Source organism: Neofelis nebulosa, chromosome 8 (assembly GCF_028018385.1).
Source record: "Neofelis nebulosa isolate mNeoNeb1 chromosome 8, mNeoNeb1.pri, whole genome shotgun sequence".
Taxonomy (NCBI): domain Eukaryota; kingdom Metazoa; phylum Chordata; class Mammalia; order Carnivora; family Felidae; genus Neofelis; species Neofelis nebulosa.
Genome location: NC_080789.1, coordinates 116,302,229 through 116,374,317, shown reverse-complemented (window position 1 = coordinate 116,374,317; position 72,089 = coordinate 116,302,229). Strand labels below are relative to the sequence as shown.

Genomic DNA, 72,089 nt, shown 5'->3' with positions numbered 1-72,089 from the left:
TTCTCCACAGCTCTCAGGACGATGATAGGGCAGCTCCCAGAAGGGTAAAAATTAACAATACGTGCCATCCTGTCGGACTTCAAGCTTCTCGAAAGATCTTTAAGACTACCCGTCCATGGGGCACCCAGGTGGCTCCAGCCTTGGTTGAGCGTCCAACCCTGGCTCAGGTGGTGATCTCACGGTTTGTGAGTTCGAGCCCCGCGTTGGGCTCTGCGCTGACAGTGTGGAGCCTGCTTGGAATTCTCTACCCCCCCACGCCCCTCCTCTGCTCCCAAAGTAAATAAACTTAAAAAAAAAAAAAAAAAAAAGACTCACCCTTCTCCCTGCTCTCCTCACACCTGGATGGAGGCAGGAGACTTTGTGGGAGGTTTGGAAGGAAAGGAAGGGGAGGGAAGAGCAGCAGAACAGTTCTTACGACCCTTTCCTGTGCTCTCGCCCCTAGACGTTCTCTCAGCTGCCTGTCTGCTGCGTCTGCTTCTCCTGGATTGCTCTGGAAGCGCCCCCTTCTCCCTCTACCATGCAGAACACTTGGGTGCGTTCCTGCCAGGACTCTCAGTGTCTGGGAGTCCAGGGCCCAGAGGCAGTAATTGCAGGGAACAGCTACCACGTCCAGGATTAGAAGGGTTTAAAATTATGAAAACACAGAAGCTTAAAGGTGGGCCTTGGGGAGCTGGCGTCTCTGAGCGTGGGGCCAGGGCTCTGCAGGGCTGCGACCCAGACTCCCCGGGGAGGGGGCCTCATCCAGCAGATCCTGGGGGTCACCGAGGCTGCCGCTTGATGGAGCTGGTTCTGCAGGTGTGGAAAAAAACTGTCACCTGGCTTCAGCCGTGGCCGCGGGAAGGGGCTGCCTCTGCTGGGGTGAAGTGCCGGGGTGAGGCTCCCAAGAACGGGAAACAGACAGGAAGCAATGAGCCCCCTCCTGCCCCCCTCCCAAGCCCCGCAGGCTCCTGTTTGAATCCCCTCTTGGTGGAGCCTAACACGGAGCAGGTGGCCCCGGTGCCACAGAGCAGGGGACAGGGGGATTTGGCAGTGAGAGATGTCGGCTTAACGACGCACGCGTACCCAAAGCTGTTAGGGCACTCGAGAAAGTCCCAGGGCTCCCACCCGGCACGGGTCACCTTTCCTGGTGCACAACTGTGGTGATCAGTACCAGCAGCGACACGATGCCTTGTCACCATAATTTTAGATAGGCAAACTTTTACAGTTTAGATGCTCCTTTTGGCTGCATTTATTTACCTCCTTCTCTCCCGCCCATCCCTCTCGCTCGCTAGGATTAGATTCACCATCCATCAGTAAGCCTCTTATGGTTTGCCTCCTTCTCTACTCACATCTTCTTCGCACTTTGTATAACACAGTTTGCCCCTTTGCTATATTAGAATATACTCGGCGGATTTTACCGACTAATAGTTTTATGTACTGACGTTCTAACTCATCAGCTAACGCAAACCCTTTGTGTCCTTCCTGCCCTCCCTCCAGGCCCCCTTCCTCCCTCCTTTCCTCTCTTTGCATCACACAGCATTTGCTTTCACAAGAAGTACCAATAAATAATACATGTTTATGGACATGACACAAGTCTCAGTACCTTCTTGCAAGTGATACAGCTACGCTTATTTAAGAATATTCCGCAATTCCTCCTTTTTGCTAATCACACAGGCACCTCTCCTTGTTTACAGTATTTCACAAAAGCGCTGAGTGGTGATTTTGGTCATCGTGCGTTACGTGTCTTTTTCTCAGTCCCCAGATGATAAACGAGAAGCTTGTTTCTGAGTCAAGAGACTGGCATCTGAGAGGGGCAGTAGGTCCTTGCTGCGCTTGGTTCTGCTCCCGCATTGGCTCTGGGCGTTTCCTGAGGCAAAGGCAGGGGTGGGCTCTCTCTCCCGGAACCTTGCCCTGGGATCTGCCCCGATCTCCCCCGCACTGCTCGGCTTCCAGCTGCCTCTGAGGCCTCTCGGCTACCCAGCGGTATCTGGAACCTTCTGGGTCAGGCTTGCCTCCACCCTGTGGCCGGGAAGACGGCACCTCTGACTAGAGTCCCTCGACAGGCAGAGATGGCCTGGAAGAATCGGCGGGAGGGGACCAGACTGTCCCAGCCATCGGTGTCATTCAAAGGCAGCAACGCAGTGAAGGTGTTGTTTCCAGGATTTCCTTCCCTTGGTGCCAGTGGTCTTTCCCTGTCACAGAAACCTAGCTAGCATCCCACTGTGGAGGAACTGGTGGGCCGAGGGGCAGGGAAAGGGGGGAGAGAGGAAATATTTAAGGTACGCTGCCTCTGCTCGCTTCTGCCAGATCCTTCAGCGTGCGCGATGGAGCCTTCTAAGCGCTCCTGGGATTCCGACGGAACCTCACGCAAACCCCTGCACAGCCGTCCGCTCTAGCTGGGAAGCATTCCCCTCCCCAGCCACATGGAACTCTGATGGTTGCCTCTGGCCCCCGTTCTCCCGCCCGCTCTCTGCACCTAGCCCACCGCACCGCAAACCATCCCCTGTAAGGCCCTGTCTCTGCTGGTGGCCCTGCCGCAACCCCCCCCCCCCCCCCCCCGCCCCATCACAGTCATGACAGAGTCGCAGTCTCCTGTCCATCTGGTTTCAGGCCTGTGGATTAGCCTCTGCCTCTCAGAGTTGGGGTCTTGGCGCTCTATGGATGTGAGATTTATCTCCTTCGCAATCATTTCAGATATGTTTCCTGTCGAATCATAGGGTTTTCTGAGGCTCAGAGAGGTCAAGCAGCTTGCCCAAGATCACACTGCCGGGAAGTGGTAACGCTAGGCTTGCAACGCTTGGCAGTTTGACCCCCAAATAAGTGTTTGGTCTCCTACGCGGAAGATGGCAATTACACGAACCTTTGTTACGACTTCGCCTTACCCCCGTATCTCACCCATGAATGAAATCGGTAAAAGATGCACTCCTTTCTGCTGATTGAATTCAGCCTCAGAAGCCCTCTTGACATAGCGCTCCCGGAGTTGGCAGAGGAGATGAAACTTGCTGACCATTGTTGCCATGAGCCAGCCTGTTTTCCTCGTAAAGGAGTGACTCCATGGTGTTAATCAGCGGAGAAGCTTCTTTTCTCCTGTCTCTTAAGGCAGGAATCCTTTTGGGTAGGATTTGAGGCTTGTCAGCGTGCTCCAGCTCAAAGCAGAGGAACTTGTGGCAAAGGGAGGTGGGAAAGGTGGCAGGGTGACCACGCAGGAGAATATCCCCTGGGTCCCTGCGGTGGCAGGAGCCCCCCGAGGGCTCCCAAAGGAAAGCTGCGCTGTCTTCAGCGCCCGGGCTCTGGACAGCCGCGGTTGCCTTCGGTGAAACCCGATGCCGGTCAGGCCGGCTCCCCGGGCCACCTCAAAGCTGGACAGGAAAGAGGTAAATCAGATCTTGGCGAAGGCAGCCGACTGGCCCCTGCTGCTAGAACAGGCCTGCCCACGGCAGATTCCGAGCAAGGTATCGTTGACATCCCGGGGCGCGGGGGGGGGGCCCTCTAAGGCTCCCCAGGGTTTGCATCGTCCAGGGCACTAGTCTGCGGAGGTGGGGTTGTTGGGGGGGCCCAGCTGCTTCCTGTCCCTCTCCCGCTCCGCAGGGCTGGGTGTCTGAGCGACGTGCCAGTGCAGTCCCGGGGCGATGCCCGCGGTGTCTGTGACAGCAACTGTAAAGCAAGGCGAACAGGGCACTGCAGCGTGTTGGGCTCAGCCGAGGGAAATCAGGCGGCGGGGCTGGGCTGCGCACCAGAGCGGGGACCGGAGTGGGGACCCAGCTTTCCGCAGAGAGCATCCAGGGCAGAAGTAGCAACAGACCCCCGTATTCATAAGCTCGTGCCACACAGAGGTCACTGGAAGACCTTTGGCCCACCACCATCTCGTTTTGGGAAGTGCCACTCAACTCCCGAGTTAGCACAGCAAGGCCGTCCGGATACCTGAGACGCGTCAATCCGGGCCAACTGGGCTGAACGCGAGCCAGGCGCCCGGCCAGGGCTCAGGCTGTGATTGGGTAACGGGGCCCGGACAGGCTGCCTTGGGTGTTGAGGTGTGGGAAATGGGGGCTGTGTGGTTTCTCGAAGCCCACTTGGCTGCAGAGACAGAACCGAGGGATTCGGTAGGTGGGAGAACGCGGGTTGTTGCAGCGTTCGGGAGGAGCCAGGGCCTCGGGATGCACATTTGACGGCGTCTGATGGCCTCTGTCACCTGCCCGTGGGATTAGACCTGGGTTATTCATCGTCCTCTGTTTGCTTTACCAGCGTCTGGTCAAGGGATCAGCTGGCAAGATGCAAGTGTGTGTGGCAGGATGTGTGTGTCTGTGGTGGGAGGATCCGTCAACAATTTCACTCATTTTGGGATTCTCTGGGAAGCTTGATATTATAAATAAATATACCTGAAATTCCCTGGGTTTCCCAGGACTCGGGGAGGGATTTGCTTGCTTACCTATCCCAGGTTTTCGGTGCCCACCTAGATAGACATAGGGTGGGTGGGCGTGGTCCATAGAAACCTGGGAAAGGGTGGGGGGAACTGATGTTCAAGTCCTCCCTCCACACCACGTGGAGGCTGGTGTGAAATGTGTTTCCTGCAGTGAGTTCCTCTGTCGGGATGCAACAACGCCATTGTGTTATTTAGACTAACCTTGATGACGATCTTTTAGGATTCCCTTTGTGGTGAGTGGAAGTAATTTGTTAGTTTTAGGTCCTTAAGGAAAGAACACCGTAAGAACACCCTATCAGAAAGCTGTCCTGATCTCTCCTAATTTCCCTCATTGTCTTCCGAGCTGTGTAAGCTTTAACAAGATTCTTAACTTTTCTGGGCCTTATCAATACACACACACACACACACACAGAGATACATACATATACACACATGTGTATGTATGTATATACCCATATTCATATCGCACATTCCTAAAAACTGCAAACATTGTGATGTGAAATCATTGACTGGATTTGCGTTCCAATTAGAAGTTAAAGATTAAGATATTTATATGTACGTTACCAGTGTTTGTTAGGAATTGAGACTATGGCTGGTCGTGGTTAATAATAAAAGTCCAAGTTTCTAATGATTAGCATTTCCAAATTTTCTTTCCTTTTAGAAAATGAGCCAGTGGCCAGTACACTTAGGGAGTGTGAGTAAAATATCAGCCTTGTAAATTCTACTGTTGACGCTTGAGGAAGAAGTCATTTGTTCCTGTGCTTGGGAGGAGTAGAACCGGGTGTCTGTGAACGTGGACTGTGGAGGTAGATAAACCAGAGTTCAAGTTATGTGTCTACTGCTAATAGCTGGGTGATCTGGGGCAAGTCACTGGACTTATCTGAACATACCTACAAACTTCCCTGTCTATAACTTTCCTTATCTATAGAATAGAGATAATAATGCTTAGCTCATGGGTGGTTGTGACCAGATATGTCCACTGGATAACGTCATGTCTGGTTGTGGCTGGTTGCAACCATGGGGGTCAAGCTGGCCTCCCGAAGATGGTGGAATTGAAACATGCAAAGGATTCAGGTCCCTGATGACATTGTTGAGCCACTGAATTCATCAACCTTGAAGCCACTCAACTTTCAGACTTCTTGGCATAGGGCTTGGTATGATTCCTTACTAGTTTCAGCCAGTTGAACTGATGTTACTTACAGCTGAAAGCTTCCTGACTAATACAACCCAAAATGGAATCACTTCCTCTTAAATGAAATTTGGCTCAATATAGTAAAATTTGGACCAAATCCAGGCAGGGTGCCTAGGTACATCCTAGATAACGTTAAGGTGATAACAATTGAAGAGAATCTCAAAAGATACCCTTCCAAGGAGAGGGATCACAAAGGTAGGCCTCTTTGCTTTTGTTTCAGGAGGTCTTTAAAAGGTCTGGATCAGTAGAGTGCTACGTTTAAAAGTTTTCAGGGTGGAATGCTCCCGAGTTGTACGAGTGGGGACAATGGACTGGAGTGAGTGAAGATTCCTGGCAGGGATGTTTCCCAAGAGACTGTTGTGATAGTCTAGGGAGCAACAATGTGGGTTTGAACTGTTTTGTGCCTGTGGGAACACAGGAGGAGATTTGAAGGTTTGGTTCACTGAGCAGGAATGTAATCAAAGATTCATTTAACATAAATACCAGGAAATAACGTATCCCAGAAACCAAAGGAGGAGAGAAGAGACTGTCATGAATGAAACAGTGATCACCACCATTACTGGGCACAGAGTGACCAAACAGTGAGGGCTTGCCACATGACAGACACTGTTGGACACTTTACATGTATTATTCCATTTCACCTCACAAGAGACCCATGACATAGGGTCTCCAGACCCTCCAGTCATTGGGCTCCAGGCCCTCCAATCAGGGCCTCCAGATTGTTCCCATTTTCTGATTAGGACACTAGATGTTGGAGAGGTCAAATCCCACTACTGATAAAAGTGGACCCAGATTTCAGGCTAACTGCTCCTGAAGCCTCTTGGGTTAGCCAGGGGATAATCCCCTGATATACAGTGATGCAGAATGTCAAGCAGAAGGGAAAGCTGTCGGACTTGGCAATTAGGAAGTCACTGGTGAGAGAAGCTTCAGGTTTGGAAGTGTGAAAGGCAAGGGAGAGAAGGCAGTGGGTCTTTGAAGAATCCTATGCACGGAGATAGGGTGTTCTTGCCTAGAGGGCAGATGAGGGCATAAAAAGATTTTTCCACCGGGTGTCATGAGAATTGCTACTGTATTTATTAGTCATGATTTTCGTGGTTTGGGAATTACATGCAGAAAGAGTTCACCCCAATGTCACTTAGAAATCAAAGTGTTTTTTTTAATCCCTAAAGCCAATTTTTCTTTCATTTCTTATTGAATTGTAAGTAGGAAATTCAGCAATTCTGAGTCTGGTTAGACTGGGAAGTCAAGAGAGCTGTTGGTCAGTAGTGCTTGGAAATATAGCCTCCGTCTCACCATGGATGTTGAATGACCATCCTCTGGTTAACCAAACAATTATCTAATCCAATTGATAATATCTAGTCAAAACTGAGAGCCCCTCAATCGCTAGCCCAGTGATGATTTACATGTATGAGATTTCTCTTGTGGGGCGGACTCCTTTTGGCAACACCTTCTAGTGAAACCCAACTCAATGTACTAAACAAGCATTCTGGCTGGGTTGCTGGCTCCATGAGCCAGTTACAAATGCCAAGGTTGCCATTGAATTGCTTTGGTGTAAATTCCGGTTCTCTTCTGGGGCTTCTGAAGAATCAGAATCCTTATGGTGTTCCCAACTCTGCTCTTGTCCCTTGGGAGGCTGTCTACTTGGTAACGGGGAAGGGGGTCTCACTTCCTTAGCCTGAAATTAGGAGAGAGATTAGACACCGAATTATTTGAACTGCTTGTTTGCTGAGGGTTAAACGAATCTGAAGATCTGGCTTTCTTGTTTCCTTGGATTGCGTGTTTCTAGGGGAGAGGAACCTTTCTACTTCTGTAACCCCTCCTTCTCCATTATCTGGAAACACTCCATGAAGAAGCGGAGGGCAAGTTGAGGGCATACTTTCCAATTAAACAGGAGGTTTCAACATGATGATGTAAATAACTAAATAATTATACTTCCCCAAGGCATTGTTAAACTTGTCCTTTAAGAAGAAGGCAGAACTTTTAGTTTCTTTGCTGATGAAACAAATTTTGTGTTAGCAGGCAAGCTTCTTGAGGCCAGAGACCAGGTCTTTTGGCTCTTTTATAGCTCTAATAATCATTACTGCTGTTCATGAACTATTTCCAGGTCTCTTCCCTTCCGGGCACTGTGGGATTCCACTTCCTGCTCCCTTGCGGGTGGGTGGGGCCCTGAGACTAGTCAGGCCAAGGAGATATGATAGAAAGCAAAAGGCCTCGGATTTTAGTCTCCGATCATTTTGTCTCCTATCATTTAGGGAGATTTAGCCTCCTATGACTTCACAGGATAGACAAATCTTGAATCACTATGTTGTACATCCGAAATGAATATCACGTTACGTGTCAGTTATACCTTGAGAATAAAGTGAAAAAATATAGAAAATGATTTGGTCTCCTGTTTGAGCGTCTTCAGAGCGTTGTTTTCTCACTGCCATGGCAACCAGTAATATTCAAGATGGTGGCTATTTTATCCACTTGGATAGCTGAATATTTATGGAGATTAAGCTCCCCAGCCCAAGTCGCCTGCTAACTCTCAGTGGACACGTGGCATTAATCACAAATAAACTTTGGTACTTTCAAGCCACCCCTAGCTTGGAATTGTTTTCCACTGCGGCAGGAATCCTGATGAGTACAATGTAAGACCTGACCTATATTTCAAGTATATATGACATCTGTTTTATTTAATATACTCTTAGGTCCACTAGGCTATAAACACCTTGAGAGCGGACACGGCTTGGTATCCATTTTGTGTCTGTCATCTAGCAGAGGCACACAATATTCCTTGATGAAAGTTATTGTATGAGTGTTTGGATACCCAAAAAGATGGGAAACGTTAAGAGCACGAGTAGCTGAAATCCACTGTTTTTCCTACATTGTATTTGCGCCAACAGCGTCGGCTTCCTCACCGCCCTTCAAGAGAATAGCTTTTGAGACTAAAATTTCACCGAGGGTATTTCCTCTGTCTCTTCACAATCTCTGCAGTCTCTAGTGGAATCATAGTAAGTCACAGTAAAATCATCTTTGGCGGGGGGGAGGAGGACAAGGAGACGAAGGAGGAGGAGGAGGGCGAGGAGGACAAAGAGAAGAAGGAGGAGGAGGAGGGCAAAGAGGAGAAGGAGGAGGGTGAGAGGGAGGAGGAGGGTGAGGAGGAGGAGGAGGAGAAGAAGGAGGAGAACAAAAAGAACAAGAACAAGAAAGAGGAGGAAGGGGAGGAGAGGAAAGAGGGAGAGAAGTTGAGAGGAGCTAGTTGCTGCACTGTTGAGAATTAGCTACGTTTAGAACAAAGGCACTGGGGCGCCTGGGTGGCGCAGTCGGTTAAGCGTCCGACTTCAGCCAGGTCACGATCTCGCGGTCCGTGAGTTCGAGCCCCGCGTCAGGCTCTGGGCTGATGGCTCGGAGCCTGGAGCCTGTTTCCGATTCTGTGTCTCCCTCTCTCTCTGCCCCTCCCCCGTTCATGCTCTGTCTCTCTCTGTCCCAAAAATAAATAAAAAACGTTGAAAAAAAAATTAAAAAAAAAAAAAAAAAAGAACAAAGGCACTCTTTCTGTTTTGGACAATAGGAACAGTTTCAAGATCCATTCTGGAGACAGAAGTGACCAGTCTTAGGGGCCTCAAATAGTTCATCTCAAATATTTATCACTCACAGGCACCCAATAACTTCGTAAGTTCTAATTCTTTTTTCCAAATTTCAATCAGTTGAGTGCATTGGGATCCCTAGTCTGGTTGACTGGAGAGTGAGAAAATAAGTAGAACCACATCAAAGGGTTCTATTTCTAGTCCAAAGCTAAGAGTCATTTTAATTAACTTATACAGGCAGAATGCAGTTTCTATTAAGCTTTCTGAAATATTGACAATAACTGGAAAGATCTCCACTACTCCCTTTGAATAACAGCCTAGAAATTGCTGTGGCTGTCTCTCTCACTTCATTCAAGCCCCTGGCTATGCTACCTAACATAGCCCTAACCTCACCTCTGGGACATACCCCTTTTATTCTTCTTATAGAATTTATGACCCAAACGTTATTGATTATAGTTGTTTATTTGGCTATTGTCTACTTGTCCCCACTAGAGTGTAAGCTGCTTGAGGGCAGGAGGAGGGTCATTTCTGGCTTTCACTCTGGCACCTAGGACAGTGCCTGGCACACATTCACCACTCAATACATGCTTGTTCAAGGAATGAACACATGAATGAGTGAATGAATCCATTTATTTAGAAATTACTTGAATCAAAGAACTCATATATCCATAGAAGCAAAAGGAAACCTAGAGTTTTCCAGTCCAAAGCCTTATAGATCTGCAGTTGTGGGTCATGTCTAGGATCACAGAGGTTTGTGATAGAGCCAGAGCAATGACTCCTCGTCCAGTGTCATTTCCATTTCAACATGCAAATACGTACTACACAGCCACTGGAGAGTGGGTAGGTGGGAGGACGGTGGAGACACCTGGAACGGATAAGGAACTGGTGGGGACAGAGGCTGCTAGCATGTGTCCCATCCTCCCATTGCTGTCCAGCAGGCCATTATCAAAGGTGAGGACAAAAGGTATGAGGATACAGGAGGGGAGGAGGGAGAAGGATGTGTGGGGAGCACCAACAGGAGCTTGGGTTGGCACAGTCGGTTAAGCGTCCGACTTCAGCCAGGTCACGATCTCGCGGTCTGTGAGTTCGAGCCCCGCGTCAGGCTCTGGGCTGATGGCTCGGAGCCTGGAGCCTGTTTCCGATTCTGTGTCTCCCTCTCTCTCTCTGCCCCTGCCCCGTTCATGCTCTGTCTCTCTCTGTCCCAAAAATAAATAAAAAACGTTGAAAAAAAAATTTATAAAAAAGAAAGAAGCTGTCCTCCCCTGCCCCTTTTCATCATAAACTTAGCATGGCTGCCCCTCTCCCTGTGGCTCTTTTTAAAATTACAAGCTACTAAGTATTTTAAATGGGCTTTCTGTTATGTCATAAATATTCAGACCAGGAATGGTAATTGTTCCCTAGGATTAATTCTGCTTACTCGGTAAAGTTGTGCAAGGTTTTCACTGGAGGGTATGTCTTTTATGTTTTAACGTTACTCATGTATGATACAATTTGTCTTCCACTGCAGTTGAGACAGTGGACTTAGGTTAAGGGTTTTGGGGGTCGTTTTTTTCTCATGGCGGTATTTGGAAGGACTAAAACTGGGTGGTTTGTGTTACCCCTCCCTGGGCTGAGATGAAGGTAACTGATGGGGCTCAGGGCCAGAAGTTCCTACTGGCCATTCCAGTCGTATTGGTCTGAGGGTAATGGAGAAAAGCGCCATATTGAAGGTTACGCATTTTGCTTTGCTTCCGTTTTAAGGATATTTGCCTGCCAGTGTTTTCTCTTTGAAGAGCAATTTAATAAACAATCACTGGCGTTTCATGTCGAGGGCAAGATTTGTAATGGCATTCATCTCCCCAGGAGTTCTTCCTCAGCCTGTGATTGGATCAAGCCCTTTGCAATGAATACAGTGAAGTGCTTGGTGGCCCTACACACGCCCTGGGTCCCCCCCACCACCACCATCACTGCACAGGATGAAAAAGGGCTGGGGATGGAGGAGGGAGATGATTTCCAGAATGATTCTGGACTCTGCCTAAATTTCTCTTCCTAAATTTTTCTAAAGGAGGCAAACGTGAGCTCGTAATTACACTAGGACTCTTAAAGGGAGGTCGGACTCTTAAAGGGAGGTCCGAGGTGGGCAGTGAGCACACAAAGTTCTGGAATGTCACCTTAGCCGGCTCTGTATTTTTGGGTAAGAAGGAAGCTGAACAACCAAGGGCTTTCGTTGTCAAAGATGACAACCGACAAGGAAGGTTCTTCTGAAATGGTGCTTATTAAGCACTCCTATGAGTAAGACACCGTTCTGGGTGCTATACAAAGCGAGCCCAGGCAAGGACTTGCATTGCACGCATCTATTTTTGATCCAGATCACATGTAAATTTGTACAGCCAGTTAGGGGAGGTCTTGGGCTCCAGTGAAGGTGCTCTGCAAGCCCGAGTGGGGCTGAGCCTGGGCACCAGCGCTGAGAAGTGAGGAGCTTGACAGTCTTCTGGCTTCTCCTGTGTTGTAATTAACGACAACAGCAATGTTCTAGGAGGAGCATGCCGAAGAGGGGAGAGCCCCCGAGGGAGACCATGGCAGGACACCAGGCTGTGGCTGAGGAAGCTGGTAGTCATTCGTCTACGCGAGTGGTGTCGCTCTGTATGAGGCCACAGGGACCCACATGGCTCGTCCTGAAGCCCGTGGCAATGGCAATTTCTGTAGGATCAGAGGTTGGCAACATCACAAATGTGGCAAGCCACTGTTTTTACTCTTCTTTCCTTTGACGTGTCAGGCTTGGAGAGAAAAGTGTAACCAGACATGACTGTTTAGGGTTCCTTTGAGAACAGGGAGTGTGACTTTTAACAGCAGGGAAGGCTGGCCGCAACCAACATGCAAATACTTCTCAGAAGGGATGGTGATGGGCACGCTGGGGTGGTAACTCACCCACATGGTTGAGAGTGGCCATTCCTGTGGCTGTTGACATTCATGCTATAAACTGCTATATCCTGTTGATCTTTGAAGAGAATCCCACCACGACAAAAAGATACTCTAAGTTTGGGCCGGTGATACGCTTATTATAAGTCATGATATAAAACGATCATAGAGTGATTGCACAATAACGGGCATGGCCTCTTGTTGATGGTGGAAATGAGTCGTGACTTATGAGTATGAGAGAAGGTGTGGCCAGTGCATGTTAGGAATGGAGCCAGAGTGGCCAATGAGCTCCTGAAATAGCTTTACAGAGTCAGCCTGAAGGCTGTGCACGCAACCTAAAGACTCATGCTTTCTTGGGCTGAGCCACCCACAATATTCAACGTAGAATAAAGCGTTAGGGTCAGAGCAATGCAACCTTCCTCCATTTTCCAATTGCCATCCACTCACCCATTTTTATGCCTCAGAATACACTCTGAGATTTGTCCTCTAAGACTCCAATTACATTGGAATTGGAGTAATTGGAGAAGAATGGGTTTTCCCCTTTCCTTTTCTGAGGATGAATTAATTCTGATTTTCGTGGAGTCTTCTAGAATGACACGCACCTGTGATAAATGGAAGGCCATGATTGTTAAATGAGAAAGTTATTAGTAGAGTCATAAAAGGCTGAGGTTTCATGGCAAACCTGAAAGAGTTTAGGTAGAGTGTTAGCAGCTGAGAGAGGGTCTGGTAGAGTATTAGCAGCTGAGAGAGGACTCCAGAACTCTTCATCTGGGTTCTAATCCTAGGTCTGCCATTTACTAGGTGTGTGGCCTTAAACAAAGTGCTGCACTTCTTCCTGCCTCCACTTTGGCATCTGTAAAATGGACACAGTATTACACTTACCACAGGTAAGTGAGGGCCAAGTTATTATAAGGATTAAATGAGTATAATATGCAAAAACACTTGCACAGTACCTGGCATGTGTAAATACTTGATAAATGCTACTAGTGTTCCTCCTTAATCCAGAACTCAGATAGGTATGTATGCTTCCTTTCTTCCCTCCCTCCTCTGTTGGCTGAAGTCAACTATAACATATAACATGACTATAATATAGCGCAGAGCCCAATGCGGGGCTCCAACCCGCGAACTGTGAGATCATGACCTGAGCCAAAGTCAGACACTTAACTGACTGAGCCACCCAGGCCCCCCCACAGCAGAAAAACTTCATAGAACACCAGCATGTGTCCGCGATGTGGCCTGGCACTTGCACATCTAAGTTCTCCAGATGATTCTGAGGCACAACCAGGTGAGAACCACTGCTATGAACAACCCTAAATGTGACAAATTTAGGTAAGTACACAGTCCCCACTGGTGTAGTTAAGCAGACTTGAAGCGAGTACCACTGATGGGACGGCTTTCCCATGGAAAGGCATTCTTCCTGTAATACATCTCATTGTAAGATTACCGATTTTCCTCTCTCTCTGGAGGAAGAGTTGGCAAAAGGAACTGGAAAGAAACCAGGCGCTAAGTGGTTATGGAAATCGAAGTCTCAGCTAGGCGTTACATTCGTGACTCTCGTTATCAATCGGGGTGCGTCCGTTAATGACCTTGGCAGTCAAAAGTATCCTAGCACAGTGCAGCTCACTCAATCCATATTCATTGAAAGGGAGCCCAGGAAACAACGCAGGTAAGTCTGCAATGGCCACTGAGCTCTGAACTTCCAGAGACGCTTTCCCGTGGGGTACCAGGGCCTCCCACAGGGCACCGCTCCAGCGGCCTGGTTGCGTGCTGTAGAGTGAGAACTGCCCCTGATGAAGGGGGCTCTCTGACCCCGCAGGAAGGGGTCACGTGCTCACGGTCCCTGCTCAGCACCCGCCTGCCTTCGCCCAGCTGGAGTCCAGTAGAGCCGCTCACTGGCTCTCACTCCCCTCCTCCCCACCCTCCGGCTCAAAGACTTTGCAAGGAAACTAACTACGAACTGTTTCTCTTTGGGAGTCCCGACTTCATCGATGGACGGAGTTATTAGAAAAGGTCAGTCAGTCAAAAGATCATTCCTTGGCCCTGGAGATGAGTTGGATAGTTTGATGCCGTGAAACCCCAAACTAAGAGACTTTATGAGAGGAGCCCCTTTGGGGGGTGGTGCCTCTGTCCACGTGAGAGTCCTGGCTTCTTCCGGAGCCTTCCAGGCAGCTCACTGCAGTTAGTCGGAGGCCGCCACCCTCATTAGGTCATGTTTACTGAAGGTGCTTGTTTTCTGTCTCTCCATTCAATCGGTTACAGGACACTGACAGGACAAAGCGTGTAGTAACTGACCACCAATGGAGCTGGCTCTGTTCAGGGATTACGGTTGCCTTGGGAACCAGCTTAGCTGAACTCACCACAGCAAACATGGAATGAATGGCTGGGTCAACACCCCAGATAAAAAGAGGGTTATGCAACTGTTTGCTGAACCCTTGGCAGGATTTTTTTTTTTTCTGGACATTTCCCAGAATATCCTCATATTCACAAATTCCAAATGAAGAATTCTAATTTAAACCCGTAACAAGCATGTTCATTGTTTGCAGAAAAGAGCTGTTGCTTTTGGAAATATAAATGAAGGTCTGTAGAAGATTTGAACTGGGTGTTGCATCAGTTTTGGTAATGGCTAGAAAGCGTGTTTAATGATAAGCTTTCCCTAGACAGGAAACCAGGGAGGCCACTCATGTATTTCTAATGTTCTACATAAATAATTTCAGCTACTTAGATTCCAAACTTCGGTCATTAAACGGTTTTATTCTCATCTCAGCTAAATAGAGTCTTGAAAATGAATTTTAAAATGCAGAAATAAGCTTTTGGAAAAAAAAAACAACTCAGAGACAGGATGGAGCCTCTCTTTGTGGAAAAGCAAATTGGCAAACAGGACAATTTATTTCAGTCAGTGAGAACAAAGGAGCAAGGTTCTGGGATCTCCTAGTTCCTCAAACCTTTTAATTCTAGGCAAACAATTAAATGGTAACATAATCCAGGTGTCCGGTGTAGTTTATGTTTATTTCTGTCGCAGACTGGAAGGAAAGTATCTCACAGGGTAAGATAGTAACAGTTGTTATGACTAGTACCTGGCTGCTGGACAGTTTTCCTTCTGTGTTTTCCCCATTGGTGACTTTCTCATACTCTTGAGCTCTGACTCCTGAGAGCGTTCTCTTCTCGATTTCTTCCTCTTTTCACTTTTTCTTTCTCTCCCCCTAAACCCGCACACACCGGGTGAAGCTCGTCTGGTGTTTTATACAAAGTGGGCACTGAGAGCTGGTCGTTGCCTTCCACAGCTCATTCGAGATGGCCTGCATCGAGGGTTTCTCTTCCTTTTCTCCGGTTTGCTCCTCAAGGCCCAGACGTCATCTCCAGTGAGACTGCCCACCTTTCTTTAAACTCACGTTTACCGTCCTCAGTCGATATCACTTTGTTCTGCTTTCACGGCCGCCTAAAGGGGTGGGGGGTGGGCAATGAAAATAGCTGGAAGATCGCTGTTATACACACTTTTTTATTGCTTGCGACCTAGTTAAATTACTTTAGATCGGGTGATTGTTAGGTTTAGCAAAGTATTTAATAACCACGTAATTCTAAGATGTCTCTCTTTTTATTGTGCTACATTTCCCATTTTTTATCTGGATACAGCCTGTTCTTTCTGGGAAATTCTGGAGAAAAATAATAAACGGAAGTGCAGACGCATATGTGCTTTTTCCTGAAGCAAATATTTTATTTAATTATTTTATTTTATGTTTTTGAGAGACAGAGAGAGACAGAACATGAGCAGGGGAAGGGTAGAGAGAGAAGGCAGAATTTGAAGCAGGCTCCAGGCTCTGAGCTGTCATTATAGAGCCCGATGCGGGACTCGAACCCATGAGTTGCGAGATCATGACCTGGGCTGAGGTTGGAGGCTTAACTGACTGAGCCACCCAGGCACCCCTGAGGCAAATATTTTATTTTATTAAAATTTTTTTTTCTGAAGCAAATATTTTAAATAGCACTTACTATTATCTTTAACTTTTCACTTTGCAGTAACTATAGATTCACAAGACGTTCCAGAGAAATGTACAGGGAGGTTCGTCACCCGTTCCACCCCATCTCCTTCCAAGTGAACATCTTGCATAACTATAGTATAATATCAAAACCAGGAAATCGACATTGGTACTCCACAGAGCTTATTAAAAGGTCATCAGTTATACAGGCACTTGTGTGTGTGTGTGCACGCGTGTGTGTGTGTGTGTGTGTGTGTGTGGCTGAATGCAGTTTTGTTACACATAGCTTTGTGTAGCCACCACCATGAACAGGACCCACAACTGAAACATCACCACAAGGCTCCAATCATGCTGCTCTTTCAATAGTCACATCTACTTCCCCGCCTCATCTAGGCAAACTCTGATATGTTTTCCATCTCTGTAATTATGTTATTTCACTAACATATGTGTGGAATCATGCAGTTTATATCCTTTAGAGACTGGCTTCTTCACTCACTCACCAGCATTTCCTTGAAATTCACCCAGCTTATTGCGTGTAGCAACAGTCTGTTCCTTTTTCTTGCTGAATGGTGTTCCCTGACCTTGAGGTACCACGGTTTGGTCAACTACTTACCCACTGAAGGGCATTTAGCGTATTTCCACTTTTTGGCTCTTATGAATAAAGTTGCTTTAAAATTTGTACACATTTCAACATAAAAATAATTTTCCCCCAATCTGGGATAAATGCCCACAAGTACTATTGCCAGGTTATATGGTAAGTCCATTTTTAGTTTTAAAAGAAACTGCAAAATATTTTCTAGGGTGGCTGTTCTATTTATATTCCCACCAGTGATGTATGAGTAATTCACTTTTTCCACATCCTTGTCAGCATTTGGTGTTATAACTCCTTTTTAATTTTATCCATTTTAAAATTTTTTTTTTTTTCAACGTTTTTAATTTATTTTTGGGACAGAGAGAGACAGAGCATGAACGGGGGAGGGGCAGAGAGAGAGGGAGACACAGAATTGGAAACAGGCTCCAGGCTCCGAGCCATCAGCCCAGAGCCTGACGCGGGGCTCGAACTCACGGACCGCGAGATCGTGACCTGGCTGAAGTCGGACGCTTAACCGACTGCGCCACCCAGGCGCCCCTAATTTTATCCATTTTAATAGGTACATAGTGATAAATCATTGTGATTTTCATTTGAGTTTGCCTAATGGCTAATGATGTTGAATATCTTTTTATAAGCCTATTTGCAGTCTATATATCTTCTTCAGTGAAAAATCTATGGAAGTCTTTTGCCTATTTTCTGATTGGATTTTTTTAAATGTTCAACTTTGAGCGTTCCTTGTATATATTTTAGATATGAGTCCTCAGTTGGATATGTGATTTCCAAATATTTTCTCCAGTTCTGTAATTTGTCTTTTCATCTTAACAAGGTCACTCACAGAGCAAGGTTTTAAAATTTTGATGTGGTCTGGGGCACCTGCGTTGCTCAGTCGGTTAAGCATCTGACTCTTGGTCTCAGCTCAGGTCATGATCTCACAGTTTGTGAGATTGAGCCTCGCATTGGTTTCCATGCTGACAGCATGGAGCCTGCTTGGGATTCTCTCTCTCCCTCTCTCTCTGTCCCTCCCCCACCTCATACTTTCTCTCAAAATAAATAAACTTTAAAAAAAATCTTTAAAATTTTGATGTGGTCTAATTTATAAATTTTTCTTTCTCCAGGTTGTGATTTTGGTATCAAATCTAAGAAATCTTTGCTTAGACCTAGGAGCTAAAGATTTTCTATTTGTACCCCCAAAAGTTTATTTTTATAATTTGTATTTAAGTGCATGATGCATTTTGAATTCATTTTTGCATAAGGAATGAGATTTAGTTTAGGGTTTATTTTTTTCCTATATGGATTTCTAACATTCCAGTATCTTTTTTTTTTTTTTAAAGAAAGTCTGCTTTTTTTTTTTTTTTTTTTAGTCAATCATTTTTGTTTCTTTGTCAAAAATTAAATGGGCATATTTGTGTGAGTCTATTTATAGGTCCTCTTCTCTATTCTGATCTAGGTTGCAGTCCACCAGTATCATAGTGTCTGGATCATTATGGCATATAGTGGATGCTAATATCATGAAGAATGATTCTTTCTCCTTTATTCTTTGTTTTCAAAATTGTTTGGGCTCCTTTAGGGCCTCTTCCTTTCCATACAAGTTTAAGAATAAGCTTGTCTATTTATCTAAAACATTTTGCTACAGTTTTGATGAGAATCACTTTATACCTATAGATCAACTTGGGAAGAATTGGAAACTTTTTTACATTGAATCTTCCAATCCATTAACATGGCCTCTCTCTCTAATGATTTAGGCCTTTTGACTTTTTTAAAAATGACCATTTTGTGATTTTTCAGCATATAGACTCTTACAGTTTTGTTAGGTTTATACCTAACAAATATAGGTTTATACCTATGCATGTAATCTTCTTAGAGTAATTGAATATGGTATTACACTTTTAATTTTGTTTGAATGTGTTCATTATTGGTGCACAGAAATATAATTGACTTTTGTGTGTTAATCTTGTATCCTGTGAATGTGATGGACTCACTTATTTGTTTTAGAAGTTTGTTGTGGATTTCTTGGAGGTTTCCATGTAGAAAATCATCTCATCTGCCAATAATGAGTTTTATTCTTTCCATTCTAATCTGCCTGTTTTTTAATTTTTCTTGCCTTATTGCACTGGCTAGATCTTCTGTTACTATGCTGAATAACAGTGGTGAGAACAGATATCCTTGCCTTGTTCCTGATCTTGAAGAGGAAAGCATTCAGTCTTTAACCATTAAGCATGATGTTAGCTGCAGAATTTTTGGAGATGTTCTTTATGAGGTTGACAACATTCCCCTTTATTCCTAGTTTGTTGACAGTATTTATCATAACTGGGTGTTGAATTGGGTCAAACGCTTTTTTGTATCAACTGATTTGGTCTTGTTATTTTTCTTCTTTAACTTGTTAATATGTAATCCCACCTGGTTGTAGTATACTATTCCTTTTATGTATTTCTAGATTTGATTTGCTAATATTTTGTGGAGGATTTTGTTTAAACTTATGAGATATATTGATCTGTAGGTTTTTGTTTTGTTGTCCCTGAATTTGTCTGGTTTCAGTATTAAGCTAATACTGACCTCATAAAATGAGTTGGGAAGTGTTCCTTCCTCTTCAATTTTCTATAAAATTGGTGTGAATTCTTTTAATGTTTGGTAAAAATCTTCAGTAAAACTAATTTTTAGGAGCTTTGAAATTACAAGTGCAATTCTTTTTAGTGTTATAGGACTATTCAAATTATCTGCTTAATCTGGGCTGAGTTATGATTGTGGTTTTGAGGAATTGGTCTATTTCTTCTAAATTGTTGAACTTATGATCTAAAGTTGTTCGTGATATTCCTTTGTTATCCTTTTAATGGTTGAAAGGTCTGTTGTGGTTTCCCCTGTTTCATTATTGATATTGGTGATTTGTATCTTCTCCCTTTTTGTCTTTGTCTTGCTAGAAATTGGGTTTTCCCCAAAGGACCAACTTTTCGTTCCATTAATTTTCTCTATTAGTTTCCTTTCTAAAATTTCATTTATTTCTGCTTTGTTTTTGCTATTTCCTTCCTTATGCTTGCTTTAGGTTTATTTTGCTCTTCTTTTTCTAGTTTCTTGAGATAGGAACTAGATTCTTGACCTAAGAACTTTCCTCTTTTCTAATATAAACATTTAGGATTATAAATTTCCCTCTCAGCATTGTTTTAGATGTGCCTCCAAGATTTTGATATGTTGTATTTTCATTTTCAGTTCTATGCACTTTATTTAAACTTCAGTTATTTATTTTGAGAGAGAGAAGGTGTGTATGTGAGCAGGGGAGGGGCATTGAGAGAGAGAGAGAATCCCCAACAGGATGCGTGCTGTCAGCACGGAGCCCCACACAGGGCTTGATCCCACAAATTGTGAGATCATGACCTGAGCCCAAATCAAGAGTTGGATGCTTCACTGACTGAGCCACCCAGGCACCACCAGTTCTCTGTACTTTTAAGAATTTCCTTTGTGATTTTTTTTCTTTAAGCCATGGATTATTTAGAAGTGTATTGTTTAATTTAGATGTGCTTGAAGATTTTTCCATTGTCCTTCTGTTACTGATTTCTAGTTTAACTTCCATTATAGTCAGAGGTATACTCTGTATGATTTCAATTCTTTTACATTTTAAAATTTCTTTTACAAATCGCAATATGGTCTATCTTGGTGAATGTGTGATGGACTCTAGAAAATAATCTCTATTCTGCTGCTGTTAGGTGGAATGTTCTATAAATGTCAATTAGACCCTGTTGGCTGGTGGTAGTATTGACTTCTATGTCCTTATTGGTGTTCTGTCTATTAATTCTATCAATTGGTGAGAGTGGGATGATGAAGTCTCTATATTTGTCTGTTTCTCCTTTCATATCTGTTGGTTTTGTTTTATGTATTTGAAGCTCTGTTGTTTGCTGCAGAGACTTCTTTTTAATAGATAATACTTCTAGAAAACATTTAGCTGTTCATGTTTTTTTAAAAAATAATCTCCGTGGGGGCACCTGGGTGGCTCAGTCGTTTAAGTGTCCAACTTCGGCTCAGGTCATGATCTCACGGTCCATGAGTTCGAGCCCCACGTCGGGCTCTGTGCTGACAGCTCAGAGCCTGGAGCCTGCTTTGGATACTGTGTCTCCCTCTCTCTCTGCCCCTCCCCCACTCATGCTCTGTCTCTCTCTCTCTCTCTCAAAAATAAATAAACATTAAAAAAAATTTTAAAAAATAAAAATAATCTCTGTCAATGACTGTTTTTAATTGGTGTATTTTGGTGATTTACATTTAAGGTAATTCTTGATATTAGGACTTAAGTCTGCCTTATTATTTTTTAATTTTCTGTTCTCTGTTTCTCATTCCTCTATTTCCTTTTTGTGTGTGTGTGTGTCTTATTGTGGACTACTTGAACATTTCTTAGAATTCTATTTTGATTTACTTACAATGTTTTAAATATCTTGTTTGTAGAGTTTTCATATATATGTATATATATATATATAATATATATAAGCATATATATAATCATATATAATCATAGCCTATGGGTATTTATGATTTACTGCTTAAAGTGAAGTAGTGAAACCATTTAAGTCCCTTTACTCTCCCCACTTTTAAAAATATTTTTTAAAAAGATAATGATCTTCAGCATTTGTTCTACCTAAATTAAATACCACATAAGACGGTGATGTGTTACACTTTTTGCTTCAACCATAAAATGTAATTTCAGAATATCACAAGGTGAAGAATAGTCTATTATAATTACTCCTAAATTTCACCTATTTGGATGTTCTTTTTTCCCTTATGAAGGCCCCAGAATACCAGCCTTCTTCTGTTATTATTTGTTTCTATTTTGAGTGCTCATTTTTTAAGGGTAAGTCTGCTAGTGACAAGTCGTATTAGTTTCCTTTCCCTTGAGAACATTTTTATTTCCCCTTTATTCCTAAAAAAATGGTGTTGTCAGTTAAAGAAACCAAAGTTGACAATATTTACCTTTTAGCACAGTATTTATTTGTGTCACTTCCTTCTGGCCTCCATGGTTTCAAATGAGAAATCTGCTTTCATTCAAATCGGTGTCCCTCTGCAGGTAATATAACATTTGTCTCTGAGTGTTACTAAAGCTTCTTCTTTATCTTTTGTTTTCAGAAGTTTACTTGTTGTGTCTTTTGTGGCAGTCTCTTTGAAGTTACGCTGCTTGGGTTTGTTCAGTTTCTTGGATCCCGTGGTTTGAATCTTTCACCAGATTGGGGAAGTTTTCAGCCATTATTTCTCTGAATACCTTCTTAGTCCTACACTATTTCCTTTTGTTCGGGAACTTCAGTGATACAAATATTTTAGCTTTTATTTTTGCCCTGTAAGTTCTATGTATCTATTCATTAAAAGTCTTTTTTTTTTTAGTTTTTTTTTTTAATAAAGTCTGTTGATCTGTCTTCAGCTTTGCTAATTCTGTTATCTCCACTTTACCACTGAGCTTATCCAGTGAATTTTTTTTTATTTCAGTTATTTTTTTTTTTTTGCGGTTCTGTAATTTCCACTTGGTTCTTTTAAAAACACTTCTATTTCCTTGTTAAGCTTTTCTATTTTTTAAAAAATTTCACAAAAATCTGATTGTGAAATCATTTTTTTAATTTTATTTTTTATTTTTTAAAATTTACATCCAAATTAGTTAGCGTATAGTGCAACAATGATTTCAGGAGTAGATTCCTCAGTGCCCCTTCCCCATTTAGCCCATCTCCCCCTCCCACAACCCCTCCAGCAACCCTCTGTTTGTTCTCCGTATTTAAGAGTCTCTTATGTTTTGTCCCCATCCCTGTTTTTATATTACTTTTGCTTCCCTTCCTTAAGTTCATCTGTTTTGTATCTTAAAGTCCTCATATGAGGGAAGTCATATGATATTTGTCTTTCTCTGAGAAATCATTTTTACAATGGCTACTTTTAAATCCTCATCAGATAATCCCGTTATCTGATTCATCTCAATGTTGGTATCAGTTGACTGCCTTTTCTCAGTTCATTTGTACTTTTCATGGTGTCTCATTTGATGAGTGGTTTTGATTGTATCTGGACATTTTTTTTTAAATTGGGGTAAGATTGGTTTATAACATTATATAAGTTTCAAGCTTATAGCAAAATTATTTGATATTTGTATCCACTACAAAATGGTTGCCATTGTAAGTCTAGTTAACATCCATCATTTTATGTATGTATCTATGTATTGGAGGTAAAACTGGTGACAGTATATAAGATATCCTGGACATCTTGAATGTGATGTTTGGAGACTTTTGATCTTATTTCGGCTTCTAATAAGCAGCCACTCTAGTTAGATTTAGGTTCTGAATTGTTTTCGTGAACTATCATGTCAATGAGAATTTAGTTTTCAGAGTCCCTGCAATGTTATTTTGGTTGACTTCATTCTTCTGGCTCTGTTCAGCTCTTACTTAATTCCTGTAGGGCTGCCCAGTGTAAATGGATGGGTGGTTCTGGAAACATTGGGTTTTGGTTGCTGCTGCTGCTCCTGATTGAGCCTGCCATTGCCTCAGGTATGGATTAGGGTAGATCTCTCCACTAGGTCCTGCTGGGGTGTCCTGCTCCTGGTTATTCATCTAGAGAGGGCAACCTGTTCTATTTGTCTATGCCTGAGGTTGATTCCAGGTTGTAGATCTCTGGTGCGGGGTCTGTGATATATGGACCCTAGAAAGAACCTACACGAGACTCACTGTGATGATGATCTCAAAAGTCGTGAAGGCTTTGGGCGCCTGGGTGGCTCAGTCGGTTAAGCGGCCGACTTCGGCTCAGGTCACCATCTCGCGGTCCGTGGGTTCGAGTCCCGCGTCAGGCTCTGTGCTGATAGCTCAGAGCCTGGAGCCTGTTTCAGATTCTGTGTCTCCCTCTTTCTCTGAGCGTCCCCTGTTCATGCTCTCTCTCTCTCTCTCTCTCTCTCTCTGTCTCAAAAATAAATAAATGTTAAAAAAAAATTAAAAAAAAAAAAGTCGTGACGTCTTTAGCTAGTGCATCTTCTAATTCCAAGTCTTGGAAATTGTTTTTAGATTGTCTGATGAATCAGCTCCAGGATATTTAGTTATATTTACAGGGAGGAGCAGGGAAAAGTGAGTCTATGGCACATTGTGCCTGAACTGGAAAGAACTTACTATTTTTAAAATGAAGAGGGAAAAATAAAAACCCTTTCTTCCCTCTAATAAGAATCATCTCTTTTATTTGTTGAAAAACTGAAAAACAAAGACAAACAAAAAGTAGAAAATAAAAGTAAATACCCATGTTTTCACAAATGTATACATTATTAACACTTTGATGTATGCCCTTCCTGATCCCCTTCTGTGCATATGTAATTTTTGAAGAATTATCGAATTTTAGACTTATTTTTATACTAATATTTGTTAAATATATTTATAGGTCCATATATAATCTTTTATTTATACTAACCACTTTTAGTTTGCAAAGAAGACACACAGCTAGGTTACTTAAGAAATGAAAGTTATGATTAGAATATGGAGGAATCAAGATAGCTGTCTTCGTGGCAGTTCAGATATTCTGGGGATGAAACATTAAGAAAAATTGGAACAACGATTCATCTTTAAGATATAAGGCCAGCTCAGTGGACCTCCACCTATAGTGACTGGGACTTTCTTTCTTTCTTTCTCTCTTCTGCAGAGATCCATTGTTCCCTGCTACTTTCTGCTGTCTTACAGTTCCTAAGACAAAGAATCTGTTTGCATCAATTTTTAAAATCATTTAATGTGGAGCATGTATACTGGGCTATGAGCCAAGCCACATGATAGAAAGATGGCCTCCAAAATGACCATCTCACCCAAGTTCACCTTGATCCCTCATGGCTCAACCCCAAGTCTCATCTATTGTGACCAGAGTAGCAGGGTTCCTATAACACAATATAGGACTTCACACCAAGAAGAAGAACAAACTACCTATTGTCAGTTTTTCCATAAGGGAGCTGTGGGAGGGGAGACACATGGAAAGATCCCAGGCCCATATATTCCAAATACATGGAACATTTGGGATGATTGCAGTTTTTCATGCGTTTGAATTATGCTGCAGCAAATAGCCCTGTGGTTAATCTTTGCACTAGTCTTTTACATCCTCATCGACATGAATGACTTTCACAGGTCGTGACAATAACAATACAAATCATAATTGCTAATGTGACCTATAGACCCTCAATAGTTGTCAGTTAAAGAAATTCGCTCACTTTGCTATATTTTTGCGGAATTCTTACACCTAAACGTCACATTATAAATAATTGAATGTATTTCAGTGGAAACTGAGGACCCTAGAAGTATCTAAAGGTACATGATTAGACTAGTGAAAATTCTAGAAGTAGATTCCGGGCCTGGTAGCTTCTGCCTTTCTCCTCTTAAGAAACAGTGTCCTCTGGATAGCCAGTCTGTCGTGCTCTTTAGAAGTCTTTTAGAATATTTACATTTTAGGAAGATTTTCAACAACAAAGGTAAACCAAAAAATCAGGTTTTTCTAGTTGACTCTCAATGAAATAGGAATGAAATGAATTAGAAAATTCCCACCCGAAGTATTCTAGTAAACTGAGGATTTCCTATAGATATGATATTTATTTGATGTCTCCTGTGTATAAGTCTATTAGTCACAGCTGCTTGAATCCCTAGAAGGTTGTAGGATTCTCCATTTGCTGCATCATTAACGCCTCTGGTCATATATATCCAGGAGTCCTGAGGGAGCTCATGATGATTATCCCAAAGTTTCTACTTTTTGGGGAATCTCTGGTACGTTGCTTTAGGCGTAGAAGCTTAACAAATGAATATTTCAACATACTAAGTTTATGTTTGAGGTAGAAGTCCTGAAATAAAGAGACAAATGAGAATTTTCTGCACATGCATGTATTCCTAAGAGTCAAATAATTTAGCCCAAATTCCCTTCCGGGAGCGGAAGCTGTTACTGATGAAAGTTTTACTTCTCATTTGGATGTTTGGTATTCCACAGAGTTCATCTACGGGGTAGTAGAAGAAAGGGAAAAGCAGCGATCCAGTTGGGCACACCAAATAATTAAAAGAAAGTTTGTCAGGCATGGGATAAGGGGTGGGTGAGGAGAAACTAAGATTTTTGAGCAGCTAGTAGGTGCCGGTTACTTTGAATTGTTATCTCTCTCAATTCTCAAAACAACCCTTTGACTCCATTGTTTCCTTATCAGTCCATTGTACAGATGAGGAAACTGAGGTTTTTGAGAGGTTTGGTGTTTCTCGAAAGGTTCATGAGCTAGAAAGTCATAGGGAGAGGAATAAAATCAAGGTCTGTGGCTTTCTGAGACTTGTATCTTTCTTTCCATAATGGAACTGCTTCCTGAAGGTCTCAGGATTAAAGCACATTGGATTCTGGAAATAAAGGGTACCTCTTTAAATTCATCGGGCATGAATCTACCGTAGGGTTCTGCTCAGTTGAATTCTAATCAGTCCATCTTTAAAACACATGCAGGTGGGACATTTGAGTCTTGAGTGTCACGAGAGCCCAACAACCTGGGACTTGTTGGGTTTGTTGCAAGGCTCAAGGCTAATGTGCCTCTAAATCCCTTAAAGGCACATTAGTGGGTAATTACAACAAATAAAGGCTAATGGGAGAACCACATCTGTTTTGTTGATTTGGCTTAGAGAAGAATTCTGGGTTAGGAGATTTAGTCAAATGGCTTGACCCTCTTTAGCCGCCCCTACCCACCCACCCCCCCAACCCCCAATCCAAAGCATACCTGCAAGGGGCCCATTGTCTAATGGAAAGATCTCTTGACCTCATGTGTGCATAGGAAAAGCATAAGCAGCCTCATACTGACACGGTGACCTGGCTGATGACTTTAGACAGGCCACACATTTTCCTGACCCTGGAAAGGCCATAGAATGTGCCTAGAAGGAGGAATGTCATGAATAGATTTTTATCTTTGCTGTCTCCCAAGGGACCCAAAGTGTTTTTGCAAATGAACTGACAAAAAGCCATTTGAGAGAGAGAGTCTTCTCTCCTTTAATTGCTCCCAAGGTATCTGTAGTCCAGGTGCTAATGTGGTGTAACTGTCCAGGTGGTCAAGCTTTTATTTTTTGAGGAGTTGGTGTCGCAACACTTTCACTTGGGACATAGAGAACCCGTTATGAATTTTTTAATGTATGGAGTAATTGAAAATCTGTTCTTAGAGGCTTTTCCTATTAGAGGTGTAATTCTGGGGTAAAGACAATGCTGCACGGTCACTAAATTCCATTTAATCTTTCTCTTCCTGAGTATATGGGATGGGATGACGATACTTCTCAACTTCCATTCCAGTTAGAGTGGACCATATGCCTGGCTCTCACCAACGAGGGTAGGCATCAGAGTTGTAATCCATTCCCAGATCGGATCTTAGAAATACTACATCTGAACATCCAGCCTGCTCTCCCCCTGCCTCTGTAACCATAGAAGCCATATGTTGAATCTATCTCATTAAAAGATGAAGGTGGCCTGAAATGCCTGAGTTACCCGATGGAAGAGACATGCTTTGTAGAGTCACCTTCCCCGGCAGACTGTATGTGAATGAAAATCAAACCTTTTCTTGTGTTAAACCACTGAAATTTATGGATTTATTGGTGCCATGGATAATCCCAGGCTGTAGTAAACAATGCATTCTCCTCTTCATACGTGCCATATTTTGTGCTTCCAGGGAAGTCTCACGGAATCTTGGCTTTTTATTCCGGGCCGAAAAGTTCTTAGTGCAAACAGCCATCTAATGCTGGATTCTCTTCTGCCAGATCCTAGTCAAGGGGAATTTCATCTCTTCCTATAACTGCCATTTAGAACAGCACTGAGTTTTAGATATTCTTTTTACATTGAGCTATATATCAAATAGTGTCTGCTATATTACCATTATACCAGACTTCCAACCAACATTTCCCCCACCCCCGACTAATCACATCTCAACCAGCCCACAGAAGAAAGCCACAAATGCTAAGAGATATTATAAGCATTTGAACAGTTTTATATTACAAGTGTTTGAACAGTATTCCTAAGTGCACATCACCATGTTTGGGCTTGCTTTATTCACCAGTGCCCTCAGACTTTGCAAACATTAAAGCGTCTGCTCTCTGCTTTACTTCATTCTAACTCTCTGCTCACCATTTAAAAAATGGTGTTTGGGGGCGCCTGGGTGGCGCAGTCGGTTGAGCGTCCGACTTCAGCCAGGTCACGATCTCGCGGTCCGTGAGTTCGAGCCCCGCGTCAGGCTCTGGGCTGATGGCTCGGAGCCTGGAGCCTGTTTCCGATTCTGTGTCTCCCTCTCTCTCTGACCCTCCCCCGTTCATGCTCTGTCTCTCTCTGTCCCAAAAATAAATAAAAAACGTTGAAAAAAATTAAAAAAAAAAAAATGGTGTTTGTTTATTTTCTAGAGAGAGACAGAGCAAGAGTGGGGGAAGGGCAGAGAAAGAGGGAGACACAGAATCCGAAGCAGGCTCCAGGCTCCGAGTTGTCAGCACAGAGCCCGATGCAGGGCTCAGACTCATGAACCGTGAGATCATGACCTGAGCGGAAGTCAGACACTTAAGCGACTGAGCCACCCAGGTTCCTCTGCTCACCATTGACTTTGGTGGTCTCGCATTGTTTGCCTCGTGTCCTCCGATGGCAGCATCTTCTCTTGTCTCGGGAGGGGATCCTACCTTAACTCCCAGCTTGACAGAATCGTGTCCTGGCTCCTCTGTAGTGCCCTGATCAGATCAGTCTAGGTCTGCCTTTCTCAGCCTTCCCAGCCAGGAGCTGGAACTATTTAGGATTAGAGCAGGCAACTCATTCTACACAAGAGCCAAGAGTCCAGTCTAGTAAGATACACAACAAGAGATCCGTCAACCTAGAACATTAGGGACTAGAAGAAGCCATTCTGTCCTGGGAAACCTTTTTAAAGATAATTGTGAAGAATTTTAGGAAATTTTAGATATATTCTCAGAAGTCATCTCACCTGAGAGACCTTCCCTGACCATCTTTTTCTGTTTATTTTTCAATGTTTATTTACTTATTTTTGAGAGTGAGAGAGGGAGAGGGGCAGAGAGAGGAGACAGAGAATCCCAAGCAGGCTCTGTGCTCTCAGTGCGGGGACTGATGTGGGGGTCGAACTCACGAACCATGAGATCATGACCTGAGCTGAAATCAAGAGTTAGACACTTAAATGACTGAGCCACTCAGGCACCCTTTGACCTTCTTTTCTGTTCCATCCTTCATCATACTTTTACTCCTACTATTTTTCTTCATAGCACTTTCCACTGCTTTGATATATGTTTGTTCAGTTTTTCAGCTCCTATCAGTAGAAAGTAGGCTACTTGAAGGCAGTAACTATTTGTTCACTGCTATCGCCCCACACCTAAGACAGTACTTAGTGCATGCTAGGTGCTCAATAAATATTTACTGAATATTGATTAAATAGCAGAAGGGAGTCACTTAAAGAGATGGAAAATTAAGCTAAGGCATTCTCTGAGAGTATAGTACAAAAATCACCAAGAGATAGAAAAAAATGAAAGAAAAATGAAGAGAGAAGGAGGATAGTTTCAGAAGTTTTTTTTTTGTTTTTTACATTTTTTTTTTGTTTTTAACGTTTATTTATTTTTGAGACAGAGAGAGACACAGCATGAACGGGGGAGGGGCAGAGAGAGAGGGAGACACAGAATCGGAAGCAGGCTCCAGGCTCCGAGCCGTCAGCCCAGAGCCCGACGCGGGGCTCGAACCCGCGGACCGCGAGATCGTGACCTGAACCGAAGTCGGACGCTTAACCGACTGAGCCACCCAGGCGCCCCTAGTTTCAGAAGTTTTAAATATATCAAATTTAAGTTCCAGGAAGAGACCAGAGAAAGGATGAAGTGGAAGAGGGGAGCAATTCTCTAAGTAATTGCAGATGAAAATTTCCCATATCTGAAAAAAAGACAATGGTACTGACATTGAAAGTGCTCACTGAGTTCCAAGTACAATAAATGAAAAGACACATCATAAGGAAATTCCAGAATCCTCAAGGAAAGGTAAATCCTCTAAGTATCTAGAGAAAAACATCAAATAGCTACAAAGCAGGAAGAGTAAGACTGGCATCTTCATGGACACAGGTGACACTCATGCAAGACAATGGGACAATGTTTTTAAATTTGTAAACATCAATTTGATTCACCGTTTTTATTATCACTCAGTGAGGTCATGTAAAGATGAACAAAAGTAGAAATAATGCATAAATAGGGAAATGAGAAAGAGTGGAATATATATATTCTAATATGATAATGTAATACATATATATTCCACTATCTGTACACACACACACACACACACACACGCTGGAATGTTACATAGCAATAAGAAAGAAGCAAAGCAGGGGTGCCTGGGTGGCTCAGCTGGCTAAGCATCTGACTCATGATTTCAGCTCAGGTCATGATCTCACGGTTCCTGAGATCGAGCCCCGCATCGGGCTCTGTGCTGACAGCACAGAGCCTTCCTGGAATTTCCTCTCTCTCTGTCTGACCCTCCTCTGCTTGCTCTCTCTCTCTCTCTCTCTCTCTCTCTCAAAATAAATAATCAAACTTAAAAAGAAGAAGCAAACCAGCATATGATAGCAGGGATAAATCTTAAAAACGAGTGTTGTTTTTAAACCAGTTAAACCAGTTAAAAACTGGTTGTTTGTGATCTCAAACTGATACTAATATATGACACCATCTATGTGTATTTTAAAACATGCCAATTTTATCTGTTGTATTTGTTACTTTTGTGTCTATCCGTTCATTTATCTATCTATCTATTTTTCTATCTGTGTGAATCTTGGAAAAATGGTTATTTTGGTAAGGGAGAATAAGAGAAGATGGGGGTTACTTTAGCTGTTTCTGTAATGATTTCATTCCTTTACAAAAATAAAGGATCTCAGACAAATATGGCAAAAAATTTACCTTATTAAATCCAGCATGGACTGTAGAAGGACTTTTTCATATCTGAAATAGTTGTAATTGAAAAATTAAGACATTTTCCAATGTAAAGGGCACAGAAAATCTACCACCGTCTCTGAGAGTGCTGCTAGAGAATGAACAGCAACAGGAAGATATGTATATTGAGAGGAGGAGGGAGTAAGAAGCAAAGAGGAGTAAGGAAAACCAGAACACTCACTCTTAAAAAATAACAGAGTGTTAATTACTTTAAAAAATCAGTAGAATTGTGGAGCCCAAATTATAGTAATATCAAAATCTTCACTGATGGTTGCAGTAAGGGAGGTGACGGAGGGAGGTGTTAAGGAGATGGAGAAATGTCTTAGATTCCTGTCTTGTTGGAGGGTAGGGATTAAATCTAGTTGTTCATAGAAATACACACTTAACTATGTACTTGAAAATCTACGGGTAATTTGTAGAATAAAAAACGCAGAATATATAAATTCTACAGCTTTGGAAAGGAAAGGGAGGGAGAGAAAGAGAGGAGAGAGGTAGAGATGGGGGAGAGAGAGGAAAGGGAGAGAGAAAGAAAGGGGGGGAGAGGAGAAGGGGGAGGGAGAAAAAGGGAGAGAAGAAGGAGAGAAAAGGAGAGGAGGGGGGAGAAGGAGGAAGAGGAAGACAAGAGGGAGAAAAAGAGAGGAAGAGAGAGAGATGGGAGAGAGAGGGGAGGATGGGGAGAGAGAAATAGAGAAGGAAGGGGGGGAGAGAGAGGAGAGGGAGGGAGAGAGAGGAGAGAGAGACGTAGAGGGGGAGGGGGGGAGGGGGGGAGAGAGAAGACCAAAGAAAATTTAAATTCTCTTACACACACACACACACACACACACACACAGAGTCCTCGAACTAGATGGCCTTACAATTGATTCTGCTCCATGTTTATTTATTTATTCATTTTTAAGTTTTTATTTATTTAATTTGAAAGAGAGAGAGAGAGCAGGGGAGGGGCAGGGAGAGAGGGAGAGAATCCCAAGCAGGCTCCACACTGCTAGTGCAGAGCCTGATGCGGGGCTCAAACCCACAAACTGAGATCATGACCTGAGCTGAAACCAAGAGTCAGATGTTAACTGACTGAGCCACCCAGGTGCCCCACCTGTGCCATGTTTAAAAAACAAGTTATACCAATCCTTTACAGACCTCTCCAAAAAAGTACACGAGTGGGGAATATTTTAAAACTTCTTACTCTGGTACCAAAATCAAAGATATCACAAGAATACTACAGACTGATATCTCTATAAATATATGCAAAATTCCCCCCCCCCCCCGCCAAATACTTTCAAACCAAATTAAGCAACATACCAAAAGGATTATATACCATGGCCATGTGAGGTTTATCCCAGGAATGGTTCAACATACAAATCAATCAAGATCATATACCCTAATAATAGAATAAAGGGCAAAAAACATATGATTATCTTAATAGACACAGAGAGAACATTTGACAATATCCAACATCTTTTCAAGATAAAAACACTCAAAAAAAAAAAAAAACTAGAAATAAGGGAGAATTTCCTCAACTTGAGTAAGGGCATCTACAAACAAAACAAAACAAATTTTGAAAGAATACTTTCACAACGTAAGGAACAAGACAAAGTTGTCTGCTCTTACCACATCTAGTTACATTGTACTAGAGGTGCTAACCAGGGAAATTAGACAAGAAAAAGAAATTTAAAGCATCTAGAGCAGAAAGGAAGTAAAATGACCCAAACTATTAGCACTAATAAATGAAGTCAGCAAGGTTGTGTGATCACTATACAAAAATCAGTTGTGTTCTCTACAATGAAAATGAATAATCTAAAAAAGAAATTAAGAAAACAATTCCATGTACAGTGATGTCAAAAAGAATAAAATACGTAGGCATGAATTTGGTGAAAGAAGTATGAGGCTTATACACTGAAAACTACAAATATCATTGGAAAAACTTAAAGAAAACCTAAAGAAATGGAGACCTCCTATGTTCATGGATTGGACAACTCAATATTAATAAGATGGCAATCCCTAAATTGACTTACAGATTCAATACAATCCTTCCCAAAAGCCAAGCTGCATTTATTTTGGTCGCTATTGGCCAACTGATCCTAAAATTCATATGAAAGTGCAAAGGGCCCAAAATAAGAAAATTATTTTGAAAAAGAAGAACAAAGTTGGAGAACTTATATTTCCTAATTTCAAAGCTGACTACAAAGCTGTAGGAATAAAGTGTGTTTGTGTGTTAGTGGCATAAGGCAAAGATTAACGTAACAGCATTGAGAGTCCAGAAGTAAACTCTTACATTTATGGTCAATTGATTTTAGACAAGGGTGCCAAAACAACTTAATGGAGAAAAATAGTGTTTTCAATAAATGGTGCTGAGACAATTGTACCACAAACCACTGAACTGTATACTTTAAAAAATAAACTTGAAAATAATAAGAACAGGTTAGTTAAACCTTCAAGAATTTAAGGATTCTCAGAGTAAGCTTTTCAACATGTCTCTATATGCTCCTCACTGGAAGCTTAAAATTAAGGGCCCTGGTCTTCAACTGATAATAGACAAAATAGGGTTTGAGGAAAAAGCATGTGAAGTGATGTAGCCTTATTTCATACTCATAAAAGAAACAGGCTTCTAAGAAATTTAACAGTTTTAAATCTTTATGTATTGAGCATAGATTCAAAATACACAGACAAAAAACTGATAGAACGACAGGAGTACTTAAGAAATCCACAGTCACAATGGACTATTTTTAACTTTTTCAGAAATCAGCAGTTACAGTAGACAAAACTTATTCAGGAAAAGGAAAGACTAACAACATAAAAAGTGTTGTTTCTAATGCAAGTATACAATCTTTACACATATACATGGAGCATGTATAAATGTTAACCATATGTTAATCAAATATGTTCATCAAGTTCCAAAATGTTATCATATTGGTCATTTTATAATAAACAGAGTGCCCATAATTGCAAATTAATAATAGAAAGATACCATAAAAACCGTACACTTAAAAATGGGGAAAAAAATACTTGTAATTATTTTGGAATAAATAGGAGATGAAGGGCACCTGACTGGCTCATTCGGTTAAGCATCCGACTTCAGCTCAGGTCATGATCTTGTGGTTCACGAGTTCCAGCTGGGCATCGGGCTCCGTGCTGACAGCTCAGAGCCTGGAACCTGCTTCCAGATTCTGTGTGTCCCTCTCTCTCTGCCCCTCCCCCACTCATGTTCTCTCTCTTTCTCTCTCTCTCTCTCTCTCTCTCTCTCTCTCTCTCAAAAATAAATAAACATTAAAAAAATTAAAACAACAGGAGGTAAATAGAAATTACGAAATATTTAGATATTAACATTGAGATTGCATAGCAGATTTCTGTGATGCAATCAAAGGAGTTCTGAAAATTTATTACCTGAAGTGCTTTATTTGAAAATAAGAGGGATGAACATGAACTACAACTCCAACCAAAATGTTAGAAAAAATAAAAGCAAAATAAACCCAAAGAAGGTAGTGGTTAATAGAGAAAAGGGAAATGAAATCAAAATTACATTTTGATTTTACCTTAGGTAATAACTGTCATTAATAACGATTAAAAAATCATTCAAAGATGTTTCTTTGAAAATACTAATAATATTTTTTAAATGGCAGTTGTCAGCATAAAACAATTAGACATGTCCTCATAAATAGTAAGCAAGTGACCACAGAGAGAGGAAGTTGTAAAACTCCCAAGAGAGGAAGGTTTTGTATCAATTAATTTGGCAACCTTGACAAAAACAGGGAAAAAAAGGAATTTATCAAGATGACCAAAACTGGATCAAGAAGAAGTAGAAACCAGAGGAGATAATAAAAATAGGTTAAAATCAAACAGTAGGCATGTCCCCACATTCAAATTAGTTTTGAGAGAAATTCTACAAATTTTCAAAGAATAAATGATTGCCATATTGCCATCTCTTACAAAATGTTCCAAATTATTTTAAAAAATTAGAAAGGTAGCCTAACATGTTATGAGACCATATCACTCATGAATATGGATTTCAGTTTTTAAAATTACATATTAGCAAGTCAAATCTGGTAGTGTATTAAAATAATACATCACGATCAAATACAATTTATACCAGTAGCGTAAACATCAGAAAATCTACTCATATGATCTCTACATTAACAGATTAAAGATAAAACATACAATGCTGTCATTATAGAACCCAATTTTTATAATATTCAACATATAATCATGATCTGTAAAGAATTTCTGAAATTTCAAAAAAAAACCCTTATCAAATTAGTTACAAAAGATGTTGCCTTGGGGCGCCTGGGTGGCTCAGTCAGTTAAGTGTCTGACTTCTGCTCAGGTCATGATCTCCTGGTCCGTGAGTTTGAGTCCCATGTTGGGCTCTGTGCTGACAGCTCAGAGCCTGGAGCCTGCTTCGGATTCTGTGTGTGTGTCTCTCTCTCTGCCCCTCCCCTGCTCATACTCTGTCTCTCAAAAATATATAAAAATTAAAAAAAAAATGTTGCTTTGACCCAATAAAATATATCAATGAGAAATTCACAGTGGAAAAAAAGAAGACATTTACGGCAAACATTATATGGAATAATAACACATTAGAGTCATTCTCACTAAAACCAAGAAAAGTTCTAGAATGCTTGCCATCCATAATTTTTATTCTACCTTTTAGAAGCAATACTAATCAATGAAGTCATACACACATACACACAAAGAAAGAATAAGAACTTTGAAGAATAAATGTCATGCCATTATGTGAAGATAACATTATCTACTTAGATATCCATGAAAATCAAAGTACAAGGGGTTGGAGCTAATATGGGAGTTTAGCAGCATGGCAGGATATGATATCATCATTTAAAACAGCCTATTACTATTGTGTACCCCACCACTAACTGTTTAAAAACTATAAATGGTGTGCGTGTGTGTGTGTGTGTGTGTGTGCTTGTGGAAGGAGGGAGGGTGCAAGAGACATAGAGATAGAGATAGGGACAGAAAGAGAGAGACAGAAAGAGATAAAAACCATTAAATCCTTAGGAATTAATTGTACAATAAATGTTCAAAATCTTAGATCTTTAAAAAAATAATTTAAAACTTTACCAAATCACCTTAAAGAACATCTGCATAACTGATACAGTTTTATGGATAAGATTCATTGCTATAAGATTTAATTCATCATAAAGTAAATCTCTATATTTAATGCAATCCCAGTGAATATTCCAAAATAAGCTTTTGTGTTAGAAAATTTATGTAACAGTTTGGCAAAAATGAAATGAAATGAAATGAAATGAAATGAAATCTGTACTTAAACTAATTTTAAAAATAAACTCCATATAGATTAAACATCTAAATGTTAAGAAAGTAGAAATGTCAATGCATTAGAAGAAAACATTGAAAAGTATGTCTGATTTTTAGAACAGGGAAAGCATTCTTTTTTTAAAAATATAATTTATTGTGAAGTTAGCTAACGTACAGTGTATACAGTGTTCTCTTAGCTTTGGGAGTAGATTCCCATGATTCATCGCTTACACACAATACCCAGTGCTCATCACAACAAGTGCCCTCCTCAATGCCCATCACCCATTTTCCCCTCTCCCCTGCCACCTCTATCAACCCTCAGTTTGTTCTCTGTATTTAATAGTCTCTTTTGGGACGTCTGGGTGGCTCAGTAGGTTAAGCATCTGACTTCGGCTCAGGTCATGATCTCACAGTTCGTGGATTCGAGCCCCACATTGGGCTCTGTGCTGACAGCTCAGAACCTGGAGCCTGCTTCGGATTCTGTGTCTCCCTCTCTGCCCCTCCCCTGCTCTCACTGTCTCTCTATTTCTCTCAAAAATAAATAAACATTAAAAAGAAAAAAGAAAAATATTTAAAAAGAGTCTCTTATGGTTTGCCCTCCTCTCTGTTTGAAACTATTTTTTCCTCTTCCATTCCCCCATGGTCTTCTGTTGAGTTCTCAAATTCCACATATGGGTGTAAATATATGATATCTGTATTTCTCTGACTGACTTATTTCACTTAGCATAATAGCCTCCAGTTCCATCCACATTGCTGCAAATGGCAAGATTTCATTCTTTCTCATTGCCCAGTAGTATTCCATTGTATATATAAACCACATCTTCTTTATCCATTCATCAGTTGATGGACATTTAGGCTCTTTCCATAATTTGACTATTGTTGAAAGTGCTGCTATAAACATTGGGATACAGGTGCCCCTATGCATCAGCACTCCTGTGTCCCTTGGGTAAATTCCCAGCAGTGCTATTGCTGGGTCATAGGGTAGATCTATTTTTAAGTTTTTGAGGAACCTCCACACGGTTTTCCAGAGTGGCTGCACCAGTTTGCATTCTCACCAACAATGCAAGAGGGTTTCAGGGAAAGCATTCTTTTTTTTTTTTTTTTCAATGTTTATTTACTTTTGAGACAGAGAGAAAGAGACAGAGTGCCAGTGGGGGAGGGGCAGAGAGAGGGAGACACAGAATCCGAAGCAGGCTCCAGGCTCTGAGCTGTCCTCACAGAGATATGGCCATCTAAGCGCATGAAGCTCAAAGATCCCTGAACAGATTCAATCCAAAAAGATCTTCACGGAGACACAGTATAGTGAACATCTCAAAAATCAAAGAAGAGAGCATTTTGAAAGCAATGAGAGAAAAAAAGGCTAGTCACATATATGGGAACCTTGATAATGTGATCAGCAGTTTTCTCCTCAGAAATCTTGCAGTCTAGAGGAGAGTGCTAAATGCTAAAAGAAAAAAAAAGAATGCCAAGCAGAATACTTTCCATGGCAAAGTTGTCCTTCAGAAATGGAGGGACAAAGACTTTTCCAGACAAACAAAAACTGAGAGAATTTGTCACCAATAGACTGACCCTACAAGAAATGCTAAGAGGAGTTCTTTAAGCTTAAGTGAAAGGACCCTGGTTAGTACCATGAAAACATACTAAAGTATAAAACTTGCTGGTAAACATGATAAACATATAGTAAAATTCAAAGTACTCTAATATGCAATGGTGGTGTATAAATCACTTTGGACTCTAGCATATATGTTAAAAGACAACAGTATTAAAAATAACAACAGTTACAATATTTGGCTTATGGACACACGATATAAAAATGTATAAATTGTGGCATCAACAACATAAAATGCAGGATAGACAAGTAAATGTGTAGAACTTTTCTATGACATTGAAGGTAAGTCGTGATAAGCTTAAAATAGACAGTTGTAAGATGTATTGTGAAAGCCTCATGGTAATCACAAAGCGAAAACCTATAAGAGATACGCAAATAATAAAGAGAAACGAATCAATCCCACTACAAAAAGATCATCAGTTTACAAAGAAAGAGAGGAAGAAAGTAGTAAAGGAACTACTAAACAATCAGAAAACAATGAACAAAATGGTGGTAGTAAGCCCTTACCTATCAATAATTCTAAATGTGAATGATTTAAGTTCTCCAATTAAAAGGTGTAGGGTGGATGAATGGATTAAAAAAAAAAAAGAAGAAGAAGAAGAAAAAGAAAACCTAACTATATGCTACCAATAAGACACTCACTTAAGCTTTAAGGCCATTCCTAGGTTGAAAGTGAAGAGATGGAGAAAAATACTCCATGCAAACAGAAACCCAAGGAGACCAGAGATAGCTATACTGAGATCAGACAAAATGCCTTTAAGTCAAAAACTGTAACAAGAGACAAAGCAGGTCATTATATAATAATAAAGGGGTCAGTTCATTGAGAGGATATAGCGATTGTAAATATGTATGTACCCAGGATTTAAGCTCCTAAGTCGATTAAACAATTATTAATATATCTGAAAACAGACATAGACAACAATGTCATAATAGTACAGGACATCAATACCCTACTTTCAACAATGGATAGATCATACAGACAGAAAGTCAATAAGGAAATAATGGACTTGAACTTCACTTGGAAACCAAATGAGCCTAACAGTCATATATACAGTGCATTTTATCCAACAGTAGCATATTCTTCTCAAGCACTTAAAGAACATTCTCCAGAGCAGATTCCATGTTGGCCACAAAGCAAATCTTTAGAAATTTAAGAAGACTAAAATCGTATCAAATCTATTTTCTGACCAGAATAGTATGAAAGTAGAAATCAGTAACAGGAAGAAATCTGGAAAATTCAAAATATGTGGAAATTAAACCATACACTCCTGAACAAACACTGAGTCAAGGAAGAAATCAAAAGAGAAATAAAAAAAAAAATATCTTGAGGAAAATGAAATGCAAATACAACATACTAAAACTTACGGGATGTGCAAAATAATTCTAAGGAGGAAGTTTATAGAGGTAAATGTATGTACTAAGAAAAAAGAAAGATCTCAGATAAACAACCTAAACTTATACCTCAAGGAATAAAAAAAGAACACACTAAACCCAAAGTTAGCAGAAAGAAGGGATAATAAAGATTAAAGCAGAAATAAATGAAATAGAGACTAGGAAGACTAGGAAGAGAAATAGAGACTAGGAAGGAAATAGAGACTAGAAGAGACCATTAAAACTAAGAGTTGGTTTCTTTTTTTTTTAATTTTTTTTTTTTTTTTTTTTTTTTTTAACATTTATTTATTTTTGAGACAGAGAGAGACAGAGCATGAACGGGGAAGGGTCAGAGAGAGAGGGAGACACAGAATCTGAAACGGGCTCCAGGCTCCGAGCCATCAGCCCAGAGCCTGACGCGGGGCTCGAACTCACGGACCGCGAGATCGTGACCTGGCTGAAGTCGGACGCTTAACCGACTGCGCCACCCAGGCGCCCCAAGAGTTGGTTTCTTGAAAAGGTAAACAAATTGACAAACCTTTAGCTAGACTAAGAAAAAAAAGAGAGATGATTCATATAAATAAAATTATAAACGAAAGAGGAGACATTACAACTTGTTTCACAGACATACAAAAACTCACAAGACTACTACGAGAATTGTAAGCCAACATCAGATAACTTAGAATAAATAGATTCAAACCTAGAAACACACAACTTACCAAGACTGAATCATGACACAATAGAAAATCTGAATAGACCAATAACAAACAAGGAGATTGAACACCAATTAAAAATTTCCCAGTGAACAAACCCAAACCCAGATGGCTTCACTGGTGGGTTGTTCCAAACATTTAAAGATTTAGTACCAGTTCTTCCAAATTCTTCCAAAAAAATTGAAGAGGAAGGAACACTTCTAAACTCATTTCATGAGGCCAAGTTTACCCTGCTACTGAAACCAGACGAAGACATTATAAGGAAACGAAACTACATGCCAGTATCCCTCATGAAAATACATGAAAAAATTCTCAACAAAATGCTAACGAAATGGAATTCAAGAGCACATTAAAGGGATCAGATGCCATGATCAAGTGAGATTTGCCCCTGAGTTGCAAAGATGGTTCAACATGTGCAGATTAATAAACACAATGCACCACATGGAAAAATCATATAATCGTCTCAACAGAGGCAGAAAAAGCACTTGGCAAAATTCAACATCCTTTTGTGATAAAAACTTGCCACCGATTAGGTATAAAAGAAATGTACCTCAACATAATAGAGGCCATATATTACAAGCTTACAACTAACATCGTACTCAATGGTGAAAAGCTAAAAGCCCTTCCTCCAAGAACAGGAGTCAGACAAGACTCAACACTACTATTCAATATAGTACGGGAAGTTCTAGCCAGAACAATTACTTACAAAAAAAAAAAAAAGTAGCCAAATCAGAAAGAAGTAAAATGAGAGCCATTTGCAGATGACACTATTTTATGTATAGAAAACCCCGAAGACTCCAACAAAAGCTGATGGAACGAATAAGTGCATTTCGTAAAGTTGCAGGATACAAACTCAACCCAGAAATCAGTTGCATTTCTATACATGAACAACAAACCATCTGAAAGAGAAATTAAGAAAGCAATTCCTTTTCAATAGCATCAAAAATAATAAGATAATGGGGTGCTTGGGTGGCTCAGTTGGTTGAGCATCTGACTTTGATTTCGGCTCAGGACTTGACTCCAGGGTCATGGGATCGAGTCCCCCGTTGGGCTCTGCACTGAGTGTGGAGCCTGCTTAAGATTCTCTCTCTCTCTCTCTCTCTCTCTCCCTCCCGCTGCCCCTCTCCCCTGCTCCTGTGCTCACTCTCTCTAAAATAAGATGAAAAATTAAAAAAATAAGATACTTAGGAATAAATCTAAGCAAGGAAGTGAAAGATCCATACACTGGAAACTGTAAGACTGATAAAAGAAATAGAAGAAGACACAAATAAATGGGAAGATAGCCTGTGTTAATGGATTGGGGAATTAATATTGTTAAAAAGTTCGTGCTACCCACAGTGATTTACAGATTCAATGCAATCTGTAACCAAATCTCAATCGCATTTTTCACAGAAGTTTAAAAAAAAGAATCATAAAATTTGGATGGAACCACAAAGACTCCTTTAGCGAAAACCATCTTGAGAAAGAACAAAGCCAGAGCCATCATATTTTCTGATGTCAAACTATATTTGAAAAGCTATAGTAGTCAAAACAGTATGGTACTGGCATAAAAACAGGCACATGGATCAATGGCACAGAATAGAGGCCCAAGAAATAAACCTACGCATATATGTCTGATTAATTCAGAACAAAGGAGCCATGAATATAAATTGGGGAAAGGGCAATGTCTTCAATAAATGATGTTAGGAAAATTGGATATTCACATGCACAAGAATGAAACTAAACTCCTGTCGTACACCATTCATAAAAATTAACTTGAAATAGATTAAAGGCTTAAATAGAAGACCTGAAACTATAGGACCCCTAGAAGAAAACACAGGCTGCAAGCTCCCGACACTGGTCTTAGCAGGGATTTCTTAAGATAAGACACCAAAGCATAGGCAATAAAAGCAATAATAAACAGGTAGGAGTATATCAAACCTAGAAACTTCCTCACAGCAGAGGAAGTCATCAATAAATTGAAAAGACAATCTACAGAATGGGGGAAAATATTTGCAAACCATGCATCTTATATGGGCTTAACATTGTAAAAATATAAGAACCTCATAGGGGCACCTGGGTAGCTCTGTCAGTTAAGCATCTGACTTTCGGTTTTGGCGCAAGTCGTGATCTCGTGGTTTCTTGAGTTTGAGCCTTGTGTCGGGCTCTGCACTGGCAGCATGGAGCCTGCTTGGGATTCTCTGTCTCCCTCTTTCTCTGCCCCTCCCTCACTCACACTGTGTATCTTCCTTAAAATAAATAAGTAAACTTTAAAACAATTTTTTTTTTTAAAGGGTCAATGATTATTGCCTGTTTTTATTTATTTATTTATTTTTTCAACGTTTTTAATTTATTTTTGGGACAGAGAGAGACAGAGCATGAACGGGGAAGGGGCAGAGAGAGAGGGAGACACACAGAATTGGAAACAGGCTCCAGGCTCCGAGCCATCAGCCCAGAGCCTGACGCGGGGCTCGAACTCACAGACCGCGAGATCGTGACCTGGCTGAAGTCGGACGCTCAACCGACTGCGCCACCCAGGCGCCCCTAAAACAATTTTTTTAAAAGTATAAGGAACTCCTATGACTCAACCTTAAAAAACCCTCAGACAATCTAGTTATGAAATGGGCCTGTGACCTGAGTAGACATTTTTCCAAAGAAGACATGCAAATGGCCAACAGGTACAAGAAAGGGTGCTTAATGTCACCAATCATCAGGGCCATGCAAATCGATACCCCGTGTGAGATATCACCTCACACCTGGTAGAGGGCTATTAAGAAGACAAGAGCTCACAAATGTTGGCAAGGATGTGGAGAGGGGGGAACGTTTATATACTGTTGGTGGGAATGTTAACTGGCGCAGCCACTATGGAAAACAGTATGATGGTTCCTCAAAAAATCACAAATAGGACTATCACATGATGCAGCAATCCCACCTCTGGGTATTTATCTGAAGGAAACAGAATCAGCATCTCATAGAGATACCTGCACTCCTATGTTTATGGCAGCATTACTCCCAATAGCCAAGACATGGAAACAACCTAAATGTCCATCAGTAGATGCACGGATCAAGAAAATGTGTCACACACACACACACACACACACACACACACACACACAATTATTCACTGAAAAGGAAGAACATCCTGTCATTTGTGACAACATGGATGAAACTTGAGGGCATTACGTGAGGTGAAATAAGCCTGAGCAGGAAAGACAAATACAGCACTGTCTCACCAATACGTGGAATTAAAGAAAGAAAAAAAAAAAAGCCGATTTCATAGAAACAGAGAAGGAGAGAAGGGAGGTTGCCAGGGGAGATGGGGAGGGGGGGAAATGGAGCATGTAGGTCAAAGGGCACACATTTTCAGTTACAAGATGCGTAAGTTCAGAGGATCTAATACAGCATGTTGACTATTGTCTAACTCTATATAGGTGACTATATAATACAGTATGGACACTTGCAATTGGCTGAAAAAAAAAGTTAACTATGTGCCACGATGGATGTGTTAATTACCTTGCTGTTGGTAACCATTCCACAATATATATGTATATCAAATGATCATGTTGTACACTTTATATGCAATTATGTTTGTAAATTATTCCTTGAAAAAGCCGGGAAGAAAAAGTTAAAAAAGGAAATCCTTTCTGTAAAATGAAGCAGAAAACATAAAGCCTTCCTGTACATTTTCTATAGACATGACTCTACGTTTTTATAGACATATACATGTAAATGTATGGAAAAGGACACTTACAAATGGATGATAGCAGTTGCCTCTGGAACGCAGACTGGGGCGGGGCTTGGACCCATCACAGGAACTCAACTTGATTTGCATTCTTCGCCTGTCTGTGAGATACAGTCATGGCATCGTGAATTTAGAGTTTGTAGAGTTAAGTAAAGGTTACTCTAAAAACTTTATTGGAAGTTTGAGGAGTATCATGTGTGACTTGATTGAGGCAAAGTACTATCTTCTCTTTTCTAAGTTCTAGTTTAAAACCCGTAATAAATAAAGGGTGAAGGAGACAGTGATGGAAATGTGGCATTTTGTTGTTGTTTCCACCTTCCCAGGTATTCACCATTATTATTAAGTCACGGCAAGGAATCTTCCCTGCCAATACAATCGGAAGGTCAGTTAATAAAAATAATGATAATATTACGAGACAGGAAAGCATTGAAAGTGCTACATACATACCTTAAAGCCATTTTGACTTAAAATCTGCAAATCCATCGGCTCAGTCATCAAGCTTTTGACGTGATGCACGACTGAGGCCTTAGCTCCAATATGGGTCCACTCCTCTGGGTTCTTTATCCTTTCTCTTGCCAGAGCGACTTCTGTAAACCAGCATGCTTCATCTCCACTTTTGTTTTCTTTAAACTAGAGCAAAACTGAAGACACTTGCAAACAACCAGAGTGCGGACTTCTTGTGGATTTCCGCGGCTTTCTACCAGACCATTTTTTTTAGTTGTCTATTTCTCACCTGCTTTGACAACAATGTTTGTCGTAGCAACGCGCTTGAATGTAGCTTTCCAAAACACTCAACTTACTTTTAGAAAAGAAGCCCTCTGTTGCTATTTATTCTTCATTAGTTTACTGAATCCAAAATTAAACCGCACAATGACACTAATACAAATGTTATAAATGGTATTAGCCAACAGAATAAGCAAACAACTCAACAGTTGGGAAGAGGGGAGGCCAGGATTCACCCCCAGCTCTGCGAGCCAAGGCCACGGTTCTGTTTGTTTTACGGCGGGAATGGGGACACTAGGTGTGTGTATGCTGTGGATCAAACAAGTTGGTTGGGAAAGCTTCTGCAGTGTTTTCTGGTATGACAACTAGCCCCACGAATGCCTGGATCCACCTGTCCAAGCGTTTCCGAGGGAGATACACATCAGAAAGAGGAACACCGCTTCTTACCAGCAGCATGACTCACGGGTAAAGAGGAGTTGGTGGAAAAGCCATATTTTACGATCTCTCCACTGTCTGGCGAGCCTCCACCGCACAGGAGCCCCGCCTCAGGACCAGCACACATTCAGGCCTGGATGGGGAAGGAGGGCTCCAACCGGCCCTTGTGTCCGCTTGTTAACTCTGACTCACAGAAGAGGACCAGTGAGGAAGTATGGAACCAAATAGCTTGCAGAGTAGATTCCACCCGCCCCCCCCCCCCCCGACTGCATGCGAGGCAAAAGTGGAACAGGAGAGAAGGTGGCTTTGGTTACTGCTCGTTTTTGTTACTGCTTTTAGGAACACGGCGAACGGCTGTGAAGCCACTGCCCGTATCTCAAGCCTGAGAGGTACCTGTGACTTACGTCTCTCTGTGTGCTTCCTCTCTCCCAGCCAGTGTCTTCCGCCAAGAGTAGCCAGCATTTTGGGCCTTGAGGTGATCCTTCCTTTAATGAATTTTTCTTTGTTTTAAATATACATACGCTTCTGCCTTCTCTTAACCAAAGTTGAAAAGCAAAAATCTTACCTCTTGCCCTCTTTATGCCTGCCCTGAAACTCTAAGAAAAAGGTATTATACAAGGTCCAGCATTACCCAAGGGAGCTCAGTTGTCTGCAAGAGAGTAAGAGAGAGAAATTGTAAATAGTTACCTTAGTTTCCTTTCGATCTAAAGAATCCATGATTGTCTTTTTTCCCTTTCTTTAGTTTCCTTTGGTCATACCAAGGAATGACCCGGTAGATAAACTGCACTGTCTAATGGACCAAGAGTATGGACATGGTTGAACTGGATGATCTGTTTAACTGAAGCCTTTGGAGCAGAGGTAACATTTTCTTGTTAGGGGACATGGTATGAATGTCACCCTCATGATGTGTTATATATATATACATATGTGTGTGTGTGTGTGTGTGTATATATATGTATATACATATACATGATGTATACATATACATATATATTCAAAAAATATTCATAATTATATTCACAAATATAATTATATTCATAAATATATTCATAGATATATTCATATATATTCATACACACACACGTATATATGTATATATGTAACGGCATATTCCTCAGCCATAAAAAAGAATGAGATCTTGTCATTTGCAACCATGTGGATAGAGCTAGAGTGTATTATGCTAAGTGAGATAAGTCAGAGAAAGACAAATACCATACGATTTCATTGATGTGTGGAATTTAAGAAACAAAACAGATGAACACAGGGAAAAAAAAAGATGGATGCAAACCATCAGAAAGACTCTTAGGTATAGAGAACAAACTGAGGGCTGGTGGAGGGAGGCAAGTGGCGGGGATGGGCTAAATACGTGACGGGCATTAAGGAAGGCACTTGTTTTGATGAGCACTGAGTGTTATATGTAAGTGATGAATCACTAAATTCTACTCCTGGAACTAATATTACACTATATGTTAACTAACAAGAATTTAAATAGAAACTTGATACATTTAGAAAAAAAAATGAGACTTTCAAAACACGTGGAATATTCTAGAAGATCTCAACAAACAGGAAAGTGGTTTCAACGTGAATTTGACTGTATCTCAAATATATGAAGTTAGTTCTGTTAGAAAAGTGATTAAAGAAAGCAACTTAAGTGATACAAACTTTCTGTAACACTTCATGAAGTGGACAGTTTCTATTTGGAGGACTGCAAAATAGGGCAGAAGGCAGGAAACTTTTACAGGATAAAGAATACAGAACAAGAAAGAAAAGTAGAAAATATCTGATTGGTGGGAGCCATATAGTCAACCTTCTGGGCAAGAAGGCCCAGAGTTGGTGTGTCCTTTTGGGGATTGGCTGACTGGATATACTAGGTTTCTGGTCAAGGGGAGCATTTACGGGGACACAGAGGTTATCTAAGTCATGGGTTGCCAATATGGCAACCTGGACAGGAGTGGCTCCATCTTGGGCCTAGAAATTTATTTCAACACTTCTCTCTAAACTTCCCTCTTCGTCCTTTCTTTTCTTCGAGGGAAAATTGTCCTCACCTCCACCATCTGTGCCCTCAGCTGCTCATTCTATCAGCTGTCCTGAGGCCAGGGTTAAGATGTCCGTGGTTCCTCCTGGTGTCCTGAGAGATAGCCTGTGTTTCCTTCAGTCTGGAATGGAAGAAAAGATAAGGCAGCTCTTCAGAGTCCAGTGTGTGGTCCTGGAACCTGGACCTCCCGTACCTGGCGTGAAGGGGGTTGATGTGTCATTTACTCAGGTCTGCAGGAGTCTGAGTCCGTTGGCAATGTGAAAACCCTATTCAGATGTCTGGAGTCTGGCCGTTGCTGTTCACACAGCTGGTTCCCCTGGCTGAGATCTGAATCGGTGGTGGAGAGAGGCTTAAGGGGGATGACTCAGCAGAGGCCGATGGTAAACTAAGAAAATTCCGTCTGAGTACCTCCATAAGGAAAGCGTCAGCTCGCCTGGGAAGACAGTTATCCAAAGGAATAGCTCACTTCTCATGACCCACCCCCTCCCTTCATGGGTTGATTTTTAGGCACTTGTCTGGGCACAAGGGGTGGGGTTGCTAAATAAGACAGATTCTCTCTTCACAAGAAATATACAATCTAAATCTAGAAGGGCACGGTAAGTCACGCCAATGAGTGATTCAGGTTGAATGGGATGACTGTCTCAGGAGGCACAAAATAAGGCTTCAAGGGTTTTGAAGAAAAAGAAATGGGCATTCATTGAGCACCTGTTATGGGGTGGACACTGTGCTGTGATGTGTAGTTTCAGACTTCAGCCCTTGCTCAGCTCTGGTGGCTTCTTCAGGAAACTTATCACCATTACAGAGCAAACCGAGGGGACAAGATACTCTTGTTTCTCATTAGTCTGTCCCATGACTAGGTCCTTATGTTATTTTTCAGGGGACTGAATGTGAACTTTGGAACGTATTATTAAAAATCCCCATGGGGCGCCCGGGTGGCTCAGTCGGTTAAGCGTCCGACTTCGGCTCAGGTCATGATCTCGCGGTCCGTGAGTTCGAGCCCCGCGTCGGGCTCTGTGCTGACAGCTCGGAGCCTGGAGCCTGCTTCAGATTCTGTGTCTCCCTCTCTCTCTGACCCTCCTCCGTTCATGCTCTGTCTCTCTCTGTCTCAAAAATAAATAAACATTAAAAAAAATTTTTTAAAAACCTTTAAAAAAATCCCCATACATTTTTGTAGTTATGGCCTTTTATGTTTTACTGCGGATGGCTTTCACTTATGTATCTAATGAGATGGGGAGATAATCTGTAAAAAAAATGTTAGAAATGAAAGAAAAACGATAGGCGAACAACAACAACAAAACGTTGGTTGAGCCTTTTTTTTCCCCCCTTTCATCTCTTGGTTGCCTTATCGCTTCAGATTTAGAGAAGTCCAAACCATGATGCAGACTTATTGCGACTGATAGAGAATTTTCTAGTGCAATCTAAAGGGGCAATGCTGTAAACCCTGATACCAAAATCTTTAAGCCTAACTGAAAGGAGAACTGAATAATCGTCAGTTGGATCAGAGCAGAGACCTAAAAGTGGTTCTGCACCTTGGCTGCTTTAAAAAATGCAGGTGCGGGGGGCGCCTGGGTGGCTCAGTCGGTTGAGCGGCCGACTTCGGCTCAGGTCACCATCTCGCGGTCCATGGGTTCGAGACCCGCGTCGGGCTCTGTGCTGACAGCTCAGAGCCTGGAGCCTGTTTCGGATTCTGTGTCTCCCTCTCTTTCTGCCCCTCCCCCGTTCATGCTCTGTCTCTCTCTGTCTCAAAAATAAATAAACGTTAAAAAAAATTAAAAAAAAAAATGCAGGTGTACCTGGCCATACCTCCAGCCAATTAGATTAAACCTTGTCATGGTGGGATCCAGACTTCAGTATTTTTATTTTACTTTTTTATTAAGTTTATTTATTTTGAGAGAGATACACAGAGAGAGAGAGAGAGAGAGAGAGAGAGAGAGATTGAAAACACATGTATGCTGATAGGGGAGAGGCAGAGGGAGAGAGAAAGAGAATCCCAAGCAGGTTCCACACTCAGCACAAAGCCCAGCGCGGGGGTCCATCTCGCAAACGGTGAGATCATGACCTGAGCTGAAATTGAGAGTTTGGCACTTAACCAACTGAGCTACCCAAGTGCCCCAGACCTCAGTATTTTTTAAAGCTCCAGATGATTCAAAGGTGCCATCGGTATTAATAAATACTTCCGCACAAGAGATATTTAAATCTAATCTGCTGGTTGATGAATTCACAAGCATAGGTCGTGTGCTACGTGATGGGAGAGTCATTCGCTAACACCACAAGGGTCTCTGGCCCAATGGGTGGGGTTTGAGAGTAGTTCTTGCCACAAGTATAATTCAGGTGTGTCAGAGCTTTAAGGAGAAATGAAAACGTTTTGAAAAATGGTCTATGTTTTCCTCTGCTTTTCTGCATGTTTTCCTAACTGCTCAGGCCTCTTAGGCATCACTGGGCCTTTCTGTTTTCAGAGCAACTTGATGAATCCTGTGTAAGATCCCAAGAAGGGAGCTCACCCAGTGGCCTTCATGAGGTGGATGCTGGGGAGGCTGCGGCCACGAAGAATTCCAGGGTGAATGGCCTGCTCTGGCTCCTGAGTTCATTGCTGCTCAGCCTGAAGTCGCACTTGGGTCTGAAGGCGCATGGGTGCCCTCGGTGCCTATTCAGCAGGTTCCCTACTGAGGACGGGAGCCCTCAGCCTGCCACTGAAGACTGGTCTGCAGCTCCCACCACTGGGGGCCACTGAATGGGCACGACCAACCACGGAGGGATCTTAAAGAGCTGCTCCTCCACAAAGGCAAAAAAAAAAAAAAAAAAAAAAATGGAAATAAGGTTGCCTGAAAAGGAACAGTTCCTGAAACAAAACAAATTTAATCTGCATGCAAATCCCCCAGATGTTGCTAAAATGCAGATTCTAATTCAGCATTTGGGGGTGGAGATGAGGCCTGGGCTTCTGCCTTTCTGCCAGACCCCATGGGTTTGGAGAACGCAACGAGATTTCTAACAAAGCCCTGGCGCTGTTGGTTCCCAGACCACACTTTGAACGGCCGCGGCCACGGTGTAAGTGAAGCGTTTCTCAGAGTGAGTGCAGATCCCCGAGTCAGAGTCATTGGGGTGGAGACACTTGCTCTAAAGCAGATACCTGTGCCCCACCCCCAACCTTCTTAATTAGGCTCTCTGGGGGGTGAACTAAGACTAACCGCCTGGGGAATTTTTTTTGGTTTTTCTTTGAATGCTCAGGTTCATGTCCAATAATCTCATCTTGCCCCTTTCCAGATTGTAACTTAATTGATTTAGGGTGGGGCCTAGGCACTTTTAGCTCCTCAAGGCACCTAGTGTGCAATCAGAACATGAGAACCCCCTAGAAAGACTCAAAAATCTCCTAGCATCTGTGTGCCACCCTCAGAGACTGGGATTTCACGGGCGTGGCCTAGGTACTGGAACAGTGTCCCGGGTGATTCCTAAGGTGCAGACAAGCTTGGGAACCATTGGGTTAGCGTGTCCCTATGTGAGCACATCATCCAGGCAGTTCTTAATGCATGTTAAAGCTTGAGAGCCTCTGATCTGGAAGGAAAGTCAAAGACAGCTCTTTTGTTAGCATAAAGGGTAACTGTCTGCAAGGACTCTGGTTATAAGTCTAGGAGCCGTCTTAGAGCTATGACTAAAACTTCAGACATGTGTTTGATTCACTGGGTGTAGGAGGATGTGGGTAAGCAACGGAAAGACAAGGTAGAAAGAGAAACGATACACATGCTCTAACTCTTCCAAAGGGTCTTACTCCAATCTGCTTGCACGGCACAGCTGTTGGGTTGCTAGGCCTTATGGATACGACAGAAGATTAATACAGAAAGTTTCTGATTGTAAATATGTGCTATTATTCCTTTATGAGTTACCTTTTCGATCAGCAGACTGGTTACGTGTATTTGTTTTAGGGGAGAGTTCTGTGCTCACAGGAGAAAAACAAGCCCGTAAAAGCTGGTAGACATCTATTGTTTCTGGCTGCCCAGCAGACCTTGTGTACTTCTAGAAAAACAGTCTGTTTTTTGAGCTAATGATTTTGCTTGGGGGTTAAAATGTTACACTTGAGTTATATGTCCAGCCTTGTGTCATAGAGCCTGAGCTCATTCGTTCCTCAACACCAGATCTCAGCCAAGCCACCTAGAGGTCTTCTCTAGGATTTCTCAAATCAGAGTTGGTTTCTCTCTGATTGTAAAGTGACATGCCGTGGGCACCTGTGGCGTGGAGGGGAACTTGCCTGCAGTGGGAAAGAATTAGGCCAACTCGGTGACAGAAGCCAGAGGAGCCTGGGAAGGGAGACACCCCAGTTCCCATCCCTGAGGTCCCTGCAGACACCTGCTTATACTGTCTTATCTTTGGTTCTGTGAGCTGTCCTGCTACGATTTCAATAAATCGCCTTTTTTTGCTTAAGAGGATTTGAACCAAGTGTCTGTCACTTACAAGCCAAAGAGTAATGCTCGGTTCAATATGGCACCATTCCCTTAGTATATTGCTCCAGCTGTTCAGGAGGAAGCACCGACCTCCTAAAGTTAGCCTTTAACAAAAATGGTAAGTCTTGATTACTGAAAATACGGAGCCAGGACATCGCAGGGCACAGGATTGTTTTTCTGTTTTGTTTTGTTTTGTTTTTCCCATCAGAGATGGAAAAGGAGCCAAGTGGCTAGAAGCAAAAGAGAGACTCTCAAAGTGCTGAGGAAGGAGAAGAAACCTTTGTGCAGATACCAACGGGGAGAAGTAAGTCTGTGGGTTTTCTGCGATGCCTAGCAGAGCCATCAGGTCACATAACGTGAGATCAGAATTTTAAACAAGTGTCCCTTGTACACCTTGCCACAGGCAAGGATTCGGCTGGGCTTTCAAGGCCATAAGCACCGATATGTATACCACACTTGAAAATTTACAAAGTGTTTTCAGAAATATTATGCCATTTTCCAGATGAGGACAAGTGCTCAGCAAGAGACTAAGGCTCCCCCAAGATCCCAGCTCCAGAGAATTGGAAGCAAGACTCATATCCAGGATTTGCTGGGTCCAACCCTGTGGTCTTTATCAATGTGCCACTGTATCTGCCTCCGAGGAATAGATGATATCAGTGGGTAGACATCAGCAATTCAATCCACCAGGGAGACCTCTCCAGGAAAATGTTTCTCCAGTGTTGTAATGCACGCCAGTAAGAAAATAGGAATTCCTGCCACTCTTGAGTGACAGATGTGTGTTAGATAACAGAAGTGGGCAGCGACTGTGATAGGAATCTCTGAATGAGCGTTTGTCTCAACAGATCAGTTCAACTGAATTATGCAAAGGCAGCTTTACAACCAGAAAGACCACAAGAGGAGGAAATCAGGCATCTGGATCCTAATCCAGTGCCATTAGATGCTTGTACAAACCGCAGACAAGCTTTTTAACCTTCCCGGGCCTCAGTTTCTTCATCTGTAAAATGAATGGGTTGGACTTGATGATCTCTGAGGGCTCTTTCAGCCCTATAATTCTATGTTATTTGCTAGAATGCTCGTAGCAAATATGTTACACTGTGGTTTATAGCACACTATAATTACAGGGTTCAGAGTAGGAGAGAACACCGAATCCTAAATCAGCTCAACGTCTAATTCCTGTTCAGTCACGTCAGGCCAGATTGTTTTTATCTACATGAAATGAAATTTACGGCACTGCCTGCTTTTAAGGGGGGAGGTGAGGAAGCTCCAGGAAACCTGTCCAGGTGAAGAAGTCCAGAAAGCTATAAATAATAATGAGACTAAGCACCAACTGGGACACCTTCTACTTTTTTCAAGCCATGCTCACAGTAAATCCATAAGATAGATGGACAGTGGTTACTTTTTCTTTCTTCTTTTTCTTTTCTTTCTTTCTTTCTTTCTTTCTTTCTTTCTTTCTTTCTTTCTTTCTTTCTCTCTTTCATTTCTTTCTTTCTTTCTTTCTTTCTTTCTTTCTTTCTTTCTTTCTTTCTTTCTTTCTTTCTTTTCTTTCTTTCTTTCTTTCTTTCTTTCTTTCTTTCTTTCTTTCTTTCTTTCTTTCTTTCTTTCTTTCTTCTTTCATTACCTTTGTCAGATGGGGAAAGTGAGACACAGGCTGGTTTTTATGATCTGACCAAGATCTCCTTATGACAGAGCCAGGACTAAGACCCAGATTTCTTGACCCCAATTCTAGAATTCCTTCCAACAGTCAGTGTTTCCTTCAGGGAGTCAGGTATCATTATGTTCTCATTAGCAAAATGCTCCTTCCTGATGACTAGGAAAGTTGCTGGCAAGCATCACTTCTGTTGACAGGTGTCGGAGAGAGATGTGTCATGGGGGGTGCGAGGGCCACTTTTGAATGTTTTCTCTCACCTTTTCAATATGTACAGAGGCAAATACCGATGCACGTTAGGGTCTTTGGCTCATGAGCTGAAATAAAAGGAGAACTCTAGGCGCATTTCGATAGACCTATCATTATTTCAAACTGTATCCAGCCAAACAGAAATGGGGTTTTTAGGATGTCGTCATCTGTTCTATCCCCTCATTACAAGGCTTGGTTGGAGCTCTTGCTGACTCTTTCATCTGAGCCCATTTGTAATTTCGCTTTACATGACTCATCTTAAACTTTATTATCACATTCATTTAATAATGCTGGTTGACAACACTTTAAATGGTTGGCTTCCCATGATACAAGGCAATTACTTTTTATATTGCATCTTTAATACAAAGTATTGAGACAAACTCTTTAAATATCAAAACAAAGAGGTAATGGTTTGGGGGCTACAGGAATTGGGTCCAGACAATATCAGAAAATCAAAATACAGAAACAAGGGAAAGAGAGACAGAGTAGGATGAACGTTGATAAGCATAGGGAAGAGATTGTGACTAAGGTGGTCTCGGCATTTCTTTCTAGAAGCTTGGAAATGTGGAATGGTCTGGTGGTTTTTATGATGAGGTAGGCACTGTATTTGAGGTTTATTTCTCCTATATTTCTGGAAAAAGGATTTAAAAATGACAAGACCTAGCTTCCAAGGATTTTAATAAAAGGGACCCATAAAAGACAAAGAGGAGGGATGATAAATCATCCTGAGTAGAGGGGGATTTAAAAAGATGGGTTCAAAGCCTACTCCAGAGAGAACTGAGTTCTTATTGCCTCGGGGTGTGTGGGTGGTGGCGCAGGGCTTTACTGAGAGGCCGGGGTGGATGGCAAAGTGCAGAGGTGGAGGCAGATAGAGGCATGCAGAGGGGTAATGACACCAAACAGACTAAAAGGCATTTTTTCTAACCCCAGAGGTTTCCAACAAGGAAGGGAAGAAGTCAGGGAAGTTTGTAGAAGAAGGAGATTTCGCTCCAGACTCTAGAAGAGATCTGTTGTCCCAGCAATGGTCGGTGGTATTGGCAGGGTTCAGTGCAAAACTGTGGCCGAAACCATTTGTCCTTCCAACTACATCCCTACTCCACTGACTTTTAGTAACCCTTGGCCTTCTCCTTTGAACTTATAGTGCCCATGAACTTTCTCAGGTCAAGGGTGATCCCATGAGTTCTACAGTTTCATTACAAGATTTGATTTGAACCCTCTCTAGTTTTCCCATCTGTTTCCCATCTGATTCATTGTCGGTCATTTTAATTTAATTTCACTTTTTAAAAAAAATTTAAAAATGTTTATTCATTTTTGAGAGACAAAGAGAACAAGTGTGAGTGGGGGAGGGGCGGAGAGAGGGAGACACAGAATCTGAAGCAGGCTTCCGAGCTGTCAGCATAGAGCCCAACATGGGGCTCGATCCCCTGAACCGTGAGATCATAACCTGAGCCAAAACCAAGAGTTTGATGCTCAACTGACTGAGCCATCCAGGCGTCTCTTTAATTTTAAATGCAAGAGAATGCAGTCCCTCACCCACGGGTATTTGCACTTTAATTTCACAGCTAGGGACAGTGGGCAAAAGCTGTGTCTCTTGGACTGTCCCAGAGTCCCTTAAATGATGCGAGCTAGTTGATGACCTGTTCTACCTGGAGTAAGGACTGTTACATAGCTCAGTTGCTTAAAAGTGCCATACCTGCCTCCTCCAACAGCTCCAGCTGCCCTGTCACACGTTCTTTATTTGAAGACAAAGTTCCAACCACTCACCGACTCAGCCTCACACTTTGCTGTGTCCTCACCCTTCCTGACTTTCCCAGCATTGACTTGGCTACTTGCATTTGACTCTGTTCTTGTCCTGCCTGTCCAACCTCACTTTGCAGCCTTCCTGGCCAGGACTTTGACTTCCTCTAAGCCTCATCTTCCTCCCATCCCAGCAGGGACTTTGCCAGCCTGTGACCACGTCCCCTCCCTGCCTACTTGGACTCCAGGCGTTTCCTACCACCTGGACTCCACTCTGTGGGCAGTGCTCAGACTGCAGAGGGCCAGGTATGCCCCAGCCTGTTTCACCAGAGCAATTTCACAAACCTCAGTTACTTTATGGGCTGGAGCAGTGGTTTTTGGAAAAGGTTTTTGAGCCATAGGATCCTCTCTTCAAATGAAGTCTAAAGTGGAAGTCCTCATTTGTAAACTAGAGAGGGCTGATCTACAATACTTAAAATGAAGAGTCGAGTCTCCCCTGCTTACCCCTCTCACTGCCCCTCCCTCCCCCATAGCATGAGAAACATGGCTTTGAAGCCCTTGAACCAGGGGACTCGCAGCTCTTTTATCCCAATCACACTGTCCTTGCCCAATCCCACCCACGCTCGTGAATCAGCTGCCAGCTTGTACTGGTGAATCTAAATCACTGTCTCCTGATTTACCCTCACTTCTGGTGGCATGGTTCCACTTCCTCACTAGACTTTACCCCACGGAGGCCCGTAGGTTCCCCAACGTGTCTGGAATATCATCCAGTTATCTTTCCTGCCATGCCCATGCCCCACGTACCTCTTTTCTTTCTTTCTGTCTTTCTCTCTCTCTCTCTCTCTTTTTTTTTTTTTTTTACATTTATTCATTTTTGAGAGAGAGAGAGGCAGAGAGAGAGGGAGACACAGAATCCGAAGCAGGCTCCAGGCTCTGAGCTGTCAGCACAGAGCCCGATGCGGGGCTCGAACCCACGAACCAGGAGATCATGACCTGAGCTGAAGTCGGATACTTAACTGACTGAGCCACTCGGGCGCCCCTACCTCTTTTCTTTCTTGCTTCCTATGTACACTGATGGAATTTTAAGGAAGTTTGCAATTATCCTAGAGTGCTTCTGTGATCTCAGCTTCTGCATAGCTAACCAGTCACCAACTCCTATGCTTTCTACCTCCAAAATCTCACTCGGATTTAAAGCCTATTCTCTATCCCCCCTGCCACTGCCTCAGTTGGGCTTTGGTCATCTTGGGTAGGGATTATGCCATTGACATCCTGACTTCGTGCTCCTCCCTGAGCCATTCCTCAGTCCATAACAAAGAGGAAGCCTTCACAGACGTGAGGCTTGGATTTCCCATTGAAGAATGGGTAGGATATTTATAGGTCTTCCTTTGGCCAATAATCATGATCTCGCTACATTCTAAGAGAATATCTAAGAGTATGAAGCTCATTTGAGGTTTCTCATGTAAACGTCCATCGAGGGAAATGCAAATATAGACTATTCATTGATGTGCTTTTTGTGTCTTCTTTCCTGTTAGAGTGACTTTTTCCTCAGGCATGGGCGTTGTGTCGTCGAACAGCTGTTCTAGTGAGCAAGGAATCCCATGGGCAACCTACCGCCAATGCCCGTCATTCACAGAAGACAATCTTACTGTGTTTCTCATTGTGCTTCATGATTAACCGGCTGTAAGAGAAAACTAACACACAGAAGTGATTGTTCTGTCTCCCGTAGGAAGGGTCCTTATTATGACAGAAAAGTTATTTTCTTTTCTGTGGTTTCTTAAGGGTTCTCTAATTGGGTAACCCCCTGCTGACCCCTGGCTATGGTAGTTTCTACGTTGACATCTTTGTTCCACTCCTTGCACACAGAAGCCAGCGACGAGTAACTCAAACCAACACAGAGCATGAGATAATGGGGCTCTATAACCCACCAGTATTTAAAAGGCAATGACCCCTTAAGTTCACTGGAGTTACCTTCCATTAAGAATTTTTCTCGCCTGCATATAAGAGACGGGGTGTGTGTTACAGCCCCATGTCTGCTCTCGGTGTGGACTGAATTGATCTGTCAGACTTCAGGGGCTCGAACTTGAATTGGTTTGGAATGCATGACTCTACATCTCCTTGGATGATAACTCAAAATAAGGCCAAAAGTTTTTCTTTTCTTTTCTTTTTCTGTGTGTGTGTGGGGTGGGGGGGCGGATATTTTAAATTGGGGAAAATATAGGGGCACCTGGGTGGCTCAGTCAGTTAAGCATCCAACTTCGGCTTAGGTCATGATCTCACGGTTCATGGGTTCAAGCCCCACATCGGACTCTGTGCTGACAGCTCAGAGCCTGGAGCCTGCTTCGGATTCTGTGTCTCCCTCTCTCTCTGCCCCTCCCCCACTTGTGCTCTGTCTCTTTGTCTCTCTGTCTCTCAAAAATAAATAAAAAAGCATTAAAAAATTTTAAAAAACTCTGGGAAAATATAAAGGGTAATGGAACAAAAACCTACATTTCTACCATCTAGAAAGATTAACTTCTCAAATATTTTCTTATTTACTTGCAATGTTTTTCTTTCTTTCTTTCTTTCTTTCTTTCTTTCTTTCTTTCTTTCTTTCTTTCTTTCTCTTGAAATAGAACATTGGAGATGAGATTGAAATCCTCTTCAGCCAACAACCCCAGGCCCTGCCCATTCCTGGTCCCCTTCCCAGAGACCGCCATCACCACGAGGTGGTGGGTGTCCATGTAACCCATTCATTTGTTTTATTTTCTTCTACCAGTATGGAGTCTATTTATTGCATTCTTATTCTTTCAGTGGCAATAAGGCTTAATTCAATTTTCTTTTTTTAAGTAGGCTCCACACCAACTGGGGGCTCAAACTCACAACCCCAAGTTCAAGAGTCAGATGCTCTACTGACTGAGACAGCCAGGAGCCCCCGGTGCAATACAATTTTAATATGCCTACTCCTGTTTATATTCTTCTTTCAAAGCCTACGATCCACCAGCACCTCTTTAATCCTTAACAAGGCAGTGGAGGCAACACTCTCCCAGCTCCTTTCACACACTCTCCTCTCAATGCCATGTGATCGCATTTTATTTAGTTCATGCTTGTTTCCATGGCACTGACATTTCTTTCCTTTCTTCTCTTCCTTCCCCTTTCCCTTTCTTTCCCTTTCTGTCACTTCTCCTGTGTTGGTTTATTAAAAGATATTTCATTAGGTTCTCCCCCACGTTCTTCATATTTTGTTCCCACGCCTGTTCCTTACAATGTCTTCCTTCAGGACGGGTTTACTTTTCTTTCTTGTGGCAGCATCTTCTTTGCTCTTTAGTGGTTCTTCCAGGAAGCGTCCGAAAATATACTCAGGTTGTCTGTGTCCTAGTGTCTCTGACAATGCGTTTATTCTGTCCTCATCCTTAAAGGAAAATTAGGACAGGCATAGAATTCTAAGCTCATGGCAATTTTGCCTCTGTCCTTTTAAGACATTACTCAGTTTTCTTCTGGCATTTTTTCCCCCTTAATTGTTCATGAGAACTCTGTTATTGGTAGTTCTTTTGTGGGCAATCTAATTTTTTCTCTTATAGCTTCTATTGCCTTTTCTTTCCCCTCAAAATTTCTGCAGTTTTAATATGACATATAGATAAAGATATAGAGATATAGAGATATTTAAAGTTTATCAATCCCTACTGGGTATTTTTATTTTGACTTGTATCTTTCTCTTTTTCCAGAGATTTCCCCAGTTTTAGCAATTTGTGTATTTTCTCTCCTTTATTCTTTCTGTGTTCTCCTTTCTTTTTGGAAATCTGTTAATCAAATTCTTGTTCTATTCTCTGCGTTTTAAATGATTTGCTTTTTTTTTTTTTAAGTTTATTTATTTTGAAAGAGACAGCACAAGTAGGGGAGGGGCAGAGAGAAAGGGAGAGAGAGAGAGAGAGAGGATCCCAAGCAAGCTCTGAGCCGTCAACACAGAGCCTGACTCGGGGCTTGATCCCACGAACCATGAGAATGTGACTTCAGCTGAAATCAAGAGTCAGATGCTTAACTGACTGAGCCACCCAGGTGCTTCTAAATGATATGTTTATAACTTCCATGTCTTTATCTCTCTGTTCTGTGTTCTGGGACATTGAATTTGAATTCACTAATTCTTACTTTACCTGTGTTTAGTTCATAAATTAACATGCCTGTATTTTTATTAGGCATCCATGGTTATTTCTTGATTTTCTTACTTTTCAGTACAACTTTTTTTTTTTCTTTTGGAATAATTTAACATTTTTCTAATATGTCTATGCATTTGGCACAAGAGACATTCCTACATATTGGAACAGAGGGCAGGGGATTTAGTGTATACTCAATCCATAATCTTGGTTAGCTTTTTTGGATTATAGTACATTTTATCCTTTCCTGTATTGTGCTTAGTATTGTTGTAATGACCATATTTTCCAAACCTTAGTTTTTCATGGTTCTTAGTATTTCATGGTCCAGCAAAAGGATTGTTTTATAAGCTGTCAATTTATTTAAATGAAAAATCTTACAGAGGTATACAAACAGACCACATTTAACAATTTGTTGAAAATAATAAAATTACATGAACCATAATAATCCCACCAAAATCCAGAGTGGAAAAGTCAGTATGAGCAGAGTAAACATACCTGAATCTGTGTTTATGCCTCAAGCAGCCACAAGGCCTAGAAGATTCCTTCTCATTCTGTTATGTTTCTAGATGTAGGAGGTAGAGATGAAATGAACAGGCACAATATTTTATAGGTTTTCTTTAAAAATCTCAAAATAAACTGTTTTCTTATGATTTACTTCTTTCTGATGACAGTAAGGCCTCGCCAAACATTCCAGTTATTTGAAATTCCTCAGTAGTCTGATGGCAATTATAATGGGGGACTTTGTTTGTATCTGAGAACTGGTCACATTTATAAACATACAGACTGCATCCATTGTGAAATTCGTGTCCCTTCATTAAAGAGAAACTTTACCGAACATTTCTTCATCATTGCTTCAAAATCATTTTTGTATTGTTGCCAAGGCTAGAAGTCAGTAGCCTCAATAGTGAAACAAAGGGAAAGGCAAGCCTTTCTTTCTTTCTTTCTTTCTTTCTTTCTTTCTTTCTTTCTTTCTTTCTTTTCATAAGTGGGGAAAGGGATCAGATTCTCTTTGTTACTTTCGGTACTCATGTTTGAAAAGTTTTGGTTATGAAGTCAGAGAATTGTGTTACACTTAAGAGCAAATATCATATATACATCTTCCTATGTCTTTCTGGTTATTAATTAATGTGCTAATGATCCCAAGAAGTTGCTTAGCTGGAACTTGCGGTTTTAAGTAGCTGTTCTGGAAAAAAAAAAGAAAGAAAGAAAGAAAGAAACTTGGCCAGATTCCCTTTATAGACCCAAAGACTTTAGTACTTACCATACAATGATGGATTTGTCCTCATTTTTGGAAAATTTTGCAAAATTAAAGTTACTTATTGTTTCGTGTTGTCTATGAACCCTGCTTCGAATGATGCATTGGGCTCATAACTGGCAACGTGCTCATCTTATAGGTCCTCGGAGAGGTCAGGGGATGGCCCGTGACACTCCCTACCCCCTGAGGTAATGAGCTAGTTGCAGGCATAACTCTCTAAATGTCTCCTTGACAAAAGATACGAGTGGGCAGAGATCTGATTGGACATTTGAGAGAAGAGGAAAATCCACAAGCAAGGGTAGCATCAACGTAAGTGATATCTAAATCTTTATTCTTTCTATACTTCAGGGTAGAGAATAAAAGGGCAGTAGAATAGTTCTTTTTCCGGAATTCAAATCTGGTCTGGACCAGAAAGGAGTCTCTGCTGACACTGACGTTTGTCTAAATCATAAGTCACTGGCATTTAACACTAAGTCCCATTAGTCACTAAGATTTGACAGCGTTTTGTTTTTTAAAGTTTATTTATTTATTTTGAAAGAAAGATGCGTGGAAGGGCAGGGAGAGAGAGAGAGGGAGAAAGAGGGAGAGAGAGTCCCCCAAGCAGGCTCCACACGGTCAGTGCAGAGCCCATCTCGGGGCTGGGTCTTATGAACCATGAGATCATGACCTGAGTTGAAATCACGAGTCAGTTGCTCAACTGACTGAGCCACCCAGGAGCCCCAAGACTTAACAGATTTCAATAGCTACTGTTGTCTTACGAGTTCTCTCGAATTTCTACATCTGTGAAGGTCTACATGATTGCTGTTTTCTTTCCAGATTCTTGCCTGGGACTATTCAGGATAAGCATCCAGAAATACACCATTTCTTCTGGGATGTCGGCATTTTCTTCTTTTCGTCTTCATTGACGATATAAGTTAAAATAGAAGTAAGCTAAACACTCGTAAACCTTGACACAGAGAAAAAATGCCTTCCGATACACGGAGTACCAATCTTTTAAGACCACTTAGTGTTTTCTGTACATGACTTTCTATATCCTTGCAAGCTTTTTTGACCTTGGGAGCAGGAAGTTTCAATTCCTTTGCAGTTACATAAGAAAGCTAAATTATTCAGAAAAGAAATAACTTCTAAGAGGGGTATCAGCAGTCAGAGAAGGAGCCAGATACAGAAATCAGGCTCCAAACGCTCCAGAACCAGAGGGAAAGCTGGGAGCACCGCTCAGGACGGGGACAGTATCTGAGAGCAGATTTGCAGTGTTTGAAAGCAGAGTACACGTAAAGGTGTTTCATGTGAAAAGTAGACACAGAAAGTGAGAGTTTCCTGTAGAAGAAACTTACCGAAGGCTATTGAAGTTACCTCACGCGGCCTTGACAATAAATTGCATGCCGAAAGCTCTTGACGCGAATTTTATGGCCTTTTTTCATCTAAATGGCATCTCCCTTGCTTATCGTCACACCAGATTTGAACTTCCTAGATGTATATTTTGAATGTTCTCGAAAACACTGGGTGGTTGCAACCTGATGGCTTTAGGCTGCCAATCCCTGTTGGGGTTGAATAACCAGGGATATCCCCTCCCCTTCCCCGTCCCTAACCCCTCACCCGGGGCGCGCGACAAGAGGCAGGCATTAAAGAATGGTGGTGGCCTTGGGGTTGTATCCAGCACCCTCCTCCTCCAGGGCCTCTGGGTCCCCACCTCCCGCAGCATAATACCTTCGTTTACTAAGTATGTGCCTGGAAAGCTTCCCCAAGAGCCGCATTCACTTACGTCCACGCTTTATAGCGGTAGGGTTGTAGATATGGAGACCGAGCACGCCAGTGCCCCACCTGAGTGAGGGTTTTGAGAAAAGTTCCCAGTCTTACATCTCCTTTTGAAATGTCTGCTTCGGGAATAAGGGCGGAGAATTAGGGAATCAATGGGATTAACTAAATTCACTGCCCTCTTATTCCTTATTTTTATAACGCTTCGGGGTTTTGTGTCTCATTAAGAACCTGGCCAAGCACTCTGTTTCAGCAATACCATGTTCCAGATAGGAGTAACGTGCTCTGTTTCAATTTGTGGCTCATTTGTTTTCCATGTTTCTTTAGCACCACAGGCCTGAGCGCCAAATCACCTCCCCCGAGGAATGAAGGAACTGGCTTCAGGAGAAGTTGTGCTAAGATCACCTTTGTTTCAAGCGTGTAAAAACCCTTACCTCCAACTCTATTCTAATCTTTGCGACCAATTGTGTAGGCCCTGCCAACTTTTTATCAATATTGCCTTCTTTCCTGTCTCCTTCTGCTTCATTAGCCTGTAGCAACAAGCCAACAAACACAACCACCAACAAAGAAGCCTAACACAGAAATGGAGAGCTCCTTCTCAGACAACATGCCAGCCAGGAGAAGGGGGAATGGAGGGATGGAAAGCAGAAAGCGGACATTGAAAGGGGACATTGAAAACTGGAGGTCATGTTTTTCTACATTCTGTTGCCTGGTCCCTTTCAGTGAGCTTTGGTTTCCTTTAGTCCCGGGAAGGGGATTTATGCTTATTTTTTTCTGACTAGGTTAACTATCTCTAAATACAGTGAAATAATTCAGAAACTCTATTTCAAAGACCTCAGGAAATATGGGGAAGAAAGGAAGGAAGCAAAGCGTGAGCCACAACCCACAGCCTTGTGAAGGGCTGTGAACTGTTCCGTGCGGAGGCTGGAGGCCAGATCTCCAGTGTAAGAAGGAACTCACTTCTCCCAAGAGGGTACAAGGGGAAGCTGCCGCTGGAGAGTCCTCCGGCATGAGCTCGTGTCACTGCCATCGCGCCTTCTGTGTTCGTGTCCTAAGCCTGCTGTACCACGCAAGCACCCATGGTGGCATAAAACAACTGTAGGGACACCCGGGTGGCTCAGTCTGTTAGGCCTCTGACTCTTGGTTTCAGCTCCGGTCATGATCTCATGGTTAGTGGGTTTGAGCCCCGGATTGGGTTCTGTGCTAACAGTGTGGAGCCTGCTACGGATTCTCTTTCCCTGTCTCTCCACCCCTACCTAGTCTGCTCTCTCTCTCTCTCTCTCTGTCTCTGTCTCTGTCTCCAAATACACAAATAAGCATTAAAAAAAAAAAAAAATTCTCATCTCTTCCACCACCGTCACCCCTGTCTATCACCTCCCATATACATGACTGTGGTATCTCTCCAACCCTCCACCTGCTTCTACAAGGAAAGAAAGAAAGAAAGAAAGAAAGAAAGAAAGAAAGGAGGAAGGGTGGAAGGAAGGAAGGAAGGAAGGACAGCACAACTGTATTCTCTCATAGTTCCAGAAACCACAAGTCCAAAATCATCTTAGATCAGCCCGAATCAAGGTGTTGGTGGGCCATGTTCCATCCTGAAGGCCTGTGGGTGAATCTGTACCTTGTCACTCCCAGCTTCTTGTGGCTGCTGGCCACATTCTTTGACTTGTGGTCGCATCACTCTCATCTCTGCCTCTGTGTCACATCACCTTCTCCTCTTCTGTCTGAAATCTCCCTCTGCCTTGCTTTTTTAACACTTGTGCTCACAGTGAGGGCCCCCCAGATCATCCAGAAGACCGCTTCTGTTTTAGGATCCGTATCTTTATCACATCGGCAGAGTGATAAGCCGACACGCACATGGTCCAGGGATCAGGATGTGGGCTTTCTGGGTGGCCGTTACCCAGCCGACCACAACACCCCCTGTTGTCTGGCACTCAGATGTTGGGGAAGTGGACTCGCTTGCCATCTCCCTGAAGAGTAGTTTGTTCCAAATACTGAGGAGCCCATTTTAGAAGTTGTGGTTCTCAAGGGGCGCCTGGGTGGCTCAGTCGGTTAAGCATCCGGTTTTGGCTCAGGTCATGATCTCACTGTGGGTGGTTCGTGAGTTCCAGCCCCGCGTCCGGCCCTGTGCTGACAGCTCAGAGCCTGAAGCCTGCTTTGGATTCTGTGTCTCCCTCTCTCTGCCCCTCCCCCATTCACGCCCACTCGCTCTCTCTCTCTCACAAAATAAGTAAACAGTAAAAAAAAAAAAAACTAGAGAAATTGTGGTTCTCAGGCCAGATAGGGGGATTAAGGTTCCAGAGTAGGATTTCTAAGGCTAGGATTTGAGCTGGAGGAGGTGTATTCACTACACTCACGTCAAGTCTCCCTTTAATCTCCTGGGTATGTGGCAGGACCCTGTGTGCTTTGAAGGATGTGGAATTATAGGGTGTTTCCATTGTCTGCAGCTAAGCCTGCCTGTGATGCTAAGAGCCTTGCATGAGGCAGGACACCGACCTGACACTGGGAGGGGAGGGTGAGGAAAGAAAGTGGCAAATGGGATATGGTCGTGAGGGATGGATGGCGTTTGTGCCAAGGCTGATTCAGAAGATCCCTCTCATATTCTTCAGGATCTGGCTTCGTTTTCTGTGTCTTAACCCTTCTCACGTTGCCTCTAGTAGTCTGTTTGCCTGGCTGTCTCCCTAATCAGGCTGAGGATGAGGGTCTGTCTTCTTTGTCCCCTCAGAGAGCCCCAGCTTGTGGCATGGTGCGGGGGCATATGATAGAAGCTCAGTAAACACGTGTTCGATTGAATGCATGAGTGGAGAAGGGAAAGGAGGAGATTCTGGGCAGAGGGTTGGCAAGAGAGGATGCTTGGTGGCACGGCAGTTGTGTGCAAGTCAATGCTGGGAGAGTCATGGGGAGGAAAGGCGGGCTGTGAGACTACGTTTGGCTCGTGGGTTGGCCGTTCTATCTTTACCATGGCTGGCAGTACACCTGTGACTCCTCTGGGCAGATGTGCGGGAGGTGACGGGCGGTTCCTGGCCTGGCACACCCCGCCAAGGCAACAAACTGTGTCGGAGGGGATAAGAGCTGTGGGCCTTGCAGCTCAAGTCCTGCGTGACCTTGGGTATGTCACTTACGCCCCCCAGGCTGTGGTTTTCTTGGCTGCAAAATAAAGGTACCTCCAACAGCTCTGACCTATGGATTAAGGGCACCAGCCACGTCAAGAGTGCTGCAGTGTCCAGGAGGTAGGTAGAGCTATTGTTATTGTGATTATAATAATCTGTCAGACGCCCGGCTGTGGGGCTCAGAACAAACTGTGTGTGGCTGGGTGCACCTCGGTCCACACTTCTGCCTGGTGCTGGCCCTCCCTGGTTGCCATGAGTGACTGGTGGCTTGTGGGTCTGCGTCAGGCTCCAGGGGGACCTTGATGAGGAGTCGAGGGGTTCTGGAGGGCGAGTCTCTCCATGCCAGTATAAGCAGCAATTGGGCTCTTTCCAAGGACTAAGTTTTGGCCCTGAGCCCATTGTTTGTTTCCAGCTTGCAAAGCGCTTGTCTTGTAGCCTTGAGAAGCTGAGCCACGGGTCGCTGGGAGCTTCAAAGCATCCTAGCTCCTCTTGAAGAAAAGGGTCAGATGAGGCAAGCTTTGGTGCCAATCCGATTTGAGAGCCAGACTGTGTCTTTGGACCTACCTCTCAAAGAGATTAGACCAGAGATCAGAGCCAGTGGGACCTTTTCCAGTGTTAATTGGGATTAATTATAAATAACAACACAGAAGCCCCTCACCCCTGTCTCTCCCGGTGTCCTGTCTTACATGGTGAGCTACGGAACTTGAAGACAAATTTTGGAGAAATGTGAGCTGCTTTCAGAGTCTCCGCCCTTGTGGTGAGGGCTGCCTAGCACATTTCCCCCTTGGCAAAAGGGCTAAAGGTCAGAAGGAACATTGCATTTCAAATTATCCAATGGCATAGGTAAAACCCATTTACCAGTTGGAACATCTTTTTAATAGAGGAGGCCCTCACCAGAGTCCTAATTAAAAATCAATGTGATATATAATTAAATTCTAGTGATCACATATGCACCAGCTCGTCTCTTTAGCTTTTAGCCAGAGGCAGAGAAGGAGCACTCTTATTGATCAACTCAGGAGCCCTCGAGGTTGGTCAATACGAGATGTCTCGTCTGAGGGCTGGTGGCTGCTCAGCTGGGCAGCGTCTGAGCGCCCAGCCTGAAGGACACTCCCAGCGAAGCATCCCACATCCCCTGATCACCGAAGTGCTCTTCCCGGAGGGCCAGGACCCTGTCCGCAGGCCTGCCTCCACCCTGCCTTCCATCTCCCTGAGCAGTGAGTTCCAAAGAGGAGGCTTTACAAAGAAAGAGGACACAGGTCCATGTTGTACAGACTCAGGCTGTTAGCTCAGCTCCCTTTCCCCAGTCCACCATGGACACGCCCCCTTGTTATTTTCAGTGTGGGCTGTCAGGTACCAAAAGGGCAGCTGAGTCAGGAAGATGAAGGATCATATTGGTACCGACTTCCGTGAAGACAGCGAATGCCTTTAACCGTTCAGGCCAGTCCTAGGATACCTCGCATCCTACCCCTTTTATGTGGAAGAGGATTATTGATATTGTCCTTAAAACGAAAAGAAAAGAAAAGAAAGGAAAGGAAAGGAAAGGAAAGGAAAGGAAAGGAAAGGGAAAGAAAAGAGAAAAGAAAAGAAAAGAAAAGGAAAGAAAGGAAAAGAAAAGAAAAGAGTGATGGTGACAGGTATACAGTCCTTCTCAAAAGACTTCCACATTTTCGATTTTTGTCCTCTCGTCTGATCCTCGTCACAATATGGTGATGTGAGGCATGGAGTGTTATTTTTATTTCCCTTTTACCTATGAGCGGTTCCTCCTCTGAGCCACAGAGGGCTAAAGATGTCTCCGGGTGTATGCAGCCTGACAGATTTCTGGAGTGGAAGGGAGGTCTCTCTTCTCCATGTCCTGAAGTGAGAGACCACGTCTCTCAGTGACCACTGTTGACCCTTGTCCATGCCAGGGTCTCCTGCTCTCCAGACAGCTTTCTCTGTCTCTTTTTGAGCTGAATTTAGTCAATATATTTTTAATTGATGGCTTTCCGTCTTCCCCCCCCTTTTTAGATTTTATTATTGAAATATTAACATATTTTTGTTGTAAAAGATTTAAGTTATGTGTGAGAATATAGAGCACACATTGAAAGGTCCACTCAGGGCTTGGAATACATTCACTCCCACTGTCCTCTCAGGCCACCTCCCCCTCCTCTCATCCCTTTCCCTTCCCCTGCCCCTGCTCCTTTTTTCTCCCTCTTTCTCCCCTCACCTCTCTCTCTCTCTCTTTCTCCCTCTCTCTGTATATGTAAGTAAAACAGAGATACTACTTTGCACAAAGAAAACAATGGCTTTAGAAGTCTGGCTGGGTGGAAAGCAAGAATTTTGTCAAATTCTCTCCTTTATATGAAAGAAAACGACTGAACACCTTAGGTCTCGGAATTCTCCCAGAGAGGCCCCTGGGTGGCTCAGTGGGTTAAGTGCTGGTTCTTGATTTTGGCTCAAGTCAGAATCTTACATTCGTGGGATTGAGCCCCGTGGTGGACTCTGAGCTGGGTGTGGGGCCTGCTTGAGATTCTCGTTTTCCCTCTCCCTTTCCCTCATTCTCTCTCACACACACAAAAGGAATTCTCCCAGAGTATACAGCTGGAGCTGACGTTAGAAAGGACGAGGCTACAGCATAGATGAAAGATTGGAGACATCTGATGGTTCACCGCCCTCGGCTGTGTGGGGAGACAGGAAGAAAGATAAGTAAAACCCCGCAAATCATCTTCGGTTTCTCCCTTTCCTTCCCATCCCATATGCCGTCTCTCAGCAAATCTCCTCAGCTCCACCTTCGCAATATTTCCCAAATCCGATCCCTGTGGGCCCCTCCCACTCCCCACCAACATCCTGGCCAAAGCTGTGAGTATCTCCCCTGGGTTATTGCAGTGGCCTCAGTGGCAAGCCAGGGCCAAATTTTGAAATGACGAGAGCTGATTCTTAAAGTCCCAGGAACTTTGCAAGGTGGTTGTTAAGTATAGCCGTGGCTAAAAATTAAATAATGTCCGTATATATGATGGAATATTACTCAGCTATGAAAAACAAGGAAATTCTGCCTTTTGTGACCGCATGGATGGACCTTGATGGCATTATGCTAAGTCAGATAGAGAAAGACAAGTACTGCGTGATCTCATTTATATGCAGAATCTAAAAACATCGAACTCGTAGAAACAGAGTAGAATGGTGGTTGCAGAGGCTGGGGTATGGGGAAGATAGGATGTTGGTCAAAGTGTACAAAATTCCAGTTATAAGAGGAGTAGGTTCTGAGAATCGGCTGCACCTAGCATGGTGAATATAATAAACGATCTTGTACTGTATACTCAGAATTGCTAAGGGAACCAATCTTAAATATTCCCACCCAAACAACAACAAAATGGTAACCATGAGAGATGGTGGACGTGTTCATGAAGCTTATTGCAGTAAACATTCTGCCATATACATGTGAGTCAAATCAACATGTCACACATCTTAAACTTACACATTATTCTATGTCAATACAGCTGGAAGAATGAAATAATATAAACTTATCATTAAATTACAGAAACCAAGGTAATGAACATTCAAAGTCATCACTTCCCTGGGGCACCTGGGGGGCTCAGTCGATTAAGTGTCCGACTTTAATATGGTAATAATGCTTCCCTCCACCTTACAGATGAGGAACTTAAGAAGCTTGCTCAGCTCACACAGCTAGTAGGCAGAACTGGAACTTAAATCTGTACTCTTTCCAAGAGGAGGAGGTTTCAACAGACTTTATTAGAGAAAAATGTCTGAGGTCCCCATGAAAAATTGAAGTTTCTTGGGGACTCTAAATGATATTGGAGAATGCCCATCGGGGCATGATGGAAGTTCTGCTGTCCGCATAAAGAGGCCATGAAAGGAGGTATAATGACTTTCTCAGTCGCCAGATCCATATAAGGCTTTCTGTGTTCCAGACATTTGTAAATAGGGGGGTAAGTACTATACTCCTGGGCTGGCCTATTGGAAGTGACTTGCCCTGGCTTCTCCGTGGCGGTCTCAGGTCAGGGCAAATGGCAGCAAGGCAATCGTAGCCCTTCTTGCCATGGGTGCTATGACAGGACTCATGGGGACTTCAGAAGTAGTAAGCAACACATGGGTTTTAAGGGTCCTCTTCTTCTGGGCCTCTTCGAATTATAGGCTGAGGCTGTCATAGTGTTCTCAAAATCAAGTAAACCCAAGTTGCCCCAGAAGCATGGTGGGCCCCTTTGACCTTAAATTTTTCATCTCTACTCATACATTTAGATCGAGTCTTAGGACAACCTCAAAAAAACGTACATGGCTGTTGAGATAGATGGATTTAAGTTTGAATCGGGGCTTTGGATCTTTCTGGTTATTGTCTGCAGGCCAGTTTTTTTGCTTCTCTTGACCTCAGTTTCTCCATTTGCACCACGTGGATACTGTTGGAATGAAATGAGACGAAGTGTCTGAAGAACCTGCTGAAGTGCCTGGTGCACGCGGTCCGTGGGCATCAGGTCTGGGTTTCCTTCCAGAAATGCAGGTCAGGGCCCCTCAGCAGGGATTTGTTTGGCCCCACCTGACGTCGTTCTCCCCACCGGTTTCAAACTGGGCTGCTCGCCTGTGGCCAGGGAGTGTATTCCAAAGCATTCCTGCTTGCCAGCTCAGGCCTTGGGGCTGCTGTGAAGCTGCGATTCCTTTCATGGAGCTCATGTGTGTGACAGGGTGTGCCCAGCTCTTAAAGTGCTTTGATGAAAATGCCTTTGTGCTAAAAGCTCTATAAATATAAGGAGCAGACCTGGGCGTGGAGTTTCCAGAATACTCCCAATGTTAGCTGTCATCAAAGGCTCAGGTCATAGAAAAGTTGGAAATGGAGGTGGTTTGCCAATTCAGTGATTCTCCAAAGCAGGGATGGCTTTTCTTTTTCAACTGCTATTTCTTGACTCACTGTGCTTGATTGTACAAGGCCCATCTTGCCTTTGTTGTATCTTCTGAGCTACAAAAACCTGATTTCAGGTACCTTTAAAAAAAAAACAAAAAACCCTGCTAATCACATAGTCTCCCTACCCACCTCCGTACCCCACCCAACCTACTTACCATCCAACAGCACCCAACAGCACCCCCTGGTGGCCATCAGGGAGCTTCTCTGATCCCACACCTTTACCAACTCCTTATCCTTCAGTAGGAAATGTACCCATTCGTTTGTTCGTTCATTCATTCATTCGTTCGTTCATTCATTCGTTCATGCATTCACTTGTTTCTTCAACAACTTACTGACTAATTATGATGCCCCAGGTGTTGTAAACACTAGAGATACCAATGTGAACAGATACGATTCCCGTGGGGGTCACAACTCAGTAAGAAAGCAGATGGACAAGTAGCTGATTATAATCGTAAAATGACCACACCATACGATGCCCGCGACAGGACCAGAAGCATACTTATCTTCATTTCTTCTACACTGATATTCTCCTTGTCATATTCTTCTTTGTATTAGGTGGCATGGAAGCAGCCAAGGGAACTCTTATAACTTTTATAAAAGGAAGGTTGGGTTTGGGATGCATTTTGCTTGGGTCTAGTGAGGGATTTTTAGGTGGCTTATAGTTAAGTTGCCGTTAGCCCTCCTCATGCAGAAATGGCTTCTAGAAATACTTTGGTCATTCACTGTTGTGACTCAACAGGCTGTGTCGTCAGGCTTCACGATCAGGGGTTATATCACAATTTAAACATGTCTCCTCACTCCTGGCACCAGGGCTATGGGCGGAATGGAGAAATGTGATTTAAACGCACGGAGCCAGCAACTGGTCTGTGGGATGTCTTTCGGGTCATCAGACACGTCTGGGACGTTGTAAGGGGAGAGTTTGGCTATGGAAACACTTGACCGAGGTGTCCCTAGATTTGACAGCGATCTTAAAATTGTATACGACGTTTCTAATATTGAGCTGCGAAGCTGAAAGAAATGTTTTCAAACAACCTGTAATATACACCAAGTTCCCATCAACTGTTAGCGGCAAGAGAATGGATTCTTCTTTTCTCTGTATAAGAAACGGAAGATCTAAAAACGCCTCATGAGGAAGTGATGAGGAGTACGCAGGTAAATAGTAGAGGGAAGAAAACTATTACGGAGGCGTGTAGGGAACACTACGACAAACTCTGTAGTATTTGTAAGAATTGTAATATTTGTGTTACTTGTCAGGTGTTGTAGATCTGTACTTTGCCGCGAACGTTCTTCTCATTCTAAATGAACTTACGCGCACACCTAATTCTCTCTTTCAATTTGTATTCTTTCCTCCCATACTGTATCAACTCCAGACCCTACAAAACTTGAATCAGACCTCAAGAAGAGACCCTGAGGTTGCTCCGGGGATCCGTGAGAGTTCACGGAGCATCCACGTATGAGCAGAGAGATGGAAGAAATATACGAGCTTGCCAAGTGGCAAAGGGGGGGGGGGGGGCGGGGAACCTGGTGAGGGGACTTTCCAGGCAGAAGGACAAAAGAGAGAGCCCATGAGAGCATTTCCACACAGTATAGGAGGGCATTGCGATTGTGGGCACGGGAGACCATAGAGGCCCGGCCAGGTCATGAAGAGGGGCTTCTGTTCTACTAAGAGGTTAAGCAATGGAGAAGCACTGGGGAGTTTCGGCAGGGGATGGACGGGTGCGGGTCTGGGAGGGCTCCAATGTTCCTATCTTTGTCCCTTGCAGCTTTTGGCCAATTCTGCCTTTTTCAGCCTTTCTTATCTCTGTGTACACATCTCCTTTAACCTTCCTTATTTCTTATGCTTTGGGTTAATTCAGAAAAATGTTTCCCTTGTCTGCCCTCCTCTCTGTCCTGTGCCTGCAAATTCTTAATCTCGTCCCTCCCATTCATTTGTGAAATGGGAATGACCTCAGTCATCAAATAGAATAAAACAATATTGGTGAGCAGTCACTGTCTTAGTCTGTTTGGGCTGCTATAAGAAAATACCACAGGGGCGCCTGGGTGCCTCAGTCAGTTGCGCGTCCGACTTTGGATCAGGTCATGATCTCGCAGTTTTGGAGTTCGAGCCCTGCGTTGGGCTCTGTGCCGACAGCTGGGAGCCTGGCGCCTGCTTCGGATTCTGTGTCTCCCGCTCTCTCTGCCCCTTTCCTGCTCACACTCTGTCTCTCTCCATCTCTCAAAACATAAAATAAAATGTTAAAAAAAAAAAACCCCGAAAAATGAAAAGAAAATACCACAGACTGAGTAGTTTATAAACAATGGAAATCGATGTCTCACACTTCTGGAAGCTGGAAGTCCAAGATCAGGGTGCCAGCCTGGTAGAGTGAGGGCCCTCTTCCCAGTTCTTAGCCAGTGCCTTCTCGCTGTGTCCTCACACAGGGGAAGGGACTCTCAGCTCTCTGGAGCCTCTTTTATAAGGCACTAATCCAATTCGTGATGGTTCTACCCTCATGCTGT

General features: G+C 42.7%; 1 long non-coding RNA gene and 1 other non-coding gene across 2 annotated transcripts; both read left to right on the top strand.

Annotated features, from left to right (window-relative positions):
- Positions 1–13,872: 13,872 nt before the first annotated feature.
- Positions 13,873–51,127, top strand: LOC131483452 (uncharacterized). Its single transcript, XR_009247687.1, has 3 exons — positions 13,873–14,068; positions 45,102–45,217; positions 51,036–51,127. It is a non-coding gene; the product is annotated as an uncharacterized LOC131483452 (long non-coding RNA).
- On the top strand, positions 48,570–48,716 carry LOC131484184 (small nucleolar RNA SNORA62/SNORA6 family). The gene has a single exon (XR_009248087.1). It is a non-coding gene; the product is annotated as a small nucleolar RNA SNORA62/SNORA6 family (small nucleolar RNA).
- Positions 51,128–72,089: the final 20,962 nt, after the last annotated feature.